Source organism: Brachyhypopomus gauderio, unplaced genomic scaffold, assembly GCF_052324685.1.
Source record: "Brachyhypopomus gauderio isolate BG-103 unplaced genomic scaffold, BGAUD_0.2 sc46, whole genome shotgun sequence".
Taxonomy (NCBI): Eukaryota; Metazoa; Chordata; class Actinopteri; order Gymnotiformes; family Hypopomidae; genus Brachyhypopomus; species Brachyhypopomus gauderio.
The window spans coordinates 2,360,770-2,432,858 of NW_027506872.1; the positions used below are offsets into that span (position 1 = coordinate 2,360,770).

The following is a 72,089-nucleotide window of genomic DNA, read 5'->3' on the forward strand; positions in this document are numbered from 1 at the left end:
AGAAATCATCACCATCAGTTTTTATTTTGAGGTTGTACAGGGTGTCTGCGGGGTCTTAAAAAGTATTAAAAATTGATAAATCAATTCTTGAAAAATGGAGGCCCTTTAAAAGTATTTTTACTTTGCCTAAACAACTGGAAAAAGTAGCCTATATGTACATGAATTTATTTTCCTCACCGCAGTCGTCTGTAAAGCTTCTAGAGACGATTTAAAATGGTAATTGCACAGATCAAGTCTTGAGAAAAAGACGTACCGCTTCATACCCGGAATGAGTAGTTATTTCAGACGCTGGTGTTGACGCTCCGAAGGTGCTCATTTATTGTGAAATAACGCCACACATGCGTCTACAGATGCTCAATTTATACATCAACGAACATACCACACATGCGGCTACAGATGGTCCATTTATACATAAACGAACATAACACACATGCGGCTACAGATGTTCCATTTATACATAAACGCCACAAGCACCGCCACAGCGTTAATGAGATAATGTATATCGACATAAAGAATAAAGAGTTGATGCAAACTGAAGAGTCATTATAATGCAAAACTAATTCTGGAGTGCTCTCTATGCCAAAACATAATCTGTGGAAAAAGTACCTGCCTACAGGTGTGATGAATGTTGTGAGTTTAGCTGCGTCTTTCTCAAGCGCTATCTGCCACAAACCACTGGCGGCATCCAAGAGTGAAAATTCACGTGCATTACTGAGCTTAGGGAGTATATAATCGCTTGTGGGTAGAATATCTCTCTCTTTTCATTGCTCTGTTGTTTAGTTGTTTGAGATAATACACATATGCACATCCCCATTTTTCTTTCAGATGCTGGTTGTATTCACGCGGTGGTTTATATTATGCTGATGGCATGAATAACATGTACATACACTGATGTAATAAATCCTTTTAGTATACAATTCTTTTCGTTTACAATTGTAGCCTAAACCATATATCCATCCATCCATCCTCATTCGCTTATACGGGCAGCCTAAACCTACTATAATTGAATTCGACATTCTTAACTGGCTAGAATCGTTCACCAAACATAAAGCAGATGGGTCATTATCATTATAAAGTGCCTTTCAAGGTCCCAGTCAGAATCACACATTTATTTTCAATTTAATGTAAAATAATGATGTTTTGAGTTTTTATTACAAATGTATAATCATTAACACATATATCTATACTATATTTACCATCTTGGAGTTATTTTTTATTAATTTGTACTATTTTCTTTAAGTGTGTGTAGGCGATTTTGCCATGTCCCTCTCACAATAGTGGGAGCAACTATGAGTATAATAAGTCATTAAATTAAACAAAATTAAAATTATTTTTTTATGGTCTTATTATTATTGACAAGAACTTTCATAAATGGGTAATTCTAGTAGTTTCCAACAGATATATAATATAAATATTAAGTATTTAATACATGTCCCTCAAATCAGTGTCCACCCTGTCATTATGTTGTAACTGGCCTTTTAATGCGGTAGCTGATGTCATCTGTGACATCACGACCACCAATTTGATGATCTTCAGTGATGGCTGACACATATGACCCCTTATCAGTAAGTATTTACACCTTAATTTCACAATTTTCTTCATATTGTCTTTCTTGTTGCATGGTGTCGAGCTTAACATGTCCACCCTATCATGGAGAAATATTTTAAAATATTATTATTTTTCAAAATTTTTAAATATTGTCATATTTATTTTGAGGTCACCTTCACTACTGCTAACTCTGCTAGCTAAGGGGCCCCCATGTGCTTAGCAATTGCAAATTTTAGCTGAAAATGTCCACCCTATCATTGTCCACCCTGTCATTAATACTTCCCTGATAGGGTGGACATGGTGCATGACAGGGGGGACAGGTGGATAGTTTTTTGACAATAATGACAATAATAATGTAATAAAATAACATTATACACACCTCTTGTTAACAATAACAATTAAAGTCAGACTGCTGGTTTAAGGGTGTCCTGCATCTGTTTTAGTTATGAGTGAAAGAGGAGCTGAAATAGCAAAACGCTACCGGGAGCGCCGTGATGCTGACCCTGACAGAAGAAGACAATATCTTGAAAAAGAGAGGGCCAGGTGGAAGAAGGACAGAGACACTAGAAAGAAAAGGGGGATTGATGAGCTGAGTGAGCGAGAGAAGAGGGCAAAAAGAAAGAAGTGGAGAGAGGCAAAAAAAGCAGCCAGAGCAAAGTCCAGGGCCATAGTTTTGTCAGAGACACCACCCAGCACTCCTGAAACTCAGCCCCAGCCAGGGCCCTCCAGGTTAGAAGTTGTTAAGTTAGTAAGAGATTAAGGGTTTTTCATTACATCTCAAATATAATGAGAGGAAGGTGGGAGGGGAGAGTACAGAAGGGAACAGGTGCAGAGATGGAAACCTGGCTCCTTGGCCAATGCTGCGTGCGGGCAACTTGTGTGAACATTTGCCCAAGAGTGGGTGTAAGGCACATTAACTCTTAGTTCTCTCTAGTTTTGTGCCCCCTATGTTTTACAGCACATACACACTTAAAGCCCAAGACCTCATGTTCTCACATACAGGTCATACATCCTCCAGGTATACCAGGCATACCTCCTCCCCACCATACACATAGTTTATATTGCCCAACACGTGGTACATTTCTGCCGACATTTTCTTTCGGAAAGTTTTAGCAATTCTGCAATTTAACCACTATAGCACTTTAAATCACCCCCCCCCCCCCTCCCAAAAAAAACTGAAAGGTAATGAAATGAGTGCAGGAGAGGAGGGAGAAAGGTATGTACAGAAAGGTAAAGTCATGATATAAAAAATTGATATGTTTAAAGAAAATCATTATAATTATCTTTTTGTTTTCCAGACAAAGACGCAGAGGGGAAAGTATGCGAAGGAGTGCAAAGAAGAAACTGGAAATTAAGATCGCTGAATTGGAGGCAATCCTGTTGAGTAGGCCTACGCTAGATGTTTTTTGATGTTCTGTTTTGATGTTCTGTTGAGAAGCATATGTGTTCTGATGTTGGTGTATGAATTAACTGAGTACAGTTTATACCTAACTCATCCTTTTTAATGTTTTTCTGTACTTAATGAATTGCATTTGTCCACCCTGTCATGTAATTTTCCACCCTATCGTGCTGATGTCCACCCTGTCAAATTTAAGTTTAATGAAAAAAACTAAATATGTATTGAATATAAAGTAACCCTGTGTGTGATTTCCTGATGTCCAAATGATGACCAAACAAAACCATTAAAAAGTTTTGCTAGTTACATTTGTTTTTGTCATTTTATTTTAAAAACAATGAAGACCTATGGCCATCGCTGTAGATGAGCTGTAATTTTATTCTAATTTTAGTATTTCCCAAAGAATTTTCCCATTATCTGAAATGTATTAACTAGAAGGGGACACAAGACCTTTCTGAAAAGGTATGTTTTATTATAATTATTTAATAAAAAACATATAGCTGAAGCTTACATTTGTCCCTGACAGGGTGGACATATTTTGCAATATGCCCATATTTTGACATTCTGTATTTAATTTATAAAAAGTGTTTAAGCTTGACCAATATGTATTTTTAACACTCAAGGGGCAGCTTAATAACATGATTATAAAATGAAAGGGGAAATCTTACCTTTTTCTTATCGAAATTACAATGTCTCAAAGGCACTTTATAATGATAATGACCCAGATACCACAATCGAGTGGCACTACGCGCCACTCCCTGCTGCCGCATGTCAAACAGGGACTGAACCCCCAAACGAACACCAGCACACGTAACCACAACTAAAAAAAATAGCTATATGGACATAACCATACGGCGACTACACATACACACCCGAAGGGAGGGGTCAGACTGTACAATTACAGTATCTTTGTATGAGTTTTGATTGTTCAGTTTGTTTTAACTTTTAGCACCAGCCGCCACAGATTCAAACCTGCAGAGACAATGACTTTCAAAAAAAGTTGTTACGTTTCTGTTATTCAATGTTTCTTCGACTACTCAACGGCGAAAGTGCTGGTGATCCGGAGTAAGTCGGTGGGGACACTCTACCGACTGTGTCAGGCACTGGTTATAGCGTACATCATAGGGTAAGTACCTTCTAGAAAGTGTTGAGATAATGGATTTTTGCTTAGCAGTAACATTAGCAACAATATATTTTACTTACCAGTAGAGGTGTTTTCAACTAAAGATTTTCATAGTCAAATCTGATTCGTCAGATTTTGCCTTTAGTCGAGTCGAATCGTTTTTTTTTTTTTAATCTAGAGCACTTTAAACGGGATCCCGTTCTCATTCAGGACTTTTCCCACTTCAAAGTAAAAACCTAAAGCACTCAGATGAATAAACATGGTAGGCTGGCTTTATTAAGCTTTTATTTATTTACTTATTTATTTTTTAATGAAACGTTAGAGAACATTAACAAAAAAACTCAAAAACTCTATGCAAAATGTCAAAAATATTTTAAATAAAATATGCCTGCCTGAAAATATAAGAAAAATTGCCACACAACACGACACAACTGAAACGACAAAAGGCAGAACTGGTTTTTTTTTTCCGACTTACCCGTTTTAAATGGTATGCCATGTTGGTTGTTGTTGTGCGAAATGAAAGACGTTGATGACATAACTTGCACTTTACTTTGTTTGATTCATCTTTATCTTTTTAAAAATACTCCCACACTTTTGAAGTTTTTTTTAGTAGCCACTATAATCTCGGCAGATGCTGACTATTCTGTAGCGTGTTCAGCTCCGCCCGTTTGGATTGTGCAACTGCAGGGTGTGATTTATTAATGTGTAGTAAGGAATATGCCTATTGTTAATGCACACACATCATTTAAAAATATGTATTAACAGAAATTAGGATGATTTTATTTGACAAAAGGCTATATATAACGAAAACAAAGACATTTCATGTAACAACTAATGCTTAGCAGCATCCTTGGGCACCCCCATGCAGTTAGAATGGTACATTTGACTATGACGTTCATAGTCGACTAGGGGGTATCAGAAGGTGTATCTCAATTCAGGGGATGCAGCCCACGAAGTGCGCATTTGTAGGCCGGTTACGTCACTGCGCCGCGACGAGGCTGTCCCAATTCGTGGGCTCCTTCTTATGCGGCCGACGAATGTAGCCTTCAAAACTCCGAAAACGAAGGACGCATCTGAGTATCCTTCGCGTCCCACCATATCCCAGGATTCATTGCTCTATGAACAATAGGCGCTTTTCACAACAAAGCGGAAATACGTCACCGCCGGGTAAAACAAGTTCCGGTATTCGCAGAAGATAGTTGTTGTCAATTCACCTCAGCATGGAGCGTGTGTTTACTTCATCCCTGTCGTCACTACCGAGACTGAATTTTAAATACGTTTCCAGTATCGTTGAAGAACATTCAACAACAAACGGTTCCAAGTTAAATAGAGGCTACAAATTGTTTGTAGAATAATTTATTCACTTATACCAGGGTAAGCTAACACCAGCTAGCACTAGCTATGTAACTAACTATTATTTAACGTATAGCTGGTTCCATTAGTCATCCTACGGAGTGGTAAAACAGTCTATATTAATATTGATTGTTTGGTTTACATCAGTATCAATAAAGTACATGACACACACCAAGTTATTACGTGTTATTGTTTATTCAGTGTCCAATATAGTCGACAGCAAAGTGATGGTCAGAGCTGGATGCTAGCAGAGCTAGTTTCAGAGCCGGTTTCAGTGGAACAGTTGCTGTCCGCATTTGAAAGAGCAAGCTCTCGACTAGTAGACGTTTGTGGTGTACTGCCAGCCGAGAGCTTGCTCTTTTCTAGCTAGATGCTATCGGATCACGGCTAGAAGCTAGCAAACCGGGGCTAGATGCTAGCGAACCGGGGCTAGAAGCTAGCGAACCGGGGCTAGAAGCTAGCGAACCGGAGCTAGAAGCTAGCGAACCGGAGCTAGAAGGTAGCGAACCGGGGCTAGAAGCTAGCGAACCGGAGCTAGAAGCTAGCGAACCGGGGCTAAAAGCTAGCGAACCGGGGCTAGAAGCTAGCGAACCGGGGCTAGATGCTAGCGGGTCACAGCTAGATGCTAGCGGACGTATGTGTACTCCCAGCCGAGAGCTTGATCTTTCAAACGCGGACAGCAACTGTTCCACTGAAACCGGCTGGGAACAGTAACAGTACTGGGGACAGTAACAGTACTGGGAACAGTAACAGGGAACAGCACCAACTTTTAGCCGCGAGCTTCCGGCTATGTATTCTGCAGCAGTGAAATGCTGGCTACACACAAAGGTACTTCCCCTCCGTATCACAAAGTTTTCCCCTTCATCCCTCCTAATTGCACAAACCCATTTTCTTTTCTGCTCGTCGTCAGCCGGAAAACCGTAGAAACTGAGATACGACTGTTTTTGCTTCGAGATCGAGCACCCTGGTGCACTGCAAAAGCTCTTGTTATTGGACTCAGCCATTGTTTAATGTGTAACGGAAGTAACTTTACCCTGCAACGAGAGCTTCCGGAAGAAAAAATGCGGAAGTGTGAAAAGGGCCTATAAACAGGCGGAGTCTAGTGTACGGGCCGAAGAATTCGTTTTTAAATGTCGGTATTTTTAAAATATGGACATTTATACTGCAGTGAGATGCTAAATAACATGCCAGTTATTAATGATATTGCAGGTAAACATGTGCTTTGAGTATTTACTAAAGAGTAACGTTTATAAAAATACATTGAATTTTGTTATGAAGTTATACTTCCCGCCAAACATGTGAATACATGTTCAACGCATTTTCTTTTAGGCATTTGTGGGTGATGTGATATTTGTCGGACAGCTCGCTAACACGTATGTAACGTATGTAACGGGGCAGAGTGTGGTCACGCAATACATACGTCTTGCGAAGACTAGACTGTCTCATTTAACAGCCGTGAGATGCAGCCTACCCGGCCTTCGAAGTGTGTAGCCACCGTGGGCTGCGGTCTACGCGGTCTACGTAGGCTGCAGCCCCTGAATTGAGATGCAGCCAGAGACCTTCACGGGTCGTTTTTTGAGACCCGCACCCACCCATATCCGCAGAGTACAGCACCCACCCACCCGCGAACCCGTGGCTATTTCAAAGTTAAATACGTACCCGCCCGGACCCGTTAATATTCTACCCGTTACCCATCCGTGCCCGTGAAAAATCACACAAATCGAAAGTATTCCTATAGAGCACTTTATTTTTAAATGTGCCTCTGAAAAATGTCAGTTCAACACAAAATAAAATCTAAGGTTGCTGTGCAGGAACAGTATTTAGAATCAGAATCAGAAATACTTTATTGATCCCAGGTGGGAAATTGCACTTATTACCGTAGCAACCTGAATAGGTATAAGCCCTCCCAAGATGTAAATTACAGTAAGAAAAAATGAACTTAAATTTATCTAAAACTATAAGGGCTTATAATACAATAACGGAGTATAATACAATATATAATTTATGTTATTGTGACGCCGGAGGCGTCGGGACAGAGGCAGCCGGAGATGGTGGTTGAACAGAAGGATGTTTATTGTCCATGGCAACCAAACCAGTAAAGCTCTTAGCGCACACTGCAAGAGATGCAAGGTAAAGCTCGTAGCGCACACCAGTAAAGCTCTTAGCGCACACACTATAAGTGATGCAAGGTAAAGCTCGTAGCACACACTAGTAAGGCGCGTAACGCATACACTGCAAGTGATGCAAAGTAAAGCTTGTAGCGCACGCAGGTAGGGAACGCAGTGACTGACACGCAGAGACCAGAGACACTCATGTATCGGCAATGTGCAGCACTGGACCAGACGACCTGCGGGCTTAAGAAGAGCAAAGTAAACAAGAAACAGGTGCTCAGTATGATGGTGATTGTGACTGTGGGAGTGGTTGCGTGCGCGGGGGTGTGTGCTGGGATCGGCTGCACAATTTATGTAGCGAACCGGTGCCATAACACAATGCAAAAAAAAATCTCTCTCACTCGCAGCGCTGGATGCAGGATTGAGAGGACACTTTGGGCAATTGTTGCCAGGTTGGGGAAATCGTCTTGGTGTTCTTTCTACCACAAAAGAACATCGAACGATTCGTCCTTAGGTGGCCTGAGTTCGATGTATGCTGAAACTTCATCCTCGTTTGGCTCACCCGTATTTAACTTACCCGCCCGCATTCCCACCTGTATTTAACTTACCCGCCCGCATACCCACCCGTAAAATTTACGATATGTGTAAAACCCACCCGTTTCAGCATCTATTTGCCTGTACCCGCGGGTACCCGCGGTTACCCGATCTGGTGCAGGACTCTAGGGGGTATTGTGTGGATGTGTACGTTGATGGCTAGTTGCCCCACCCACGGACCATGTGCTCCGGTCAGAGAACAGCTGCAACTTCTGGTGATAACTTATTGAGAGGTTTATTGATTTCTAAGCATTACAGCGTGTGCGTGTTGGTTTGTGTGTATGTGTGTGGTCTCTGCAAATTGAACATATGCAGAAAAGGAGGAATTAGGAACTGTATAAACCAAATTCTACATTATACTAAATTATGCAGAATATACAGTAATAATATCAAAATACACATTAAGTTACATTAACAATATATACATAATAACATAATTGCACCGAAGTAACATTAATGTGTCAAGGAAACCAAATTACTGCAAATGGCAGAAGCGGTATTCACTTCCGTAAAGTCTAGAAAGACGACTGTTCACGTGAACAAATTCGTGGCGCCGTAGACATGGCAACGTAACGTTTGAGAGCTAAATAATTTCTCAAACAATCCCAGAACGGTGGAAATAACACTACAGATCGAAAATACTACTAAAGCAATCCCAAAGCCACCTATTTATGTGATTTTAAACCAAGGGATAGCAAGGCATTTAGAAACAAGAATTTCCCATTGAAATGTACTGGAGCTCACGGTAAAACCAAAGTTACACGGTTACCGGACTAAACAGCATATAACAAACACAAGTGGATGAAATACAACATAATTACAAGTAGAAATGATGTACTTACATTATCATCAACGCACACGTGCACACAAAGAGCATAACATTTCAACAAGATGCTGGAGCAACACAACAAGTGTCTGCTAGCGAAGCACACTGAAAGTTAAAGTCGTGAAAAGCACGCAAATGCGTGGTGCGTCACAGCTGATGTCGCTGACATCACAACTCTGACTCCAGCAAGGAGTTTTCCACAGCCGCCCCTGGATTTGTAGAGCGCATACGTAGAAGAGGAAAGTCTCTGCTGGATTAGCGTGCGCTGGGTTTACTATCGTCAGGCATCTCCGGCAGCTCGACCAGCTTGGTGACAGGACAGGTGTAGAGGTTTGGCCCTTGATGTCCACCTCTGCAGCGCAGACTTTACCGTCATCGCTGAGGATGATACGGGTGATGCGCCCAATGGGCCACAGCACTCTCGGGAGCTGTGGGTCGAGCACCATGACGACGGCGCCTACTGCTATGTCTGGTGTAGCAGTTCTCCACTTCTGGCGGGGCTGTAGACTAGGTAGGGTGAACTGACCCCAGAAGTGGTCGGCAAGCACCTGACTGTGTCGCCATCTGCGTCGTCCCAGCAGGTCACTGGAGCTGTAGACTGCCTGGGGCAGTGAAGTGTCTCGCCGCCCCATGAGGAGGAGATTAGGGGTAATCGGGTCAAGATCGGCCAAGTCAGAGGATGCGTAGCTGAGGGGCTTAGAATTAAGGATGCCCTTGATTTCTATGAGCACAATCATTAGGACTTCCTCTGGGAGGACTTGGTCCTTTAAGACAGTCTGGAGGGAGGCCTTCACTGATCTAATCTCCCTCTCCCACGCTCCCCCAAAGTGTGGAGCAAGAGGGGGGTTGAATCTGAACAGGATGCACTGTTTGGCCAGCTGTTCCTTGAGCGATGGCTCAAGTGCTTCGAAAGCTTGCTGGAGCTCCTTCTCGCCACCACAGAAATTGGTGCCTCTGTCGCAGAGTATCTCATAGGGCTTGCCCCTGCACGCTATGAAGCGGCGGAGGGCAAGGAGAAAGGAGTCCGTGTCCATACTTGGCATCAGGACGAGATGGACGCAACGGGATGTGAGACATTTGAAAATGATGCCCCAATGTTTCTCTTGCCACCGTCCTATCTTGACGGTGTACGGGCCGAAGCAATCCACTCCGGTGGACCACAATGGAGGCTTATTGAGTCGGAGGCGCGCAGCAGGTAGGTCAGCCATCTTGGGGGTCGTAGGCTTGCTTTGCCATCTGCGACACTCGACGCAGTGTCGCTGGTGCTTCCTGATGGCTTGACAATCTCTAAGGATCCAGTATGCTCTCCTGATCTCTGCGAAGACTCTCTCCGGCCCGGCATGTAGGAGATGGTCATTGTAGTCCTTCACCAGGAGTTGCGTGATGGGGTGATCTGGTGCAAGGACAATGGGGTGAATTGAGTCTTTGGGTAGGTCATCAGTTGACAGTTCACTGGTCAAGTGTATTGACAGCTAGCTGATCTTGCTTGGAGCGTGCTGCCTCCTTCTCAGACCGGAATGGTATCTCAACATGCCTGAGTAGGTCTCGATTAGGAGAGTGGAACGCTGCATAGAGACATGACGTTTCCTTGGAGGGGGTTTGTAGGAAGTTGGTAGGTCCCTGTATGGTCCATCCCAGTAAGGTACACACAGCGACTGGACTGCCTTGAGGTCCTCTCAGTACTGGACGTACAGGAGTGATCAGGTGTGGGTGATTGGAACCAATGAGGAGCAAAGGCTGGACTACGCTGAAGCCTCGCACTGGAACCCCACGGAGGTAGTCGAACCTCTTCTTGAGCCTCTCTGCAGGGCAGGACTGCTCTGCGAGACTGTGCTCTTCTGCAGTAAAGGCGTGATTGATGGCGTATTTCACCCGAGTGTCGTTGGGATTGCATACCTCAAATGACACTGATGCTCCATTAAGCTTCACCACATCTTGTCTGATAGTGCGGAGTGGCAGAACTTCATCCTCCCTTTGCAGACCAAGATGCCTGGCAGCGGCGGGAAGAAGAATGGTTCTTTCAGAGCCATCATCCAGTACGGCGTAAGTATCCAGTGTCTTGTCTCCGCTGTGCAGCTGAATAGGAACAACCTTTACCATGACGCACCTGGAGTGACTGGACTGGCTTACATACACTGGAGGATGCAGTACTCATGAAGGGGGTCTGGCAGGCTTTGGTTGCCACTTCGTGCAGGACAAGAAGGTGTTGCTTGTTGCAGGTGGAGCATGGCTTCTTCAAGGTGCAGCTCTCCGGCTTATGTCCATGCCCACATCGCAAGCATTTACTCTTCTCCTTGATCCAAGCACCTTTCTCAGCTGTACTGAGTTTGGCAAACTCTGTACAAGCACTGAGGTAGTGTTCTTGATTTGAACAGTAGGGGCAATAAGGCTTAAAATGCTCTCGCTTCTTGGAAGCCTGACCGGGGTTGGAACTGACTGTAGAGGTGACAGAACTTTGTGGTGACTCTGAGCTCTCAGGTTGGTTAGTCACGTAGATAGTGGCGGACTTAGACTACTGGGGCTTGGCAGTCTTGTTCTTGCATTTGGGCTGCGTGACTTCAGGTTTGGAGGCTTCAGTAGCACGTCTTGCCACCTGTATAGCTTGAGCCTTGCATTCCAGCCAATGTGCAAAATCTGGAAGTGTGTATGTCCGATCACTGCCACGGCAGATGATCCCCTTGGATATGCAGTGCTCAGCAAACCGGTCTCTGTACGTGGCGGGTAGCTTACTTAGCAGCGTGTCCACGTGAGAGCCACATCTCAGCTCAGCTCGAGAGGGACCATCAATAGTGCTCAGCAGTCCTACTAAAGTGCTAACAGCAGATGAGAAGTCCTCTAAGGCCTGTGCGTCACCAGGCCTGATAGGGGGACAGTTCAGGATAGCTTTCAGCTCTCCTTGGACAAGCTGGCGCGGCTGACCATAGCGTTGTTCGAGGGCATGCAAGGCGCTACTGTATGGTGTTGGGTCGTTAACATACCTCTTGGCCTCCTGATTTGGCAGTTTGAGAAGGTCAAGAAGTACTTGGTACTTGTAGTCCTCGGTTAAGTGTTTGTGTGGACATAACACACTGTCCAGGCCTTTCTTCATCATGATGAAGTCACTCTCCTTGCCAGAGCTGAACGGGCTAAGCTTGGGCTTTGGAATGCCGTAGGAAGAAGCAATTGCCATTTCCAGGATACCCGGAGCTGTTGGGCCCCGTGGTGGGACAGGTTGCCTGTAGGGTGTTGGTGGTGGCATCCGAAACATGTGAGTAGCTGGCGGGAATGATGTATAATAAGTGTAGTACCCTCCGGATGTGTAAACTTCAGGAGGATAGGCAGGGTACTGAGGGCAAGACTGATATTGTGTTGATGGAGGAAGTGAATGCTGAGTAGGTCGAGGAATAGGATCACGCGGTGGGACAGGAAGTGGATGGTTCACTGACTGTGCTGGCAGAGCCTGAGGCATAATGGGCTGTGGCGCAGGCCATGGTGGACGTCCATCCTGTCGATGTGGGGTATGAAGTGCAGAGTTGAGGTGGGAGATCCATCCATCCTCCATGGGCACTTGTGCCGAGGCCTGGTGGACTGGCTGGGTAAGCATGGCTTGGTCTTGTGCACGTAGCTCTCCAGTTTGAGGCAGAAAGCCGGGCTGTCATGACGGAGAACCACTCAGTGACACTGGCTGCTGTAGGGGTTCTTCCCCGGCTGCAGTAGTGTAGCGGGTGGGGGTGTGCACTGGTATTGACCGATGGCTGGAGGTGTCGCGCAAAGGGAGGCAGCTGTTTGGCTGGGAAACTGAGTTCGTAGTCCCCAAGATGCCGTGGGAGCTGTCTCACCCTCTGGGGACGGTCTTGGGCGTCTTTCTCTCTGTCATCACCTTGGTAGGTCACCATAGCGCCGTGGGCAGAGCAATCCGGCTCGAAGGACCGTTTGTGTCGGACGTGTACTTTGATGGTCTGTGGGGGGGGGGCAACTAGCTATGTGCTCCGGTCAGAGAACAGCTGCAACTTCAGGTGATAACTTATTGAGAGGTTTATTGATTTCCAAGCATTACAGTGTGTGAGTGCTGGTTTGTGTGTGTGTGTGTGTGTGTGTGTGGTCTCTGCAAATTGAACATATGCAAAAGAACATAATATTTCAACAAGACGCTGGAGCAACACAGCAAGTGTCTGCTAGCGAAGCACACTGAAAGTTAAAGTCGTGAAAAGCACGCGAATGCGTGGTGCGTCACAGCTGACGTTGCTGACGTCACAACGCTGACTCCAGCAGGGAGTTTTCCACAGGTATAGTCGACTGTAGTCGAATCAGCGACTATTGCAGGTCACCCTTGTTATTACAAAAGCTAGATATGAATGCTGCATAAGGTGCATTAAGCTACAAAATTATATTCATAATTTTAGGGGTGGATTACAGAGGTTAAGCAGCATATCAGTGTGCTCTCTGCAAGATAGAAAAAGAGGATGTTCCACAGAATGTGTTAACACCTGTGCAAGATCAAAGAATATGTTTTAAGTTGAAAACAGGTTGTCAGCAGAGAGCAAGTGCAAAACAGTAAAAAGGTCAGAACAAGTTCACTGGGGGCAGAGTGGCTGACGTGTAATCTATTTTGAGAAATAGGCAGACAAGTTTTCGGACAGGAAGATTCCATTGTAGAGTAGCAAAGGTGGGGGCTTATACCCAGATCATACTATAAAGCAGGGTTTTTCAAACTATGGGTTTGAATGGGATGGGTCGCGAGCAAAAAAAAGGGTCGCTAAAAAATAAATGTTAATATATTTAATAAATTATTATATTAATGTATTATACTTTCGCGAGTGACCGTAGCGCGCGACTGCGCGAATGGCGCCCCGTCAACAACTTAAAGTGATTTGTCTAAACTATTGTTCATATTTCTCGATAAATTAATTAGGTTTTTATTTAATTTTTATTAAAAATAGAAACTGAGGCATTTTGTTATTATATTCAACAGTTCACACTTTATCATCAATGTTTTCCATGCTCTAAGATTCTGTTTTTGAATTTGAAATAAAAATAGTGGTGTCAGTGGAGGATGTTGAAGGGTGTGAGTCCAGTAACTCATCAGATGCTCACCTGCACAGGTATGTGTGTGTTCTGAAGAAGGGCTACCAGGACACAGACACAGTCATCAGCTCAGTGACCACCAAGGTGAAGGGCATCGCCTTGACCAACACCTCCGACCTGGGTTTGCGCATCTGGGACGTGGCTGACTACGTAATCCCCCCTCAGGTAGCCTCCCACCACACGGAGACAAAGGTACAGGGCAGATGACGCTACCCTGAGGCCTTGCTCCACTGCCCCTGTCACCCCACCCCCCCACCTCCCACACACACACAAACACACACACACACAGCTAGTGTGTTCAGCAGGAGAACACAGTAGACTCACACAGTCTCAGCAGATGAGGTTGTCCTCTGAACACTGAAGCTCTGTCTAAAATGCTGAACATGGCTGGCTCTGGGTGGTGTTAGGTTCAAGAGTGGTTGGGGTGTTTTAGGGTAGGACACGACTTCTCTTCAAACACAGCCCCATGTGACTGTCCTGTCCCTGGCTGTCCTGTCCCTGTCTCTCCACTCTCACTACAGAGTCTTATAGCATTAATGGGCAGGGAAGTTCAGTTCATTTAATGTATCAGTACAAACTACTATTCACATCTCTGCTGGTGGACTGGGTCAGGACTGGGTCAGAACTGGGTCTAGACTGGTCAGAACTGGGTCTGGACTGGTCAAGACTGGGTGTGGACTGGTCTGGACTGGGTCGGGACTGGGTCGGGACTGGGTCTGGACTGGGTCAGGACTGGTCGGGACTGGGTCTGGACTGGTTAGAACTGGGTTTGGACTGGGTCTGGACTGGTCAGGACTGGTCTGGACTGGATCTGGACTGGGTGTGCTGACTCATATGTTTGTGTATAGCAGATATTCAGTTAGTTCCTCATTTGCAAACCCTTTGCTGTAAATAAAGAACGTATATAAATGTATATTTATTTATGGGAGCTGTGTCACGGGCTACTGCGTATGCCGGTCTTGTTGATTTATGCAGTCGTTCTGTCTTTGGTGTTTGCATGCTGTTTCAAGTCTGGCTAGCTGGGCTGGCTAGTCACAGGTAAGAGCAGAAATGAAGTGTGTCCCTGCCTCGTAGTCAGGTGATGGTGGGCGTGGTTTCAACAGGCTGATGGACAGTGCCAGAGTGTAACTCTGTGCGCTCCTCACAGGAAGAAAACTCCTTCTTTGTGCTGACCAACCTGAACATCACACCGAACCAAACACAGTCCCGATGTGCTCAGGTGAGTGTGGAGACAAAGGTGTGTGTGTTTGGCTGTGTTAGTCTTTGTGTTGAGGTGTGTGTGTGTGTGTGTGTGTGTGTGTGTGTGTTAAGATCAATATGGACACAAGACTGGTGGCGTGCCGTGTTTATTTTACATTATTTTACATTTCGGACAAGATCACATAGGCCCAAGCCTCTCAGTCAGTAGAATTATAGTGCTGTTATACAAACAGCCTTTGAATTTGAAGGTAAAGGATCTGAATCAATATAAAGGCATAAAGCTGCCTTCATCATAAACATAATCATTGATATATATATATATATATATATATATATATATATATATATATATATATATATATATATATATATATATATATATATTATATATATATATATATATATATATATATATATATATATATATATATATATATATATATATATATATATATATGTTTAAGGTATTTATTGGGCATGTGGTATAATTTATTCATCCATGCAAGTAAACATACTATTCTGTTTGCCATGCCAATCACCACATAATCTCCACCACTGTCTGCCACAGGCATGTATGTTGTAGATCTGAGCTGTGTGGTGTTTCTTTTTGAACAGAACCCAGGCCCTGGCTCCACATGCTCCTCTGACCAGGACTGCAAGAGAGGTCTCCATGACAGTCGCCAAAATGGTACGTTCCGGCTCAGACCACTCACACCTACGGGGGAGGCCTCGGGATCCCTGCCGGCTGTTGGATCCAAGTGTTGCTCTTCTCCTTTGGGGATTCTTGTGACACTCTGACTCTTCTCCAGGTGTGCAGACGGGCAGGTGTGTCCACTTCTCGGAGTCAGAAAAAACGTGTGAGGTGCTCGCCTGGTGCCCTCTGGAGAAAAAGGGTGATCGACCTGAGTAAATGTCTGCTGCCTCAGCACACAGATGGCACTGCTGGCTCACACACACACACACACACACACACACACACACACACACACACACACACACACACACAGTGTTGACTGTTAACTCTTCTCATCACGTTTGTTTGTTTGTTTCCTCCTCAGTCCCCCACTGCTCGCTGAAGCGGAGAACTTCACAGTCCTGATTAAGAACAGCATTCGCTACCCAAAATTCAGCTTCAACAAGTGAGCCATGTCTGCATATGCCCTGTGATCTTACACAGGAAACCTCTCAGCACATTCTCAGCTGCCTGTGTGTGTGTGTTTGTGTGTGTGTGTGTGTGTGTGTGTGTGTGTGTGTGTGTGTGTGTGTGTGTGTGTGTGTTGCAGACGGAACATTCTGCCTCATGTGAACAACTCCTACCTGTCACAGTGTGTGTTCAACCGTGTGACGGACCCAGACTGCCCCATCTTCAGACTACGGGACATCGCAGCTGAAGCAGGAGAGGACTTCCAGACCATGGCAGTCCATGTAGGAGAGAAAAGTGAACCTTAACATGCTTTACTAATTACACCAGCACAAAGAAACATGCACGTTCAACATCATGTAGTAAATACTGCATACTGGTCTCTGTGGTAGTATGCGGTATAGGGTCCAGTATGCGACAAACGCAAACCATACTACAAGGTCACATGAATGTAAAAAGACTCTGCCCACCACCATTGCATAACGGGATACAGTACACCACAAAGATAGCTCTGGTAATGTACCGGAATATTTTGCAGAGGTAATACATTATCCAGATATCTTTTTTACTGGAAAAATATGGCAAATGCATTTTGGATTGATCACAACATTCTACTTCATTGGCATAAAAGGTCAAACACTCTCCTGGTTAAGATCCTACCTGACAGATCATTACCAATTTGTACTTGTAAACAACAAATGTTCAGAACGTACAAAGGTAAAATATGGTGTCCCACAAGGATCTGTATTGGGCCCCATATTATTATTCTCATTGTATATGCCAGGGGTGGCCAACCCGCATGCGGCTCTTTGCCTGGTTTCATGCGGCTCCCCAGCCGGTCCGCGGGCTCACCTGCACAAACGGGGCGACACACTGCTACATTTTCGTGGTGCGCGGTTAGTTTACAAGCCTAGCGAGCCGCTAATACTTTTAAAACCGGCGTAGTGGAAAACACGCATTTGACTGTCTTCACAGCTAATAATTTACGCTAATAATTAACACCTAAATCTACTGCAATAAGCTTATGTGTAGGGCTGCCACAAACGATTATTTTTATAGTCGACTAATCACCGACAAATTTTTATGATTAGTCGACTAATCGGATCATATGTTAATTGAACATAAAACATACAGCTTATCACACTAGAATGCAGCTGCTATTATATAACCATCATTAGATTTCAGCTATATGCTAACTAAAAATAAAAACAATTAAGACCATTGTTCATTAAACCTTTAATAAAATATGCAGCTTGTTGCAACAAATAATTTTAGCATAAAGTGTAAACAAATAAGGATAAGGCTTAAACAACACAAAATTAAATACATTAATATTATTTCTTTTAAGGTACCTGAAACCAAAAAATTATTAACAAAAAAAACGTTTTGGTCTCACTGACCAAATATAACAAAAGTGCCTTGTGTGTTGAGTGCTCACAACTGCATTGAACTTGACTATACAATCCCAATTTGCACAATGCTCTTGTTCATAGCCAGGAAAGTTAGCATTTCCACATGACTCGGAGAAAGGCTTGCTCTCTTTTGAGAGCAGATGTTCCCTGCTGCAGAGAAGATCCGCTCTGATGGGGTGGAGGTTGCAGGGATGCACAGAAAAGATTTAGATAGCTTTGACAGCGTGGGGAAACGCCCCTCATTTTCACTCCTCCATTGGACAGGATCATTCTTTTTAGAGAGTGGGGTCTCTCCAAAGTACAGCCGAACATCATTTAACACAACTTGGACATTTCGGTACTCCTCAGATTCTCTATCCTCATTTTCACTTTGACTGTCTGTATCAGACTGAAGGAGGGTTTTGACTGTCTGTATCAGACTGAAGGAGGGTTTTGACTGTCTGTATCAGACTGAAGGAGGGTTTCCAGAGCACTCTTTCTATCTGAACTATTGGCCCGCTGCAGTTTTGCATCCTGTGTCCCAGTTGTTTTTGCTTCTTTGACAGCAAGCACTTCAACAGTCCCCTGCAGTTTGATTCCATCTTCAGGAGTCAAAAACCTCAGCTTTCTGTATCTGGGGTCCAACGCAGCTGCAATAATAACTGGATTTTCTTTGTCTGCTGAAATAGTGGAAAGACTCCCCCATATCTCTGTTATCCCCTTTTCTACATTGGTAATGCAATGTTTTCCTGAGCTTGTCTCAAATTGGCATTGGTGTACTGCCCGTTTCAGCCCTTTGACCACCTGTGGAAGACCTGAAATGGTTGTGTACTGCTGTCCACTAAGGTAAACAGTAGCAGTCTCAAAAGGTGCCAACCCTTGCTTCAGTTCTTCAAGCAGCACCCACTGCTCTGGTTTCAAGTCGAAGTAGTGTTTCCCCTTCAGGGTTACCTCGGGATCTGAAAGAGTGGCAGTGACAGGCCAGCGCTGTTCAAGGAGTCTCTCTATCATGTGGAACAGGGGTCGGCAACCCAAAATGTTGAAAGAGCCATATTGGACCAAAAAAACAAAAAACAAATATGTCTGGAGCCGCAAAAAATGTAAAGCCTTATATAAGCCTTATAATGAAGGCAACACATGTATGTATCTATATTAGCCTACTATCAAAATGACTAAGTTAGCTACAAATACATAATGAGCATTCATGATTAAATGTTTATTCTCCCTGCAGTGTATTCTGTAGTAGGGGTGTCACGATTCTCTAAATTTACAAAATAATAGAACAAATAGAGTCTTAACAAACTAAACTCTACCCTACAAAATTTCTTTTAGTATATCCTACAAAATTTAGTGTCTTCATACATGGAGGGCAACATTTTAGTTTTAAGATTAAGATACTTTCGCGATTGACCGTAGCGCACGACTCCGTACACCTCGCGTCACATTCTGTGCAGTGTTCTTCGTAACGATATGTGGTAGTTATAAAGAAACACCCCTCAAAAACAGGGAAGGAACATTTACCTGACAAATTTTAATGTTGCTTTGTGTTTCAGGTTTGAAAAGTGCTGGAATTTAGGCCAAAGTACTTGAAAATTATTGAAATTGTAACTACTTCGTTTCACAACAAATATCTGTCTGACTGAACAGTTCTCTTGTATTACGTTAACAAATATGAGACACTTGTAATTCCAGGACAAAACATGAGAGAATGTGAAGACGTTAAGATTGGGCGTTTTGAAAATAAAAAACAACCAGTAAATAATGTGACGAAAAAGCGCATTATTTCAAATCTTTACGAGTATATGTATAAATATTAGGGGTGGGCATAGATTATTATTTTTTAATTTAAATTAATCTCACTGAAATCTTGAAATTAATCTAGATTAAAATGGCTCATGTGCGTGCTACCCTGACAAAGTCTTTGAGATACGGGTTCTTAATACAGAATACATTAATACATTAGACGGGGCTCATCTCCTGTTTCCAAAATGCATCAATGACTGCTTGAGAAAGCTGTTCTACTTTGATACTTGAAGAAAAAAAACATGCTCAATAAAATGTAGGCTACTCGTGTTCAACGGTTTATTCATTCAGTTAAACATGAAATTGTTAGCCTACATACTGTACATTAAAAGGGGTTGATAACATGTTTATTCAGCTAAACATGAGATTTGAAATGTAAGCCAACATTTAGTACATTTAACCTGTTTTCGGCAGCGGGCGACTCTTCCCCTGGGCTGCATCAGTGCTTGACCCAGCGTCAGCAGCATCAAACGGGTGCTTTGCGTTTAAATGGTACTCCAGACTGGTAGAACTCCTCCAATAAACTAATTCCACGTTGCATAAGGTGCAAACAACTTTAGTCTTGTCAATGTCTCCATTAGGAAGCTTCCTAAAAATGAATTTTCCATGAAGCAAACCTGGCGACTTCGTGGCTGCATCCATGTAAACACACGTACAATTTGTAATTCACAGGTTTGAAAACTCGTTCTCGCCCCTACTGTGCAATTTGGTTAGGAATACAGCCGAGTTAAACTATCAAGTTGAAAGTCATCATAGTTTGCTTACCCATTTTGACCCAGTTCCCAACCCAACTTTAAGAATAGATTAACGGCGATAATGTTTATATCGCCCGATAAGAGTATCAAATTAACGAACACTGTTAACGCCGATAACGGGCCACCACTAATAAATATTTAACTTAATTAAGTTTAACGTGCTGGGAATTATTGAAATGGACCTTGAATGTGCCGTACAAATGTTTTAATTCCACCTTATAAAGGTGTATGAACCCTGCAAACACGACTGTTCATTGCGCTGAAGCGCGGCGCGTGCAAAGTTACGCGCCGGTGTGTTTCCAACAGCCAACTGCCTCATCTCGCCCTGCTAATAGAAACGTGTGTCACAGGCTATGGTGCAAATCTTCGTTGACATAAATGTTGAAATTTAATTTCATTTATTCTACACATTCTTACAGCATTGGAAAACGTTAAGAATGTTGATGTCATGTTTGTCTCCTACAAAAACTATATTAAAACAAAAAATATATATCTCTCCCCCATCTTTTTACATTTTCAAACATTTTTTAAAAAGCTCCAGGGAGCCGCTAGGGCAGCGCCAAAGAGCCGCATGCGGCTCTAGAGCGGCGGTTTGCCGACCCCTGATGTGGAATGTACTATTCCATCTTGTGCTGACATCATGGATCAGTGCATTTTGCTTAACATTCATTTGCTCCTGTTTCATCTTTAGCTTTGTACTAGCCAGCTCATTTTCTTAAAGTGCTCCACTAGCTGCCCAGCAGCACCTAGTGCTCTGCTGATGGCGGTTTCTTTGAGAGCAGTGTTTACTATAAGCTGGAGTGTGTGTCCAGCACAGCGGACAGAGGCCCATCCATGTTTGTCTTCAAGCAGTTGCATTGCTGCCACCATATTGGAACCACTGTCGTGCACCACTGCTTTTATTTTGGTCGGCAATATGTCAGACTTTGTTAAAATCTCTTCCATCCATGTCATTATATTTGCACCAGTATGCCTCCCTCAAGAGGCATGGTAGAAAGATTTATGGTCTTCATCTTCCAATCTTCACTCAGGAAATGGCAAGACATACCAAGGTAAGCTTCTGTTGCACGACTGGTCCACATATCAGCAGTCAGCGTGAGGAAACCTTTGACACCCTTGAGGGTCTCCTTTACCTTAAAGACATGAGATGATTTGTAATAGTAAGCATGATGAAGAAAATTATATACATTTTCTTTTTCATTTTTAACAGTATTTGTTTATGCATAAACCATTAAATGTATTTACCAATTCAATAATCCAGTTAGTTAAGTAGATTAAATAACAAACATTAAACATCTATGTTTTGTTTTTTTTTAAACGTCACATAACTTAACCAGAATTAATGTATTAGTTGCTCAGTCAGCAAGCTCTTAATATTATTTCATCATGAAATTTGTAATATTCTTAATTGCTTGCGTGTGTGTGTGTGTGTGTGTGAGAGAGAGAGAGAGAGAGAGAGAGAAAGAGAGATCTATGATCTTGTAATTCTTATGTGTGTGAATGTTGCTTGTTCATTAAATTATTTATTTATTTATTTATTTTACTGTATTGTTGTTGCTTTGGCAGTATTGTGTTAATACATTCATGCCAATAAACGAAATTGAAATTTAGAGAGAGAGAAACTGACCTTTTCAAAAGTTGCAAAATATTTCTTCTCCATCAATGTGTTGAAGTGAGATCTGCCTGGTAGGTAGTGTTCATGGTAATCCGGGTTAAACTGTTTTATCATGTTTTTAAACCCTTCATCGTCTACCATGGACAATGGTCTCATATCCGTCACATGTTAAGTATGGACTCAGTCAGGACATTTGCTTGCTGAGCTGTGCATGTCGCTGGCTTTGTAACAAAGCTGTCCATTGAAGAACGTACTTTTTTAGCACTGAAACGTAACGTTAGAAAATATTAGCATTCCAATTCAAACACATCACTTTTATAACGTTACATAGGGTGACCATATTTTTATTTGGGAAAACCAGGACACTTTGTGTGTGTGTGTGTGTGTGTGCATTCGCTCACTTAACATAGGCCCACGTAATCGTTACCGATGAAGGTAATTTAAAAACCAGGACATTTCCTCACTTAAAAAAAAAAACCCGGGACGCCCGGGACAGGACGTGAAATACGGACATGTCCCGGGAAATACGGACGTTTGGTCACCCCAACGTTACAGAAAACACATGAATGCGTGTGTCACGCCCAGCCCCTCCCTCCTCCCTGGTCCCGCCTAGTTTCCCTGTCCCCATGGTTCTCCTCCTGTCTGCCACGCCCCTGCCATCAATGTCCCCACCTGCGTCTCGTTTCACCGTCTTGTTTTCTGTGTATAAAATCCCCATGGTGTTTCACTCCCGTGTCGGTTGTTGTGTGTTTGCTGTGCCATCCCTTCACTTCTCCCTCATGGTTATTGGGTTTGTTCTGGTTTCTCTTTCCTGTTTTGGTCTTGTCTCTCTTTGTTTAAGTATTTAGTTATTCCTTCGTACACCTCTTCCCTTCTGTTAGTTTCCCCCGTAGGTTCTGTTTGTAGTAGCGTGTCTCCTTCTTTTAGATTCGTATGTTTACCTGCGTGTATGTATCTGCGTTCGCTTGTTTATTTTGTCCTAGTTCTACGTGGGTTGTTAATGATTCTAGGGATTGTGTTTCATGCGTCTGTGTGTTGGTCTGTGTTTTTGTGCTGTGTTCCTGTCTTGTGTAATCAAGTTCGCGCTTTAGTGTTTCAGTATTTGTTGATGTCTGTCGTGGCATGTTTGTACTCTGTTTACTAAGTTGTTCTTGTAGGTTCTCTGTTTTGTCTTTTGCATGTTCTCCTTAGTTTACTTACCGCTTCACCTAGTTATTTTCCTTTGTGTGGTCCGTTGCCTGCTTTATTTAATAAATTATTCTCTTTCTTGCATTTGCGTAACACCTGCCCCCTTGATTCGTTACAGCATGCTAAGGCTAATGTTAGTAATTATTCATCTTGATAGCTGTAAAAATTAAGTTAACGCTCAGTTTACGCTAATTTTAGCAGCTAACTAGCAATTTAGTTAGCGAGATCTTACAGAGATGATGATGATCCCTCTTCATCACTGTCAGCCACACCATGCTTCCATTTCAGATGTTCATGCATAGCGGTTGTGCTACCGTGGAATGCAAGTTCTGCTTTGCAGATATTGCACTGCATGCGTTTCTCTTTGGTTTTTTTTAAAGTGATCCCACACTTTTGATATCCGTAGGCGGGTAGCCATGTCTGAGCCTATTATACAGAGCCTGTCTGTATTACATCCAGGGATGTCTTCCTCTGCCTACCACGGTTTCAACTACTGCGCATGTGCGTCAAGGACAGAAAGGCAAACAGCAGTTTGAAGAGAAAAACGAAGAAAAAAAAAACAACGAAACGACGCATCGACTATTAAATTAGTCGTCGACTATTTTAATAGTCGACATAATCGTGACTAATCGACTAATCATGGCAGCCCTACTTATGTGTCACTATTTATTTGGATCTTTCATTTGACACACATATATGCAATGTTACTATGGCTGCCTTTTTCCATTTATGTAATATCATCAAGCTGAGACACTTACTTTTGTTAGCTGATGCAGAGAACCTGGTTGTATTGAGTCACACTCAGACGTTACAGTACCCCCCCCTCAATGCGTGCCACTCCACAAAAACCACTAAGGGAAGGAGACTAAGACCCCCTAACAGGGAAACACATCCAATCTAAAGGGGCATGTAACAGGGACAGGGCCAGGAACACAGGAACAGGAGCGTGAAAAGGCCCAGCATAGCAGGGGGTACGACTCGAAGACCTAGACCTAACGTAGCAGAGATCAGGAACAGGGGACCACAGGAGGAACTAGAGCACACACCAGAACAGATATGGACCCGGCAACAGCGGACAGAGCAGGGAACGGGGCAGTACTAGCCCGAACCAGGTTCAGGTTGACTGTTGAGACCGGGGCAAGAGGAACAGGGATGGACAAAAGAGGGCAGGAAATAGGTTGGGGTGAGGGAACAGGACCAGAACAGACAAAAGAGGACTCTGGGGGGCAGACAGGACCTAAATTAGAACAAGCCAACAAACTAAGAGGGGAAAAAGTAAAGACAGGACGAGGAACCGCGTCATAACTAGAACCAACTGGATCAGAAGACTAAGACTAAGAGAACCAGAAACAGGGGAACAAGACATAGAGGGTGTAGGATCTGACATAGGCATAGGCATATGCACTAGAGGTGAACTAAAGTACCTAGGATTGAGAAGAGAAGATGAGATTAACACTGTGGTGAGAATTCTGAGAACAACAGATAAATGAACAGGAATTAAATGGACAATGATACGGGGAACAGACAAGGTGATCGGGGTACATAAGATTCAACCATGGGCATAGACAAAGGAGCTAACACAACAGGCACGGGAATCAATATAAATCCAGGAACCGGGGCCAGGAGCATAGGCATACTCTTAGGGTCCATATGATCAATCAGTCCAAACATCTCCTTTAACTTGGTTGACTGAGCAGTCACAGAAATAGACTGAACCGTCTGTGGGGTACACCAGTTCGTCCAAGTCCCTGGGCTCAGAGGAGCCTCTTGAAAAGGCCTTATCGTCCCCAGAACAGGCCGTTTCTGGGCCATGAGATCAAGTGAGGGTCCCTAAAGGCTCACAGGGCTAGGCCCCAAGTGGACCTCAGGATAAAGAAAGGCAGGTGACTCTCACCAAGTCATAAGAGTGGGAGACAACGACCCTGTCCGGGTCGCCGAGGCAGGAGACGGGTGTGACCCCGTCCGGGTCGCAAGTGAGTCCCTGGAAAAGACTGCGCAGTCATTAATGCACATAGAGGAGCACGAAAATCAACTTGGGCAGCGGCTGAGGCAGGCTGAGTAACCTCTGTTAAGGAAATGTCCTTGGGTGTAACTGCAGTTTCAGTTTTGGGAACTAGAGGGGCCTCAAAAGGAGAAACACTAGTTTCTATATGTGCATGCAACTGCATAGCCTTTCCTACTTGGTGAAAGGGACAGGCAAGATTGGCTTAGAGGGATGAACATCTAGGTCCTTCCTCAGGTTAGAGTCCTGCACCGGGTCGGGTACCCGCGGGTACGGGCAAATAGATGCTGAAACGGGTGGGTTTTACACATACCGAAATTTTACGGGTGGGTATGCGGGCGGGTAAGTTAAAATACGGGTGGGTATGCGGGCGGGTAAGTTAAATAAGTGGTCATTTTTAGTAGGCTTTTATTTGCTACGTAATGAACATAGTGTTACATTTTGCCTGATTAGCGCTTCCCGATGGTGGTGGCGAAGCTCAGGGGAGCTTACTTATACCGTAGCTCCATTGGCCAGAGCGGGCTGAACTTTACTCTTCACCTGTTCTGGGGTAATACCCAAACTTCGGTTCTTTTCCAGCGGAAACATGAGCAGAGGCTGGTTATAACGCAGTACCGGGCATTTATTGTAGCTTGCTTGGTGGTTACAAAGCAAATGGGTGGCCGTGCTAGAACAAGGAAAAATGACGAGAGAGAACTTGGCGTTTAGGATTTGTGATCTAAGAGCGCAGAACGCAGCTCAAACCTGGGACTGTGGACGATATACTGTTCCTGCACAGTAACCTAGGATAGATTTGTGAACCTATGCGATTTTATTTAGTTGTTATACTGGCATTTGTTCCCTCTCGTTTTGCAGTTGCTAATTTTAGATAGGAATAGCCATACTGTTCCTGCACAGCAACCTTATATTTTAATTTGTGTTGTACTGACATTTTTTTAGAGGCGCATTGAAAAATAAAGTGCTCTATAGGAATACTTTCAATTTGTGTGATTTTTCACGGGCACGGGTGGGTAATGGGTAGAATATTAACGGGTCCGGGCGGGTACGGATTTAACTTTGAAATAGCCACGGGTTCGCGGGCGGGTGGGTGCTGTACTCTGCGGATATGGGTGGGTACGGGTCTCAAAAATCGGACCCGTGCAGGACTCTACCTCAGGTATAGACAGTGGGGTGAAGTAAAACATCAATTGTACTAAGAACTAGGGGTGTATTCAACTAAGGATTTTCATAGTCGAATATGATTCGTCAGCTTTTCCCTTTAGTCGACTAATAGTCGAATCAGGTTTTTAAATTTTTAAAATTTTATTTAGAGCACCTTAAACGGGATCCCGTTCTCATTCAGGACTTTTTTCCTCTTCAAAGTAAAAACCTAAAACACTCAGATAAATGAATAAACACGGTAGGTTGGCTTTATTCAGCTTTTATTTATTTACTTATTTATTTTTTAATGAAACGTTAGAGAACATTAACCGCCAGAGCACATTGCGCATATCGAACTGTCAAATAAAATATGCCTACCTGAAAATATTTTTTTAAATGCCACACAACAGCAAAAATATAAGGAAAGGTTCAAGTAACGTGGTTTAAAAAGCAAACAACAAAAAATGTTTATAGGCTTACTTGCCGAGACAAGACGCGACGACACGACCGAAACGACAAACGGCTGAACTGTTTTTTTCGCCTTACGCGTTTTAAATGGTATGCCATGTTGGTTGTTGTCGTGTGAAATGAAAGAAAGTTAATGACATGACTTGCACTTTACTTTGTTTGATTCATCTTTATCTTTTTCAAAATACTTTTGAAGTTTTTCAGTAGCCGTTATAATCTCGGCAGATGCCGTGCGTATCCTGTAGCGTGTTCAGCTCCGCTCGTTTGGATTGTGCAACTGCAGGGTGTGATTTATTAATGTGTAGTAAGGAATATGCCTATTGTTAATGCGCAAACATCATTTTAAAATATTTATTAAAAGAAATTAGGATGATTTTATTTGACAAAAGGCTATATATAACGAAAACAAAGACATTTCATGTAACAACTAATGCTTAGCATCATCCTTGGGCACCCCCATGCAGTTAAAAAGGTACATTCGACTATGACGTTCATAGTCGACTAGGGGGTATAGTCGACTATAGTCGAATCAGCGACTATTGCAGGTCACCCCTACTAAGAACTACTCTAATGTTATCTCCTCCTTGGGCTTTCTTCCGAGAAATATAATGCTGGGCCCATTTCAGAGCTCTACCCCTGAGATACTGACATAAAAATCTGATCTTTATGTGTTCAGAAGGTTTGGAGCATAGTAAGAATTGAAAATAAAAGTCAGCTTTGAAAGACAAAGTCCTAGGACTTACCTATTTAATCAAACCTTCAGTTAATATTCTACAAGTGAAGGTGTGGAGCTCGGGGGCCCCCAGTCATTGAGTCTTCTGGTAATCTTAAATGTTGATGCTGTCATCCAGCCATGTCATGGGATCACTCTACTTGTGACAAGGATTTGGGTGGAAAGCAATGTCTCAGTGAGCGCTCATGCCTGTGGTCACCTCTGAACCCCTCCCTTTAGTTATGCTGCTATAGATTAGCCTGCTGGAGCCACATGCTAATCACTGGTACGTGAGCTATTGTATGTTTAAAAAAATGGTTGTTTAACTTGACGTTCACATACAACCTGTATTTTATATCTTGGTTGCATGCTTATACCTAAGACGATTTAATACAAGCACCTAGGGGATGGTCTAGCTTGCCAGTAGATGTGCTGATGCCATGGTTGGATGTGCCATTGCTGCAAGAGGAAGCACTGATGCTAATTCCTAACTGAGGGTCATTATCTGCACTGAAGGGATTGTGACTACTTGGCCTGGAATTAGAACTATAACTACAACTATAGAACTATATTTGAACTATAAATACGGACTTCTGCTAGCAGGCCGCCCAATGGAGGATGGGTTCCCTTTTCAGTCTTGGTCCTCCCAAGATTTCTTCCTAATCCCCGCCATTATAGGGAGTTTTTGCCTCGCCTCTGGCTTGCTCATTAGGGATCTGGACCCATACAATTATAAAGCTGCTTTGTAACAACATGTGTTGTAAAACGCGCTATATAAACAAATTTTACTTGGACTTTGACCATCCCAGCCCATTTTGTTTTGAACAAAGCCTCTATCCCATCCAGACATGTTCTGTAACTGTCCAGTGGTGGTGTTTGTGTTGTTCAGTATTCAGTGGTGGTCCTCTGTCCTGCTGTTCAGTGGGCTGTTCTGTGCTGGATACTGGTGGCTTGATGGTTCTTCTGCTCTAAGTGCAAACTTGTATTTCCTGGTGGTTAACTGCTCCAGATCTCAGTTCAGTAGTTTTTCTACATCAGAGTGTGGTTTGGCCATCGGTAGAAAGAATCTGACCTTAGGCCAGCTTTGGTCACTGGGTGTCCTTTGGGGTGCCATAAACATGGCTGTAGAACCTGACCTCAGGTCAGTTCTTTGTCTCTATGTATTTCACAGGGTGGTGTGATGGGGGTGCAGATTCGCTGGGACTGTAATCTGGATATGGCTGAGAGCTGGTGCGTGCCCGCCTACACCTTCCGTCGTCTCGACAACAAGGACCCAGAGAACAATGTCACCCCGGGATTCAACATCAGGTTGTGCCCTCTGCTGGTCATTCAAATAAGTGTTGTCAGATCAGATCAGATATACTTTATTTATCCCAGGGGGAAATTGCAGTAATTTTTTAAAATAAAAACAACCACAAAGTAGAAAAACTTATTTCTGAATTATTGTTTATGTGAAATACCTACAGGTTTGCAAAATATTACAAAAATGATGTAGGCCAAGAGACCAGAACTTTGATCAAAGGCTACGGCATCCGCTTCGAGATCATGGTGTTTGGAAAGGTGAATCTCACGTCAACATCCCTCTCTTTAATGATGTTCACTTCACCAATAACAGTGCCTTTAACAACATACTGATCACTTGTGCACAATCCTTTAGTGATATTCTAAACACTTATCCAATGACAACACGGCATGCTTTAAAAACTTTCCAGACTCCGTCTGCTCATAAGAGTCTGTGTAATCGGACAGACTCATGAGGCTGATTTAGATCCATGTGCAGGTTTTAATAAAAATATAGGACAATCCAGACAGACAGAAAATCAGGGGTAAACGCTCAGTATGCAAACACTGGTGGAAAGACAATACTTCGCAGTGAGAAAGGGGCTGTGCGGGTTTACATAGCCTGTCCATCACTCCTGATTGCAAACAGCTGATCTGTTTAAAACTCCGGGGAGTCGGACCTCTGGTGGCGAGGCCTGGGAGTGCAGGACCTGGCAGACTGTGTGTTCATGTCTTCCATCACAGGCGGGGAAATTCAACATCGTGCCGACTTTGCTCAACATAGGCGCTGGCTTGGGTCTGTTGGGGCTGGTAAGTGCTGCCATCAGAACCCTGTAGTACCTTGACTGATCCCAAATCAGGAAGCAGTGAGGGGAAAACAGAAACCACTGTGCTGTGGTACTGTTCTCTTATAGCTCTGTCCATTATGGAGGCAATTGCTGTCAGAACTGTTCTGGGACCAGATTTTGTGTAACAAAAATGTATATAAAATTTCCTATCCCCAGTTATATGGAATATGAAACTGATCTTGGATCAGCACACCAAAATGATTGATACTTGAACACTGAGTCTAAGACCTTTGTAACGCTGACCTTTGTGGTTCTCCAAAGGTGAACGTGGTGTGTGATTGTATTGTGCTGACGTTCATGGAGAATAAACAACAATACAATGAAATGAAATATAAGTATGTGGGTGACTTTGGGCTGGTGAGTTTGTGTTCTTTATTTACATATACATACAGTTTCATATATTCACATTTTTCTTGGATATTTTCTGAATTATCTTTGTGTAAATTATCTTTGTGTCTACAGTTCTGCATTTGTTTAATTTTCATTCATTTTTTAGCAGTATTTTCAGAATCTCTGGTGTGTGTTGCTAGTACTAGGGCTTCACTCTTCTATCAGGAGTCAGAACTGCTTGACTTGTGTTCACTCCTGAGTCCAGGTCTCGTGTGTGTGTGTGTGTGTGGACTCAGTAATAGCAGTGGGGGCCAGACAACTTCAGTATGTGAACATGACCCACATGACTGGCAGTAACATTACAGGATTGGCTGTTTTCTACCTGAGAGCTCCAACACCTTGACTGATCCTTCATTTGTTTATTTTAACAGGTGTCCACTGAGCTTCCTGAACTACAGTGAAGTTCTGAAGATGACTGGACCTGCTTGTATATGTTATTACTGTTGATTTTTTAAGCCATTTGTAAATTAATTACAAGCATAAAGCAAATAAATGAACTTAAACATTTAGTCCCTCATATTTATTATGTGTGTTTATCTTAAAAGGAATTTCACTGTCTTCAGGAAGTCCAGATTTTCTACTGGATCAAGTCAAATTTAGTGAATCCTGGTGAATCCTAGATTTTTATTGAGGAATAAAGCAGACATTACAATGAATAAAAAATAGTATAAAAGGAATTAAAAAAAGATATATACAAAATCATTTAAAACTTCCTCAGTTTTTTTGCATTCTTGGGGAGTTCCCATCCCATATAAAATCAGCAACACTTTGATCAAGAGACTTAAAGAATTTCTTGGGTAGCATCAATGGGATGTTTTGGAACAGGAAAAGGAACCTGGGCAAAACATTCATCTTAATAATATTAATTCTGGCTATTAAAGATAATGGCAGTGATCTCCATTGTTGTAAGTCCAATTTAAGCTTTTGCATTAGTGGAGCAAAATTATTGTCAAAGAGGGATGTGCGAGTGCGAGAAATGTGAATACCCAGATATCTAAATCCTGCAGCAGCAAATTTAAAAGGAATATCTGACTGTTTCAGTGAAAGTGCAACTGAATTAACTGGATAACACTCACTCTTCTGTACATTCACTTTGTATCCTGAAAAGGTGCCAAATCTCTGTAAAAGGGATAAGATAGAAGGAAGACTACAAGCTGGATCTGTAACATATAACAACAAGTCATCGGCATACAAAGATAATTTAAGCTGAATACCTGATCGAGAGATTCCCTGACAGGGAGTAAGAGACTTCAGTGCAATAGATAGAGGTTCGATAGCAAGAGCAAATAAAAAGGGAGATAAAGGACACCCCTGTCTAGTTCCACGATACAGAGAAAAATAATCAGACTGTACAACATTGGTGTAAACACTGGCTCTTGGAGAAAAGTACAGTAATCTGATCCATGATATAAATGTGTCTCCAAGACCAAATCTCTGTAAAACTGCAAACTAATAACTCCATTCAACACGGTCAAATGCCTTTTCTGCATCCACTAAGATCACGACTTCTGGTGCAAAGGAAGACTGCTTTGCAAAAATTACATCTAAAAGTGTGCGAACATTGAAAGAGAGCTGACGCTCTTTGATGAATCCATTCTGATCCGGAGGAATTATACTCTGAAGAACATTCTCCAAACGCAGTGCCAGAACCTTAGCCAAAATCTTAACATCAGCATTTAAAAGAGACAGGGGCCTATATGAGGCACAACTAGTCGGGTCCCCACCCTTCTTCAAAAGAAGAGATATAGAAGCCTGGGTCATGGTTAAGGGTAACGAACCAGATGATAAAGATTCATTATAGACTTCCAAAAGAAGTGGTGTTAATTTATCAATGAATGTTTTTAAAAACTCGACTGGGATTCCATCAGGACCGGGTGCCTTATTGGTTCGCATAGTTTTAATTGCTATTTTAATTTTCTCTAGACGTAATGGTGAGTCTAGGTCACATACTGTCTCTGGTTCAGCAACAGGAAACACCAGAGCATCTAGAAAATCTGTCATACCATCTGCAATATATTCAATCTCATATAAATTGGAGTAAAAAGACTTACAAATGGCATTTAATAATAGTGGATCCATGTAAATGTACTCTATTTGAGGAATCATGCGAGACGCAGCCTGTCTCTTAAGCTGATGAGCCAAAAGTCTAGAGGAATTGTCACCATGTTTGTAATAATTACTACTGTCACGGTGAGGCGGCCCCCTACCGGTCGCCTCCGTCCACAGCGGCTGTTGTTGTTGTTGTTTTGTTGCGTCGTGTGCGTCCCTCAGGTGGGCGGAGCCCGTGATCCGTCTCACCTGAGGGTCGTTTGTTTGCCTATACATGTCTTGTCTTTGTACCAGTTGACCGCTGGTCATTATATCCTTAATTTGGATCTATGTCACAGGTTTTTGGTTTGCGCACTTTCAATGTCATGCGATCGACCGACACTTCCTTCGCGATCGACGTAATGGGCACCCCTGCTTTAAGAGTTTCCCAAAGCAAAGAGAATGAGACAGTATCATTCTTATTTAAAGCTATAAAGTATTCTATTGACATGGAAATCTATGTGACAAATGTTTTATCAGACAGTAATAAAGAATTAAATCTCCAGGGTGGAAAAGAAATAGGGCGGCCAGGAAGAGCTATGCTCATAGTGAGAGGAGCATGGTCTGAAATGACTATAGGGTGATAGTTAATCGAGCTGATTTTAGAAGTTAGTGTTATCCAAAAAGAAATAGTCAATACGGGAACAAGACTGATGTGGACAGAGGCAGAGTGGCTAATCGGGAGATTCGGGAGGATTCCCGATGGGCCGGCTCATGTCAATCTCTAGTTTGGGCCGATTGGGAGGGAAAAATAGTTTTTGGACCGGATTTGGGGAGCATAATAATTCATAAAAAAAAAGGTATTTTCTTATTCTGTTACATACACCCCAGGGGCGGATCTACGGGCGGGCCTGGGTGGGCCAGGCCCACCCTGATTGGCAGCTGGGCCCGCCTAATCACAAGCTCAGAATACAGTTTTCCGTATGAAACTGCTGCAGGATGGCGCCTAGCGCACGAGTCATTTAATGACCATACACACCGCCCACCCCGAACAATTTTCGTTCGTTTCACAGTAGTGTAAAATAGGCTATCACTTCCTCCAACGATGTGTGTTTTGATAGATGACAACTGTAGTGTCCTCATAGTGAGTTTTGACTGAGTCATAGGTTTTCTCAGAATCAGACTGATTCACAATAACTCCAGTAAGTGTGGAGTAAGTGTGTGTTAAGTGTGATAAGTGTGGAGTTGCAGAAGTTACCTGTACTGCCTCCCTCCAAATACAGGTCAGTCAGTTTCCCTCAGGCGTTGGGTGCGCTGAGGAACGGTTCGGACAATTCTGCTTTGTATGTCCAGGAGAGTAACAGGCAAAACACAGCCGATCTGACACACAATGTGTGACCGTAGTGTGCTTGTTGTCACTGCAGACCCGACAGACACTTCCACTGAAACTTCGCTGAGGCCTTTAGTTGTGCTTGGGAACATCACGTTGGACCTTTTCCATCAGCTTTTCAAGCATCTCCACCATACGTGACAAGACTTGACTATCAGACTGTTGTGCGTTCTGCGCTACAGTTGACAAAGGTGAAAAATGGGAGGTGTGACATGGCTGACTAGGAGCAGGGGTAGAACGGAGCTCAGACTGGCTGGTAGCTAAACAAGTGGATGGACAGGGACTGCAGCATTGTTGACTCTGACCAAGGAAAGGGATGCACTTGGGCTCTGACTGGCTGGGCACTTGACTACTTGCTGGAGAGGAGGATGAGAATGACATGGCAGATAGGTCTGGCTTAGGCTGACGTGCGCTGAGCTCCGTATTGAGCACAGCAGTGGCATGGCTGTTTAGATGCTGTCTGGCACTTCCAGAGATCCTATGCTCTCTCTGATAATCGTTAACCCTAGCTTGTACATCCTTAGTACTCCATTCATGAATGGGTTTACATTTAAATATGCCGGCCAGGTCAGGGTTGGAGCAATGCTTCACAAACATCTGAGCCACTTTCTCTCCTATGTTCTCCATCTGTCTGCCCTGTCGTTTCAGGTCCGCTGCCTTGTTTAATCTAATCCAGTAGTCTATTGGACTCTCTCCGTGAATTGGCAGAGTGGCATAAAAGTCCGCAAGAGGGAGGCAAGATGACGTTTTGCTGAAATACTGGAGCAAGACTGTGTAAATCAGCTCTGGGTGCTGCTTAACATCAAGAGTGGGATCGCTCCGCAGACTAATCTTGACAATATCTTTAGCCTTTCCTGCCAACCTGCTAATTATTTCATCAGCCTGTTCAGAAGTGGGGCATTTTTGCTTTTTCATGTAAGCTCTAGTTTTGTTGATCCATTCCTGGATGGAACACTTGTCTGAAGTATCGCCTCGAAATGTGTCACATTCTGACTTCAGGTGTACTGTCACTTGTGGCATGTGTAACGGATGTCAATTCTTCAACAATCCGTGTACAAATAACAGGACGCAGGATGGAGTTCACCACGTTTACTGTGACAGACACAAAATACACAATTTTGTCTTCACACGTCACGCACACTCTGGCTCCCCTCATCAGTGTAAAACGCCACTGTGTAAGGGAGGAAGCCTTAACATTGCATAAATACACGCTGGCCACGATATTACATGGTAAGACATAGTATGAATTATGCTAACTCGTTTTATGTAACCAATGAACCATGTATGAACTTGTAATAATAATTCCATACAAAATTCCCTTGTGTGGAGGTGTCATTTTTCACAAGAAAATACAATACACAAATGAATTTTCACCTTCAAAATCAAATAAGCATACCTGTGATAGACACAAAATACACAATTTTTGTCTTCACACGTCGCGCACACTCTGGTTCCCTATGAAATAAAACTGTCATAAGATGGCTGCCCTATTAGCTTGCAGTTAGCTAGCTAAAACAAAATTGAGGCCGATTAAAAATGTCTTTCCCTTTTAAACTCTCATCAACCCTCCAAAGTACGCTATAACAGTAGCACTACCACATACAATATTTTCTGCACAACATACACTCGTATGAAAACAGAATTAGTATTTTAACTGAATAAAATAAATATAACGTTACAAAGGCGAATTTACCCTCATCAGTGTAAAACGCCACTGTGAGGGGGGGGAGAGACAGCCCAATATAACTTTCGCAAGTGCGCAGAGTGTTTCTGGTCTTTCAAAAATAAAAAATTCACATTGAATTATAAAATAAAACACAGACATTGAGCGGGAATTAAAGTAGTATATTATTGTATTTTTAACTCCGTTACACACAGAGCCGGAGTGGCTAATCGGGAGATTCGGGAGGATTCCCGATGGGCCGGCTCATGTCAGTCTCTAGTTTGGGCCGATTGGGAGGGGAAAATAATTTTGGGCCGGATTTGGGCATGAAACTCCCGGGCTGAAAAAGTGTCCCACTCCGGCCCTGGTTACACATGTCTAGCCTAGGTTGATCTGTCTGCGAGCTGTAACTGTGTGAGCTGTTTTGAGGCTGATTGCTTGTGTTAACTACACCAGCTGACATCAGTTTAGCAACTATTGACTCACCAATCTGTGAACCTAACTGTCCTACCATGTCAGTAAGGTGGTGGAGTGCATCAGAATCACTACCAGGTGTAGAAGTATAAGGACCCTCTCTCATGAACCTTAATTTAATCATGGTTAATTTAATCTCATGGTGCTTAATTTAATGAAATTCATTTTAAAAAAGGTATTTTCTTATTCTGTTGCACCAGCTCGGATCTCAGCGCTGCAAAGTCCCGGGATTTTTGTCCTGAAATTCAGTCCTAATCTTAGAATGATGATCATTAAAGATAGTTTAATGATCAAACAAATCGAGCAAAACGGAATAACAGCAGATAAAATAACACTTTCCCTCAAGAGCTACCAAAGCACGTGTCTAGTCCATAGACTAGAACCGGAAGTTTTCAATCCTGGTGAGTTTTAAAAGATATGAAGCTCTCTTGTTTTTATCAGATTCAGAATTTCGTTTTATCATGTACAATGACAATAAATCTCTCTACTCTACTTTACTATCACAAAAACATAAGCAATAAGATTACCTGCTTTAAGAAGGTATGTTACAAAACATAAAAAGTTAAGTCAATTAAATCACACAACTAGATAGAGCCTTTAAATACAAACAGAACAACACCATCCATGTTAAAATTGGTTTAGAAATAAAAAAGTTGACATTTTAAATGGAAGAAAAATGCGCTGGAATGGAAATGGAAAAAAAAGTGATCGGTGGAGATTCTTCAATATAATTAATCATAACTTCTATATTTCACTACAAAATCACGTAATTTGTTGAGGGAGGGGGAGTGTGTTTGCGTGTGTCAAACCCTAGACGTCAGATTGGCTATCATGTATGTCAATCAAAATACCGTCAGTGCAGATGGATGATAGCCTGTCATTCATCCACTACTTTTTAATGTCATGCGATCTACCCACACTTTCTTCGGACCCTGCCGGTCGCCCCCGGTTACAGCGGCAGCGGTCCTGTTTTTGGTCACGTGATGTTCGTCCCTTAGGTGGGCGGGACCCGTGATCCGTCTCACCTGAGGGTCGTTTGTTTGTCTATATATGTCTTGTCTTTGTACCAGTTGACTGCTGGATATTATTTCCTTAATCTGGAACAATGCACGGGTTTTTGGTTTGCACACTTTCTATTAAACCATCCTATTTCCCTGAGACTTGGCATGATCGCTTCCTTTTTAGTTGCTCACCCCTGCCCGTCACATAGACTAAGACTAAAAACAAATCAATGACTAAATTATGACTAAAACTAAATGACATTTTAGTCAAAAGACTAAGACTAAAACTAAATCAAAAATTGCTGTCAAAATGAACACTGCTTACTAGGGGTGACCTGCAATAGTCGCTGATTCGATTATAGTCGACTATACCCCTAGTTGACTATGAATGTCATAGTCGAATGTACCATTCTAACTGCATGGGGGTGCCCAAGGATGCTGTTAAGCATTAGTTGTTGCATGAAATGTCTTTGTTTTAGTTATATATAGCCTTTTGTCAAATAAAATCATCCTAACTTCTTTTAATAAATATTTTAAAATGATGTGTGGGCATTAACAATAGGCATGTTCCTTACTACACATAAATAAATCACACCCTGCAGTTGCACAATCCAAACAAGCAGAGCTGAACACGCTACAGAATAGTCAGCATCTGCCGAGATTATAATGGCTACAAAAAAAACTTTATTTTGAGAAAGATAAAGATGAATCAAACAAAGTAAAGTGCAAGTTATGTCATCAACGTCTTTCATTTCACACGACAACAACCAACATGGCATACCATTTAAAATGCATAAGTCAAAAAAAAAAAAACAGTTCAGCCGTTTGTCGTTTCGGTCGTGTCGTCTCATCTCGTCGCAATGCGTCTCGGCAAGTAGGTGTGACGTCTGTAAGATGGGAACAGAGGCGGCCGGAGGCGAGGGTTGCAACTAAGGAAGTTTATTCTCCACCACACAAAGCGAGGCAAACGAAAAGCACTGCAAAAAACAATGCAGTAATACTCTAAGCGGACTAGGCACTCAAACGGCAGCGTAACGAAGTCCAGCTTCTAACAGCCAGCGATGCAATGTGCAGCACTGGACAGAACGACTTGCGGGAATAAAAAGGTGCACAACATAATAGGAAACAGGTGCCACGCGATGTACCACGCGATCTTCCTTTCCTCCGCGGAGCCGGACGGTCCGGGTGCTCCCTGTGGAAGTCGGCGATAAGGGAGGGGCCCAGCACCTGGGAGGCCGGTATCTACGATCTCTCTTCGGGACTGTAACCGACCCAGTCCACCACAGAATCCTCCAGGGGGCCCTCCTGGTACGGCTTCAGGGCAGACACATGGAAGGCGCGAGAGGCTCGCCTGTCCTCGGGCAGACTGATCTTATAGGTGACTGGGTTAATACGGCGCAGGATGGTGTAGGGACCCGCATACTTCTCTCCCAGCTTACCTCGTCTCCCCAGACATCCGTCTCCGGTGGACACCCACACCTTGTCTCCCTCCTGATAAGACGGGGCCTCGCTCCTCCGACGGTCCGCCTTCTGCTTGAAGCGCCGAATGGCCTCCCTCAGGCGCTGATGAGTGTCCTCCCACACCCTCTCGCTCCGTCTGCACCACTCCTCCACGACGGGCTGGTTTGAGGAGGCTGCGTTCCAGGGATACAGGGGAGGTTGGCGACCGAGCACCCACTCAAAGGGGGTCCTCCCCGTGCTGGAGTGTGTGAGGGAGTTCTGTGTGTACTCGGCCCAGGGCAGGAGGGTGCACCACGTATCCGTGTGCTCGCTGCAGTACGCGCGCAGGAACTTCCCCACTTCCTGGTTGGCATGCTTCACCTGTCCGTTAGCCTGAGGGTGATAGCCAGATGTTAAGCTCACCGTAACGTTCAGCTTGGACATGAACTCGCGCCACACACGCGAGGTGAACTGCAGCCCCCTGTCCGACACTATATATTCCGGCAGACCGAACTGCCGGAATATGTGCCGAAACAGGAGATCTGCCGTCTCCCAAGCGGTGGGCAGGCTAGGCAGAGGGAGGAACTGAACCATCTTCGAGAAATGATCGATGACCACCAGTATAACCATGTTGCCCTCAGACGGGGGAAGATCCGTGGGTGAGGGTTCGCTGCTTCTATCGCTCAGTCGATCTCCCACTCCACTGCGCCTAGGAAAACACTCCAGGGTCAGCACCGGTTCCTCGCTCGTGGACTCCCTGCTTCCTGGGAACGACCGGGATAGCGCGTCGGCTCGCTGATTCTTCTCTCCAGGTCGGTACGTCACCTGAAAATGAAAACGAGAGAAGAACAGGGACCACCTGGCCTGGCGCGCGTTCATCCTCTTGGTGGTCTTTAGGTACTCAAGGTTCTTGTGGTCCGTTATGACTGTGAACGGATGATTAGCCCCCTCGAGCCAGTGATGCCACTCGCCGAATGCCTTGCTCATGGCCAACAGCTCACGGTCCCCGACACCGTAATTGCGCTCAGCGGCTGTTAGCTTCTTGGAGTAAAAGGTTATCGGACGGAGAGAGCTGTTCTTCTTTGGCCGCTGCGACAGTACAGCGCCTACACCGACGTCCGATACGTCAACCTCCAAGATGAAGGGCCGGTTGGGATCGGGCTGTTGTAACACTGGAGCCTCCACGAACGCCTTCTTGAGGTTAGCGAATGCGAATACTGCCTTGGCACTCCAGTTTAATTTTTTCTTACCCCCGTGCAACAGATCGGTGAGAGGCTCCGCTATCTGGCTATACGCGCGAATGAAGCACCTTTAAAAATTTGCGAAGCCCAGAAACCTCTGCCTCTGCAGCTCATGCCGTATGTGAGGCTGACTCCATTTCACAACCGCCTCCACCTTCCCTGACTGCATGTGAATGGAGCCTGGCCTGATGGTGTAGCCCAGGAAGTTCACCTCATTGAGATGGAACTCACACTTCTCCAGCTTGCAATACAGGTTATTGCGCAGGAGCGTGCCCAGGACAGCCCGCATGTCATGCACGTGTTGGTCCGGGGTTGGTGGATAGATCAATATGTCGTCAATGTAGGCGACTACACACCTATTCAGCTACGCCCTCAGGACCTCATTGATGAACGCCTGGAAAAATGACGAAGCCGACGCCAAGCCATACGGCGAGACACGGTACTCGTAGTGCCTGGTGGTAGTACTAAACGCCATTTTCCACTCATCCCCCTTTCGAACGCGGATGAGGTTATAGGTGCTGCGTAGATCTAATTTGGTGAAAACCCTCATCGTTCTCATCTGCTCCAGTGCTGAGGGCACTAGGGGCAGCGGGTAGGTGAATAATCGATAATCTACGCATGGCCTCAAACCCCCGTTCTTCTTCTTTATGGGCGAGGTGGAGGGAGTAACATAACCCTGAGCGAGAGCCTCTTTAATGTACTGTTCCATCACCTTCTCTTCCTCCTGTGAAAGCGGATACACGGAGGGGTAGAGCCGGCTTTGAGGGTGATGCGGCAGTCCCAAGGGCGATGTGGTGGTAGCCCTGGTGGCACTAAAGACCTCGGCCAGGTCGTGGTACGGAGCGGGAATGTCAGGCTTTGCGCTGATGTTAGGGCTCTTGATACTGGTGGACTGCGCAAACACATGGGGGAAGGACCGAGTGCCACTGAGGGGCGCTACCCATTTCAGTAACCTACCCGTCTGCCAATCGATAACTGGGTTATGCAGTCTAAACCAGGGGACAGGGGAGACCTACGTGAGTGGATGTCGGGTAAAGGGGAGAACATAAAAACTAATCTTCTCCTTTTGGCCCTGAACTGAAAGTGTGACAGGTGGAAGTGAATGAATCCCCCGCCCACAGGCCGTCCGTCCAGTGCATGCACGCGACGTGGCTTTTCCAGCCTCCTCAGGGGCACACCTAGCCGGTCAGCGACGCTCCTCCGTATGATGTTTCCTGAGGCCCCGAGTCCACTAGAGCAGAAACATCCAAAGACATTGCCCCGTGAGACACCGTAACTCCCCATGTAAGCAAATTACCCATCAAGGAGTTACTCACCCTAGGGCGCCCCCTCCTAACGTTGGTACTCCTCTTAGGTAAAGGTATTTATTCATCATACATTGTACAAGTACAAGATGAAATGCGTTTTTGCCCAGGGCCCAGTGTTAAAGCACAGAAAACCCAGAGCGGCAGGGGCATTTCTGCACCTGCCTCGACAGGCGACGTCTTTACGCAGAATGGAAGAGAAACATAGAGATAACATTGGGAGGAGACAAAAAATATGACCACAGATTATTCTCACGAACAGGACAACTGTCTGTATGCATGCAAAAAAATCCCCGTAGCACATACAGCATTGATAACACAGACAACGGTGAGAGGCGTGATTCATTCAGAGAGGGAGGGGGGAGCCAGAGGCCTGGCACACAGTTTTCGCGGTGGAAGCCATCTCTGACAGTCTCTGTGTGGGGGTAGGAGCAGGTAACCAAGACGATGACCTTCTGGGAGAAATTTGTTTGGGGGCCAATGCAGATAATCATGAATGAAGAATTTAACAAGAAGCGCGTCCTTGGGTGTTTGAGCACACAAACTCCCCTTAAGTCAGTGGTCTCCCAACTGATCCAGCTTCACATGTAGAGCATTGATTCCTTCCATGATCAAATCCAGCTTTTGGGCGTTCAACTGACCCCACTCTTTTAATTTCCTGATACACCAGGGCCACACATAATCCAATCAGCAGAACCCCAGTGATCAAAGTTCCAAATAAGAACACATCCTCAACATCTTCCAGGAAGAGAGGCGCAAGACACAAACTATGCCACGTCCCCCCTGGGCCAAACACATATCCAGATGAGGACGGTCTGTCCAGACATGTGGGTTCTCCCACACCATGACACCACATGGAAAAAATAATGCCAATTGCATTGAGAGACCACCTGATCAAATCCATTTTCTTTGCTAAAGTTCGAAGAACCATGTCAGGAAACTAAGAAGAGACAAAGAAGCTAAGCTAGCTGAAACAGAGGGAGTGCAGGAGCAGAGATAAAGTGCGACCGCCTCTCATGAAATCCGGAAGAAGATGGGGGCGGTCTCTCTCATCTCCATGGGCTCGGTGGTTGGCGTTTCACGGGGTGGTGTGGACACGGGAATATGCGGGATGACGGAAGACGAAGCTCCTCCTCTTCTCTCCTGGAGGAGCCTGTCGAAGGTGATGGCTAGGCGCACCACCTGGTTAAAGTCCAACTCCTCCGTCGGTAAGGGCGGCGTCGTTCCACCCCGTCCTCGCCACTAACGTGCGAAAATCCGAGGGCATGCTCTGCTGCGCTATGGGCCCCCTGTCGCAGCTGCAGCAGGCTCTGGCCACACGCCCTCCCTCGGCAGGGGTGGTTGAACACCGCTTTAAATTCTCTGACAAAGTCCTCGTATGATCTGGTACAGAGCGCCTCTCCTGTCAGCTGGGCAGCGCCCCAGTCCAGCGCCTTATTGCTCAGACGCGATATTAAGAAGGACACTTTCTCTGAGTCTCTGAGCTGTGGGTAGCTGGCGAAATACAGCTGGACCTGAACTAAGAACCCCTCGCATCGCTCTGGGTCTCCGCCATAATGCTCAGGAGGAGCTATGGGGGTTCGGGCAGGTGTGGTCCTGGCTACAGGCACCTGCACTGACAGACTCTGCAGGCAGGTGGTCACAGTGGATAATTGGGAATTTTTCAGTTTCATTTTTAGTTTTTAAAAAATTCGAGGATTTTAATTTTTTTTTGTGTTAAATATCTGCCAGTGTCCGCCCGCCAGATGATCTCTGTTATACGATAGGGATATAGTGAGATATCGCCTACAGAATGTCTATAAGGTGGGGATACTGCGATATCGCCCACGCGAGATAGGACTTAGCCTTGCACCCGTTAGTCTGGCCAGAGATCCAGCTGGGCAGAAGCGCACTGATGTAATACAGTGTTGGCTAGCTCCGGAGCGGCAGAGATATCCGATAGGGGTGGGGGGAACTGTTGCTACGTTGGTATGCGGAGCGGATCTAAATTTTGAGGACCTTTATTGACGTGTTTAATTGATTTGGGATCTTTACATGTGGGTTTTTGGGCCCGATTATTATTATCTTATTTACTTTACTTTTTTATTATATTGTTTACTTTACTTTTTTACATTTTATGTTATTTTAATATTTTATCTTTAATTTCTGTAACATTTTCTTTTTGGCTTATTTCCTTTTTATGTTTCTTTTATTTATACTGTAAAGCACTTTGAGTTGCATGTATGTATGAAAGGTGCTATACAAATAAAGATTATTATTATTATTATAACATAGCCCGGAGCTCCTGGAGCTCTTGTTGTTGTTTTCCCAGTGCACGCCCCTGATGAGCGAGTACCTCAAGCGGAGATGGTTCCTCGCCTCCGGTCGCTCCAGGCTGCACATTCTGTGAAGTCTTTAAGAAGGGCGGAGGCGAGGGTTGCAACTGAGGAAGTTTATTCTCCATCACCAGTGTTGTGAATAACGGTAATGGCATAATTTTGTCAGTAACAGGATAATATAATTAATTACTTTTCCTGTCGTTACAACGCCGTTGACGTTACTGGTCATTAAAAGCAGTGCGGTACTATATAAGTCAGTAAGCAATTGGCTAAGGCAGCGTACGGTAGCCAATCAGAGCCAGTGTTTTTACACGCGTGCCGAAGCACACGACACAAACGAAGAAGAGGCAGAAATGGCAAGTCAGGAGGAAGCCGAAGAAAAATTATAATTTTCAAGATATAAACATGATTTAAGAAAATACTTGTTCCTGAATGTCTACCAGACTGGGTATTTGATTTATTTAATTAAGAATAGAGGTTTAATTGTTAAGTTTACTTCTGTTGTGAACAAACCAGTTGTCTCAGGTTGAGAGAATTTAATTTAATTTGATACATGTAAATGCACTTTACTGTATATAGCAGGGGTGGCCAACCCGTCATAGACCAAGAGCCACTTTTCTTACTGTGTTACGGCAAAGAGCCACATCGTACATGGGCGAGTGTAATCTGTTGATCGGGGGGGGGGGGGTGGCGAGTGTAAATTATTAGCTGTGAAGACAGTCAAATGCGTGTTTTCCACTACGCCGGTTTTAAAAGTATTAGCGGCTCGCTAGGCTTGTAAACTAACCGCGCACCACGAAAATGTAGCAGTGTGTCGCCCCGTTTGTGCAGGTGAGCCCGCGGACCAGCTGGGGAGCCACATGAAACCAGGCAAAGAGCCGCATGTGGCTCGCGAGCCGCGGGTTGGCCACCCCTGGTATATAGTGTTACTTTACTTTTGCTTCTTTTTTTTCAAAGATTTGGGATTTTAAAGGATTTTATCCTGCACTGGTCTGTTGATGTGCAATAAATGTCAAAAGTTAAACACTTTTATGAGCTACTCATTTCATCTGACTGTGAAAACTGCTTTTTCAAAAAATCCTTATTCATTGGCATATAATTTTTTTTTACTGTAATGCAAATAGTTACTTTCCCTGGTTACGAGTTACTCTTATTATAGAGTAATTCAGTTACTAACTCAGTTACTTTTTTGAACAAGTAGTGAGTAACTATAACGAATTACTTTTTTAAAGTAACGTTCCCAACACTGTCCATCACACAAAGCGAGGCAAACGAAAAGCACTGCAAAAAACAATGCAGTAATACTCTAAGCGGACTAGGCACTCAAACGGCAGCGTAGCGAGGTCCAGCTTCCAACAGCCAGCGAGGCAATGTGCAGCACTGGACCGAACGACCTGCGAGAATAAAAAGGTGCACAACATAATAGGAAACAGGTGCTAGTACTCCGGAGACATTGATGGTGGGAGTGGTGTAGTGCTGGGGGGCGTGTGTGGTGTGTGGTTACGAACGGGCACACGCGCCCTCTGGTGGCGACCCGGCCTCCCCACCGTGACAGTAGGCCTATAAACATTTTTTGTTGTTGTTTGCTTTTTAAACCCTGTTACTTGAACCTTTACTTAAATATTTTTTGCTGTTGTGTGGCATTTTTTTTTTCAGGCAGGCATGTTTTATTTAAAATATTTTTGACATTTTGCACAGTGCCTGTCTGATAGTTCGATATGCGCACTGCGCACAGACGGTGACTTTTTTTGTTAATGATCTCTAACGTTTTATTAAAAAATAAATAAGTAAATAAATAAATAAATAAAAGCCAACCTACCATGTTTATGTTACGGAACAGCTCCGGACCCTTCCCTGTGGGCGTGCCGCAATGTTGTCTGCGTGTCGTTATGTCCATGTTTGTACTTCCGTGGGTGTGGGTTGTTTGTGAGCGTGTTCGTGGTTACACCTGTGCCTTGTCTCGAGGTCACGTGGGTCTGTGTACTTCACCTATTTAATGTGCGTTAACGCGGTGTCTTGTGCTCGTCTTTGTCTAAAGTTCATGCCTGTGCAAGCCTCCGCATTTGCGTGCTTGCACCGTCCGTGCTGAGCTTTGCATTGCGTTTTTGTACTTCATTAAATGTTCTGTGTGCACCGTAAGACGCTGGTCGTGTCTCCTCCTTCCTCCTGTACCACAGCGTCACAGAAAGACGAGCCACGTACAAAGGACGTATGCCAGGATACGCCACCCGGGCACCGAAGGGGAAAAGAAAGAGCCGGCGTCACCACGACTCTTCCCCAGTCCGGCGCCGCGAGGTCTCCGTCACCGAGCAGGAGATGAAGCAGGACCCCGTCTGCTCCTACCTGCTCTGCGTCGCTCGCGAGACGGAGGACGCAGAGGCGGCGGAACATTTCCGCCAATCCGCGGTACGCATGTGGGAGGAGAGACACCCCCACGCGTCCCTGGAACTGCCACCCATGGCTGTGGGTAGCAGTAAAGAGGAGGAAAACAGCGCGTCGCTCCTGGTCTTCTCCGAGGAGGAGGAGACCAGTGAGCCTCTGGTGGTGAGCGTAGGCGCCCTTGCCCTCACCCCTCCTGAAGAAGAGTTCGGGAGTGAGGACTCCGGAGAGGAGGAGAGTCCCCCCCCTCCGTGTTTTCCGACGAGGAGAGTGAGGGCGAAGCCTGCTGCCCTTCCCTCACGTCAGCGGCTCCCCAGACGTCGGACGAGGAGCAAGAGACCAGCCCCACTCCACTGGGCTGCTCCGACGCCGACGAGCGCCCCGAGAAGGCAGAGGATGACGTCAGCCCTCCCCCGTCCTTACACTCCGAGTCTACGGTGTACTACGGAGAGGGGGAGAACGTCAGTCCCCCTTCGTCCCTGTACTCCGAGACGACGGTGTACTACGGGGAGGGAGGGAGCGCCAGCCCACCTCCGTCCGTTCGCTCGACCCTTTCCGGGTTCAACAGCAGGAGCGAGGGAGAGGACAGCGCCTCGATGAGCTCGGCGGACACTGTGTTGAAGGAGAAGGGGTGTTCGCCAGACGGTGAGGGCTCACGTTCCCCGTCGGTGAGAAGCAGCATGAGCTGGTCGTGCTACCCCGCTTCGGAGGAGCCCATGTCCCTGGACCGGAGTGTCTCGGATGAGGAGGGGGAGCCGATGGAGACGTCGAGGGTTGACGCGTCGGAGATCCCGGTACCGCCAAAGGGACACGGCGCGGTCAGTGGGCCAAGGTGGGGCTTCGGTGTGCCCAGGGAGAAGCCGGGGAAGCCCGCCGGCGCGCGGCGCCGAGTCCCGGTCCTTGCGAAGCCCAAGGAGAGAGTCGCCGCTCCACGGGAGAAAGCCCCGGGCGCAAAGACCAAGAGCGCACCGAGGGGTGCAACGCGCTCCGGAGGCACGGCGCCGAGGACTGGGGGAACTCCGCCGCCGGTTCGGTCCGCTGCGCCCGTTCCTCCTGCATTCCCTGGAGGGATAGCGCCGCCACTAGCGCTTGGGCAGGCGGTTCAACCAGTGCCATGGCTGCCTGTTCCTATATGTTTGTCCATTCCCCTATGTCTCCCTAATCTCCTTTTCCCGTTCGTTCCTCTTGTGTTTCATGTTCCTGTGTGCGTGTTTGTGACTGTGCCATTGTTTAATGTTTTCTCCCCTGTCTTCCCAGGGAGGGTGTGCTAGAGCTGTCCGCGGCGGTTCCCGCCGTCGGGGGTGACTGCTCTCGGAGGCTCGTGATCCCGGGGGCTCCGGACCTGCCCGTTGGTGTTTGTTCGAGGCGCTCCCGCTACGCGGGACGCTCCGGGAGTAGCGAGCCCCTGGCGGGGGGTTCTGTTACGGAACAGCTCCGGACCCTTCCCTGTGGGCGTGCCGCAATGTTGTCTGCGTGTCGTTATGTCCATGTTTGTACTTCCGTGGGTGTGGGTTGTTTGTGAGCGTGTTCGTGGTTACACCTGTGCCTTGTCTCGAGGTCACGTGGGTCTGTGTACTTCACCTATTTAATGTGCGTTAACGCGGTGTCTTGTGCTCGTCTTTGTCTAAAGTTCATGCCTGTGCAAGCCTCCGCATTTGCGTGCTTGCACCGTCCGTGCTGAGCTTTGCGTTGCGTTTTTGTACTTCATTAAATGTTCTGTGTGCACCGTAAGACGCTGGTCGTGTCTCCTCCTTCCTCCTGCACCACAGCGTCACAGTTTATTTATTTACCTGAGTGTTTTAGGTTTTTACTTTGAAGTGGGAAAAAGTCTTGTATGTCAGGTCTGGGTCGGTTCCTCCTGTCAGTCTTGTCCATGTCTTCCATTTAGCCATGTCAGGTTATGTTGTCTATTTTGGTGAATTATTTGGAGACATACTGCATCATTTAGCTCACCCGATAAAATCACTTAGTTACTCGCTGCTTATATCACGGGTAAACAGCTAAATGCTCTTCAAATGTAGCTAGCTAACTAAGTATTTAGACAGAAACTAAGGCTTAAAAACCCTGATTAAAAATCCCATGCTAGCTAGGGAACTTAATAAAGCTCCTAAAATGCAGCTAGCTAGCTATGTTTATGTTTTGTTCAACATAAGGAGAAACTTTATAACAGCTGTTATAAGAACTTATAAGAACTTACACTGTCCCTGTGTAAAATAATTCATCCAGAAACACACATCTACAACACCATTGTGTTGTGGGCCACATATATATATATATATATATATATATATATATATATATATATATATATATATATATATATATATATCCCCTTGAAGCCTGAATGTGTGTTTTTGCCTTTAAGTAGATAGTAAATATTGTTGAGATTATTAATTTCACTTTAACAAACTTGCAACAGGCAATATGGTCTACATGGGGTTAATTTGGTATGTTACAAATTTGCTACAACAGGCATAATGATCCATACTAAGATAACGATAACAATAGAGTAATATAACATTGAAAAAACAATGTTTTATTTATGCACCCAACAGCAGGCATTCAATAATAAATATTACTACCAACACCAATTAATGTCACCAACATAATAAACACAAATATTACATTGCATTAATTTGAATTGTAGTTTCATTTCAATTGTAAATTTAATTTTGAATTTTACAGTATGCTGCTGAACCTAAAATAATGATTGGACATGCACAGAAAAACTTCACAAACAATGCAACAATAACAATGTTGACTCAAAGTAACTTTATGGAACAGGAGCTGACACCCACACACACACAGGCACAAACTATGTAAACAAACTATGTAACATAATGTGTTTGTCTTTCTTATTTGTGGAATGCACAGAAGCAGTTTTTTGTCTTAGTTAGGCACAAGCGAACATTTTGTGCAGTTAATGCTTGTGTGGCCCATGCACTTTGGAAATTTGCAGCGTTGCAGCAGACTGTCAATTTGTGCCCCATGACCCACTCCATCAGCACGGACATCTTGTGTGGTAATAGCCTTAGTTGGTCCCCTGCGCTGCTTCTTCTGGAACTCTCGCTCCATGTCCGATGACGGCCGCCCCCTCTTTTTGGCCATCAGAACTTTGCCTTGCATGCAGAGGGCCTGTGCAATGGACAGCCTGAAAGTCCTTCTGCTTCTTCTGTGGAACATTCAAACTGTCACAATCACGGCGATAGAGCAGCCAGCAGTTGACAACCACCATGACCATAAAGTGAAAGAAGAATCGGTGGTAGTACTTCTTAGACCTGATGTGAATGCGGTAGTAGGCGATAAGGGCATCGAGTGCATCAACACCACCCATGAACTTATTATAGAGGGTGATGATGCTAGGACATTGCACAGACACTTTCCTCTTTTGCTTTCTGTCCCACCTCTCTGTGAAGGACACAGGCTGGGCACTTGCAAAGGTGCTGTCAACAATCACCTCTCTGTTGTCAACCCATTTGACAGCCCTAATCTCCACACTGTCAATAACAGCCTGTTGCTCCTCAAATGTCCCTCTTCCCTTCTTTTTGAGTGTTTCGTCTTTGCTGAAACTGCAGTCTCCCAGGCAATTTTGCCGAACAGTGCCAAGGGCTGGTATCCCTCTCTTTGCAAGAGCTACAAACAAATCGAGCGAGGAAAACCAGTTATCAAGTACAGCAGGTGGTTGACAGAGCCTTCAATAACTTGTGCAAGTTTTAGCACAACATTCCCGCTTGCCCCAATGTCTTCTGAACCCAGTGGAGGATCAGATTTTCCTGCATAAACATCAAATGAGTGTACCAGACCTTTTGTGTCACACAAAAGATTTTGTAGCCCCATTTGTATGGCTTTTTCGGAATGTACTGTTTTAGAACAGATCTGCCTTTGAATGGCACCATTTGTTTGTCAATTGACATCATCTGTTCTTGAGGTAGAGCTTGGAATTTGGGGAGCAGGGAATCAATTTATAGCCTAATTTTGGCCTAATTATGGCCTGTCACTAGAGTTGGGTGCCATGTTGTCACTGAAATGAATGCAGTGCTTAATTTATTCCCACCTGTCACAGGGCATCACATTGGCCACATGGTTGACATGACATGCATTAGACCAGTAGATTCTAGAGTGAGGCAAGCGGATAACACTCATATATAAAACAGTTCCAATAAACTGCTCCAATTCCTTCTGGTCTAATTTTAAGGCATGGTTTGGATTTTCTTGTGTGCTGTACATATTGCTCTGATTCACATTAAGAGTTCAGTATCAAAAAACTGAAATATTCAATAGGCAGTCTTATTGAGTCATTGTCTGGGAGAGCACCTGGCCACATGGGCACATTTTTGCAGAGCTCTGAGTCTGTTCCAAAGTCTTCTATGCCACTTATTCTTTGTTTGGTCTCTTTTTCTTCTGTCTTGCTGCTTGGCCACTGGAGGTGACAACCTCCTCCTCACTGCTGCTCCCATTACCATCTGGAAAAACTATGTTCATATTGATGATTTAAATGTGTAAACATTATATAATATATACACTAATCAGCCTTACCATTAAACTTGGTGTTTGGAAGTGTTTCTGTTTCAATCTAAATTCTACCAGCCGATCGATAGGTAGGTAGGTAGCTAGCTAGCTAATCCTGGTTCACCTAGCTTAAGAACATTTTCTTCACTGCTGCTCTTGTCACTCTCACTGCTGCTCTCATCATAAACTGGCTTAGGTAAATATTCCTCATCGCTGCCTGCACTGTCATAGAGACAACTATCATCACTGTCTTCTGGGGGGGTCTGACATGAAGCTGCGCACGCTTCCCATAAAACATGGAAGTATTCATTATGCTCTAGATAAAAAAAAAGTAATTCTAAACCAGCAAGTCTAAACAAAGTCTAAACCAGATCTGGACCAGTTGTGGACCTGCTCTAAACCTGATCTAAATCTGGTCTATACCAGGTATACCCGAAAAGCGTTTCTCTATAGCTATACTGCTACAAAGCAAAATATTATAATAACTTCAAAAACACTTGTCACAAATATTTCACATCACTATATCGAGTGTATAAGTCCACAATAAGCAATAATTATATTTTTTCTTAGCACAACTTACCTTATAAACACCACAGGATCAGATTTTCCAGCCTCCTACCAATAGCTAGGTGTAGCAGAATAATCCTTGTGCGTAAACAGGAAATAAGTCAGCCAATTTGTGATCCCACTTGTCAAAGGTTCCTAGGTCCAGCATTGAGGGAATGCAGGCGCTATCTTGGCTGGTTGACTGAATCAAACGGTTAGTCGCATATTTACTACAACATGTGTTAGGGGGATATATATATATATATATATATATATATATATATATATATATATATATATATATATATATATATAAATATATATTAGTTCAATTAATTAATTACAGGTAAATTAACGAACTAAAAAAATTAACGCATTTAACGCATGAGACACCATGGAATGTTTCTCAGTGCACGAGTTCCACATACAGATTATATGGACGCACAATAAGATGAGCATGATGGAGATGGCTGAAGAGACTACGCTCGTGGATGGGAAATTTAAATATAAGAAACTTCCAGATGGAAGTACAAACACAAATAGTGTTATTTGCACTTTATGTAGGAAGGAGTTCGCTTATCACAGGAGCACTTCCACCCTTCGTTACCACCTCAACGCAAAACATGTTGGGGCTAACGCGCAGGTCAGTAATGATAACTTAGCTGCTAAATGTATTACTAGTACGATAGAGTGACCAAACGTCCGTATTTCCCGGGACATGTCCGTATTTCACATCCTGTCCCGGGGGTCCCGGGTTTTTTTAAGTGAGGAAATGTCCTGGTTTTTAAATTACCTTCATTGGACCATTAAGACTGATTAAACTTTCGCGAGTGACCATAGCGCGACTCCGCACACCGTGCGAGCGGCGGAGGCGTTTAAACTTGATGCGTCAATTATTTTTTTTACACTGTATTATTTGCAGTGTTGTTCGTTCTCTGTGGTCGAAGATAAAGGCTTACAATAAGCGCTGCACATTGCGTCAACTGATGCAAGTTACAAACTGCCGTCCAGAAAGACAATGTCAAAGAAAATTCCTGTATGATGAGGAAAGGGAAGTAAAACAGGTTATTGTGAAGAGCGCCACAAATGTGTCTCTGACTGGGGATCACTGGACCTCTGTTAGCAACCAGAATTATCTTGGTGTGACAGCTCATATTATAGATGATGAATGGAAGATCCAGTCATTTGCTTTGAGCATGCAGAAGACCACTTCTAGGCACTATGGAGATGCCTGTGGCAAAGGCCTGGGAAATTAAAGAAAAAGTATACTGTAACGGGGCTCGCGCCCCGGAACGAGGAGACGGACACAATCGCTGAGAAGAGCGAGATTTATTGAAGGGAATACCAGAATCGTCGTCGCTGAGCCAGGCAGGGTCAATAACGGGAGGGCAGTCCGAGAAACACGCAAACACGGGCATTACAGAGACAGGGGACACAAGAACATACGAAATAAAAGCAAGAACACACTACGGCACACCGACATGAGGGAACTCGGAGTGACAGCTACATGAGGGGGGCACGGTCATACGTGACAGTACTCCCCCTCAAGGCGTGCCACTCCGGGGCACGCAAGGGCAGACACGGCAGGGAATCACGGGACACAGGACAGACAGGAGGAACAGACCAGGGGAAAGCAGGGCACGGAGACCGGGGCACGGCAGGGACAGAGACTGGCCAGGAGCTGAGTCGGGGCATGGCCACACAAGCAGGGACCGGGCGAGGCACAGGAGGAGGAATGGACAGGACAGGACTGGGGACAGACACGGGAGTCAGGCCAGGAGACAGGGCAGAGGAGAACACGGAGGCAAAGACAGCGTGAACAACAGAGACGGGCACAGGCACAAGGTGGGTGACGACTTGGGGAACAGACATGGGGACGGGGACAGAGACGACACCACAGGAAACAGACACGGGAACAGGAACACAGACCTTGACAGACACAACCACAGGGACAGGGACCAAAACAAAACCAGGGATGGGACCAGGGAGCAGGGGGAACACGGGCAACGGAACATAGGAGGCACAGGGCGGAGCAGGGGGAACACAAAGTCCATGCCCAACAGGGGGCAGCACAGTCTCCAGGGCAACAGGCGGGGACCGCTGGCGTGCAGCGGGGACAGGCGGGGTCCGCTGGCGGGCAGCGGGGACAGGCGGGGTCCGCTGGTGGGCAGCGGGGACAGGCGGGGTCCGCTGGCGGGCAGCGGGGACAGGCGGGGTCCGCTGGGGGGCAGCGGGGACAGGCGGGGTCCGCTGGCGGGCAGCGGGGACAGGAGCCGGCAGGCAGGCAGCGGGGACAGGAGCCGGCAGGCAGGCAGCGGGAACAGGAGCCAGCAAGGACGACCCCTCCTGGGTCGCGGAGACAGGAACCGGCGTGGGTGAGACGTCCTCGGGGGGCGGAACCGCCATCGGGCTGACGTCCTCGGGGGGCGGAAACGCCATACGGCTGACGTCCTCGGGGGGCGGAACCGCCATACGGCTGACGTCCTCGGGGGGCGGAACCGCCATACTGACGTCACCGGGGGGCGTGTCCGCCATACTGACGTCACCGGGGGGCGTGTCCGCTATACTGACGTCATCCCAGGTCCGAGCCAGCCACTCCCGGGGTGCGTGGCTACTGCGTCCCCCCAAAAAACTCTTGGGGGGCCTTCGGGGAGCGGCTTCTGGGATCAGCAGAGGGAGGTTCTCTTCCACCGGGTCCGGGTCGAGCCTGGCAGAACACACAGACACAGAAGCTCCTCGGTTGCTCTCTCTGCTGCGGCTCCGCCTCCCTTGAGGCGCCGGGAGCTCGCGGTGGTCAGAGAGAGTCAACCGAGGGTTAAGTGAAAACTTGTCTGTGCGCTCAGACCGTCTGCCCGCTGCTTGCACTACAGGGGTTTTTTCCCCGTCGTGTTCGCAAAACCGGGCAGACACACAGCGCTCAGATGGAGTCTCGTCGCGAAAGCCAGTAGAAAGAGACTGCGCTTTCTTTGGTCGGCAACGAGACTTCCTTGTACCTGCAGCGCCAGGGGTATTCCTGTCTCTGGTTTGTTCGCACTGAAATACCGGAGAGTCGAACCGGACTAAACCAGCCGACATCCATTCACAGTGTTTGAACTCACCAGAGTCTCGCTCTCTCGCTGTGTCCTTGATGGGTCTGGTGTTATGTAACGGGGCTCGCGCCCCAGAACGAGGAGACGGACACAATTGCTGAGAAGAGCGAGATTTATTGAAGGGAATACCAGAATCGTCGTCGCTGAGCCAGGCAGGGTCAATAACGGGAGGGCAGTCCGAGAAACACGCAAACACGGGCATTACAGAGACAGGGGACACGAGAACATACGAAATAAAAGCAAGAACACACTACGGCCAATACGATGCACAAATAGTCAAAACACCAGACAAAGGACAAGGGAGACTAAGGGGCTTATATACAAGGGACTGAAAACGAGGGACAGGTGTGAATGATAATACAGGGGCGTGGTAACAAACGAGGAATCACGAAGGCAAACGAGCTGGGCGGGATGAACAGACACGGAACACCGACATGAGGGAACTCGGAGTGACAGCTACATGAGGGGGGCACGGTCATACGTGACATATACCATCTAAAATGGTATAAAAAACATCTTCTGATTTACTTAAATTCTTCTTATTCTTCCAATATCGTGGGCAAAACTCCCAAAATTAAACAACATTTTTGGTCAGAATTTCCAGTGTTCTGAAAACTGCTCTGATTTCTGCAGTCATCTATTGGTCTGTGTAGTAGACTGGTGGAAAAATAAACAAGATGTTGAAGTTTATGATTATGTTCATTGATTCATTCATCATTCAAACTTAAATTAATATTTCTCATGTTAAATACTGACATGCGATTAAAATGCGATTAATTAATTACAAAGCTTCTGATTAATTTGATTAATTTTTTTAAATTGCGTCCTGTCAGGAATGCCACCTGATCCTCCTTAATCAGCCTCACCTGCCCCTCATTACCACGCCCCCTTCAGCCTTACTTAAGCACTTCACCAGCACATCTCAGTTGCGAAGTATTGCCGACTCATGCCGTGTACCAAGCCTTTCTATTACCTGTCTGCTCTCCTGTGTTCTGACCCTCGATTACGTCCCCGACCTTGTCTCCTGCCTAGTCCCTCTGTACCTCCTGACTTCTGCTCCCCCGGTATGACCCTGGACCGTCCTGACCACGCCAAGAAAACGTTGTTACTACTGATCCTAGTACTTGTGATTCACCTGCCTGTGTTTGTACCAGCGTCTCACTTCAATAAATGCTTCTTCCGCATTTGGATCCCTCTCTGCCTGTTCAATATGTTACACGTCCCACCCCTAATATATATATATATATATACCTCCGGGTAGGTATGGCTTGGCTGGAGGAGACTACTAGGATTGTGCATGTTTACACCCCAGTGTAACGCAGCTCGTACTGCAGAGCCAGGAGGCAGACACACACTGAGAAGAGCAAGATTTAATGAAGGGAATTCCAAAATCAGAGTCGAAAGGGAAGGTGTAGGTCAGATCATTGAGCACGGATCATTGAGCAGAGATCATGGAACACGGAGTGACATACTGAACAAAACGGCAGGGTAACAGAACAGGCGAGAGCTAAAACAACGGAGAATGCAAAGCGCAATAAAGCAGCGATTACATGAACACAAATTCACAAAACAACCGACAATGGGATAGGGAAACACAGGGGCTATAAATACGCAGGATTAAACTAGACACAGGTGGAGGCACAGATGACATGGGCGTGGCAGACGGGGGGAAACCATGGAGACAGACACGCAGGGAATAACACAGACACGAGGAGCAGGAACCCGAAGTGACCTACATCATCCAATTGCACAGCCGGAGAGCCAACCGCAGTTCTAGACCTGCAGTTTTAGACCTGCAGTTCTAGACCTGCAGTTTTAGACGTGCCGTATAGACATGCGCACCCTAGTGGCTCGGAATGTAATGTAATATCTAGATCAGGAAGTGTCGGTCGATCGCGAAGGAATGCGGGTAGATCGCATGACATTCAAAAGTAGTCAAGTCAAATTTATTTATATAGCGCTTTTCACAACACACATTGTCACAAAGCAGCTTTACAATCGTATGGGTCCAGATCCCCAATGAGCAAGCCAAAGGCGACAGTGGTGAGGAAAAACTCCCTATAGGGTGGGGATTAGGAAGAAACCTCGGGAGGACCAAGACTCAAAAGGGAACCCATCCTCCATTGGGCGGCCCGTTAACACAAGTCCGTGATCGCAGGGTGGTTTCAAAGTTCTATAGCAACAGTCCAGGCTCCTGTTCCCCGGCCAAGCAGCCTCAGTCCCCTCGGTGCAGGCGGTGGGCCTCAGGCGGGCCAGCATCAGCACGACCCCTCGTGGCAACGGCTCATCCAACCCCAGCATCAGCGCATCCACCGGCAAGCCAGACCATCCCCCAGGTGCCTGTATCCAATCGTCTTGGATGGAGGCATGCAAGAAGATAGAAATACAGACTGGGTGGACATGAATTTAAACCACCATTAATTTAAATGTACGTAGCTCACGTGCCAGTGATGAGCATGTGGCTCCGGCAGACTAATCTATAGCAGCATAACTAAAGGGAGGAGTTCAGAGGTGACCACAGTCATGAGGGCTCACTGAGACATTGCTTTCCAGTCAAGTCATTGTCACAACTGAGTGATGCCATGACACAGCTGGATGACCGCATCAACATCTCAGATCACCAGAAATCTCAACTTCTGGGGGCCCCCAAGCCCCTACACCTTACAAGGGGAATATTAACTGAAGGCTTGATTAAATAGGTGAGTCTTAAGTCTAGATTTAAAGATTGGAACTGTGTCAGAATCTCGGATTGGAGCTGGAAGGCTATTCCATAATTGAGGGGCTTTAAAGGAGAAAGCTCTGCCTCCGGCTGTAGTCTTACAAATTTTTGGAACTAGGAGAAATCCAGCATTTTGGGAGCGCAGAGGGCGAGATGGGTTGTAGTAAGCAATGAGTTCACTCAGATATTGTTGGGCAAGACCATTTAACGCCTTATAGGTTAACAGGAGAACTTTAAATTCAAATCGGAAGCCAGTGTAATGCGGCGAGAGTGGGACTAATATGATCGAATTTCCTAGCCTTAGTTAGGACTAGCGCCAGCATTTTGTACAAGTTGTAGCTTCTTTATGGACTGTTTAGAGCATCCAATTAGAAGACTATTACAGTAGTCCAATCTCGACGAGACAAAAGCTTGGACCAGTTTCTCTGTGTCAGCTAATGAAAGTAAGCTTGGCGATATTACGTAAATGGAAAAAGGCAGCCTTAGTGACATTGCATATATGTCCGTCAAATGAAAGATCAGAATCAATAGTGACACCTAAACGTTTTGCAGTAGATTTAGGTGTTACTGAAAAACCATCTAGGGTAAGGGAAATATCAGCCCAATTGCTTCTAGCAGCTTTAGGCCCAAGAATCAGCACCTCAGTCTTGTCAGAATTTAGTTGAAGAAAATTAGATGCTATCCAGTTTTTAATGTCCTGGACACAGTTCTCAATCTTGAGAGTTGTAGTGATATCATCTGGATTAGAAGATATATACAACTGAGTATCATCTGCGTAGCAATGGAAGCTAATACCATGCCTACGAATGATAGTGCCCAGTGGTAGCATATATAATGAGAATAATATGGGGCCCAGTACAGATCCTTGTGGGACACCATACTTTACTTTAGAATGCTCTGAGCATTCATTATTTACTATTACAAATTGGTAACGATCTGTCAGGTAGGACCTGAACCAGGAGAGTGCTTGACCTCTTATGCCAATGAGTGTCTCCAGCTTAGTAAGTAGAATATTATGGTCAATGGTGTCAAAAGCAGCACTGAGGTCTAGCAGTATGAGAAAAGAAATATGTCCTTTATTAGAGGATATTAAGAGATCGTTCAATACTTTAGTCAGTGCCGTTTCAGTGCTGTGATGAGCTCTAAATCCAGACTGAAATAACTCTGACATGTTCTGTCTGTAAGAAGGAAGAGAGTTGAGAAGAAACTACTTTCTCTAAAATTTTGGATATGAATGACAGATTAGAAATTGGCCTATAGTTGGACAGTTCCTGGGGGTTAAGACCAGTTTTTTTAATTAGTGGCTTGATGACTGCAAGTTTAAATGAACTGGGCATGTAGCCCAGGCTCAGAGAATAGTTGATTATAGTAAGCAACGGTTCTACATTGCTATGCAGTAATTCTTTAAGTAGATGGGTTGGTACAGCATCTAGTATGCATGTGGAGGTTTTAGCAGATTTCACCAGTGAAATAAGCTCCTCGCAACCAATTGGGGAGAAGGACTCTAACAGGGCATCAGAGCTGACCAGACAGCTGTCAATGTACATTTGCATGTTCACAGACTCTGAGATAGCACTACAAATTTTTTCCCTAATTTTATCAATGTAATCATTAAAGAACTTCATAAAATTGTCAGATGAATGACAGGATATCGTCCATCTGCTCTGACGGTTGTATATATACACACCGTCCCGGTAACAATTTACGTTCGCCATCCCCCGTCAACAATTTACGTTCACCACCCCCCCGTCAACAAATTACACTCGGGGCGAGGTAGATACTGTTTTGGTATATCGCGGGAGCAGATGGAAGAAAGATTTTTGAAAGCAACAACAATATATGATAGATATATGAAATGAAGGTCATTTTTGTGTTATTGTAATGTTTATGTCATGAAGGATGAATCTGGCTAGAATTAATGTGTCTTAGTTTGTTTGTTCTGGCTACCTTTATGGCTACCTGGTAGCTAGTTTGACTAAATTTTAAACTTAAAGGAAGCGAATTAGCACTAACTACGCTACTATCAATACTAAAAGTAGTAAGCAAGCTAAAGTAGCATTTCCCCATCATTATTAACCCATAAGAATCCAGACTATGTTCTGAATATTGATACAATTTAGCGTATTAATATATGATAGATATATGATGTCTGAAGGCCATTTTTGTGTTATCGTAATGTTTATGTCATGAAGGATGAATCTGATTAGTGTGTTAGTTTGTGTTCATAGTAGGGCTGTATTCAACTAAGGATTTTCATAGTCGAATCTGATTCGTCAGCTTTTCCCTTTAGTCGACTAATAGTCGAATCGGGTTTATTTTAATTTTTTTTATTTAGAGCACCTTAAACGGGATCCCGTTCTCATTCAGGACTTTTTTCCTCTTCAGAGTAAAAACCTAAAACACTCAGATAAATGAATAAACACGGTAGGTTGGCTTTATTCAGGTTTTATTTATTTACTTATTTTTTTATGAAACGTTAGAGAAAATTAACCGTCAGTGCGCATTGCGCATATCGAACTGTCAAACAGGCACTGTGCAAAATGTCAAAAATATTTTAAATAAAATATGCCTGCCTGAAAATATAAAAACATTTCTACACAACAGCAAAAAAGTATAAGGAAATATTCAAGTAACGGGGTTTAAAAGCAAACAACATCAAAAAATGTTTATAGGCCTACTTGCCGAGACGCACCGCGACGAGACGACACGACCGAAACAACAAAAAGGTTTTTTTTCGCATTTTAAATGGTATGCCATGTTGGTTGTTGTCGTGTGAAATGAAAGACGTTGATGACATAACTTGCACTTGCGGGGCAGTCATGGCCTGGTGGTTAGGGAACTGGTCTTGTGACCGGAGGGTCATGGGTTCGATTCCCAGACCTGAGGCCATGACTGAGGTGCCCTTGAGCAAGGCACCTAACCCCAACTGTTCCCCGGGCGCCGGGCTAGGGCTGCCCACCGCTCTGGGCACGTGTGATCCACAGCCCCCTAGTAATCACTAGTGTGTGTGTTTGTGTGTTCTGACTGCACAGATGGGTTAAAAGCGGAGGACAAATTTCGATTGGGGTGTAAAAATCACAATTGACAAAATATGGCACTTTTTTTTTTTTTTTTTACTTTGTTTGATTAATCTTTATCTCTTTCAAAATACTTTTGAAGTTTTTTAGTAGCCATTATAATCTCGGCAGATGCTGCGTATTGTGTTGCGTGTTCAGCTCCGCTCGTTTGGATTGTGCAACTGCAGGGTGTGATTTATTAATGTGTAGTAAGGAAGATGCCTATTGTTAATGCGCAAACATCATTTTAAAATATTTATTAACAGAAATTAGGATGATTTTATTTAACAAAAGGCTATATATAACGAAAACAAGACATTTCATGTAACAACTAATGCTTAGCAGCATCCTTGGGCACCGCCATGCAGTTAGAATGGTACATTCGACTATGACGTTCATAGTCGACTAGGGGGTATAGTCGACTATAGTCGAATCAGCGACTATTGCAGGTCACCCCTAGTTCATAGTAGTTTGTTAGTTCAGGTAGCTACCTTAAATTTGACAGAAATGCTAGTGCTAGCAAAAGAGCCATTTCTATTCATTTTTGAATTTCAGGATGACATGGAAATCTTTATTGAAGAATGTATAAAATGCAAACTGAGTATTTACGTAATTTAACATCATTTGGTTAGACCAGTAGCAAACCATGACCAGTAGCGAACCGTGACATATATATATGTGTGTGTGTGTGCGTGTTATCTGGTTCTTTAAAGAACTTTGCAAATATGGTTCCTCTGTTGTTTTGATACTATATAGCAGGGGTCGGCAACCTGTGGCACGCCGAGGCATAATCCCTGGCACGCGACACGCTGCACCAGCATCAGCAAAAAAAAATTTATAACAAAAAATCTCAGATGGAGAGCACGATCCTCCAATCGAAATCGCTCCTCAAAGCTCTGCACTCAACACCCGCCACAGACCCATGGTTTTTAAATTACGTTCATTGGACCATTAAAATGTAAATTTACAGGCACTACTGCCGCACGGCGCTGTGATGTAATCCCTGAGCCGCGTCAAGGCTGGATTATTTATTATGGATTACTGTGTGTTCACACCAGAGACCGTATATATAATGGACGGTACGTCACCGTTGACTCCCAGTGTGAACTTTTGAAGCCACCAAGATGTCCGCACGGACACCACCATCTTGGATGCGCTTGCGCAGTAGATGAAAATTGGAGCCAGAGCATGCACATTTGAACTGGTAGGCAGGACAGTATCTCTGCCAGAGACAGTATCACCGCCCCAACTCTGATCACATTTGTTAGGATACGCCCACCAGTATAGACACTTTTGACGTTTTACAAAATAAACAAAGGTAAAAGGTTTTAATACTGCTGTCGATAGTTTTGCTGTCGACAGTTTTGATAAAGTTTTGCTGTTGAGTGCGTTCACGTTTGAGCGTCTGGTATTAGATATCAACGAACACAGCTATTAACTGTCAATCACCTTATCGCCACACCCCTTTAAATAACGCTTAATAACTTTTATAAAATCTGTTTATCGTAGAGAAAAACACTGGGAGAGATACTGACGCAATGGGGTCTTATAGAATTGACAAAATATAATTGCTCAAAAAACTTATTTTACGTGTAATAAAAATTCAAAGTTTCTCGTCCGGCCCGTTCACTTACATGGGAATGGGCGGGGTTAAAAGTTGTACTGCAGCCAGCCACTAGAGGGCAGCTGACTCACGGAGGCTTCACTTTTCACTCGTGTCGTCCAGTCATATATACGGTCTCTGGTTCACACCGAAAGCGATAAAATTGCTCTCCGTCGCCGAGTCGCCAGCATCGCATCGCGTGGGGCGTGTCCAACCTCACGCCGGCATGCAGCACGTGACAGATATGCAAATCACGTTTTTAAAGCAGGACGCAGTATTTTTTTATTTTAATCTATTGATGACAGGACACGATTATAAAGGAGTGCGTGTATAAAACATAGTGTGTGTATAAAACACACCTTTTGCCATGCTTCATTTTTTTTTTACGAGGTCCCTATAAATAAACAGGGACACCTCGTAAAGTGCGGGCCATCCAGAGACAGCCACTATCAATCTCTCCTCCATTTTGCAATCGGAACAAATAATCAGTAGGAATCAAAGTCAGAGGTGCGGTTTCGGAGGAGGGTGCAAACATACTTTCTGATTGGTAGTCGCCGCCGCGCATCACTGCTCATTTGCATAAAGTTGAGCCGAGCTCAACTTGTTTGCGTCGCTCGATTCGCTCACGGTCGCGTAGCTCACGGTCGCGTCACGTCGCTGGGTGTCGCTCACTCTCATTGAAAATGAATGACTTCCAGTCGCCGTGTCGCTCTCGGTGTGAACGCAGTTTTCGTGAGTGACCGTAGCGCGCGACTCCGCACACCTCGCGCGGACCTGCGCGAACGGCAGAGGCGTTCATACTTGACGCATGTTGGGATTCTTCTCCGGACCCAGGTGGGCCCCAACACCACCCCGATGAACCGATGAACCAAGAAAAGTCTTGACACCAAAAGTTCTTTTTAGATCAATTTATATGGAATATAAGTGAGTACAAAATAGCCAAAGTATACGTGGTACAAACTCTTTCAGTGCACTGGTGCTAGTTGCCTAGAAGACTACCTAACCCAAGTAGATCTCAGCAGCGTCTGTGCGAAGAAGCCTCCCGTGCTGGGCAATGTCCTCCCTTTCATACTCTCTCTCTCTAGGTTTCGATAACTCCCCCACTCTCACTGCTCTCCATCTAAACCCACTTTCTCCTCTCTAATTCCCTGCCTGCTTATCTAAACACTGCTTACCTTCCATCCTGCACTGAGTGAGCTCATCCTGTTCTTCTCAAGGCCACTGTGGCCTCTTCACTTCTGCTCTTCCACAGTCTTCCAGGAAAACGTTAAGTTTCACTTCACCTGTAAATTTCTTTTTTCCTACACACGTCACATTCTTTGCGGTGTTGTCCGAAACGATAATGTTAATGTTGCATTGTGTTCCAGGTTTGAAAAGTGCTGGAATAAAAGTGAGGCTAAAGTGAGGGCAGCCTTGTTCTTAATCAGAATGCAACATTCCCCCCCCCCCCCCGCCACCGCTCCCAAATTTAATTTGTTAATAGTGGCACACTCATTGACTAGAAATGTTGAAGTTAGCACTTCATGTCTCAAAGGTTGCCGACCCCTGCTATAGATTAACCTTTCACACTAAACAAGTGTAAATTCACCATAAGGACTCATCTAAATCTAATGAGCGCTTCTGCGGCCATGTTTAAATAAACTCGTCTGTACTGCTTAACGTGCTATAGTCCTGTCCTGATTGGCTGCCTGAGGTGGAAAGCTGTGAAACCCTATTGGCTGAATTAAGTTTTTGACTATAATTTGACTGTAGTGGAAGCCCATGGAAATGAAAACGCATTCTGCTTGGATTGCATTTTCAAAATGCATTTGACACAGTTTGAGCGCTGTTGGTATCATAATATTATTGCAAACAGGAGAGGTGCTATTTCTCCATTAACATTTGAATATTGACATCTTTTTAGCGTGGTGGTGAGGTTGAAAATTACATTTCAAACGTGTTATCACGGAATGCAAATCATATTAAGCGAATAACATTTTTGATATAACCTTTGCATGATCACGTGAACTTGATAATTCAAATTGGGAAATACATTTTCATTTCAGTAAAGGCACAAATAAAGTATCAAAATGTATGTGTAAATGAAATATGAATAGACGTCTACCACACTGCAAATGTAAATGGAACTATTGCATTTGAATTTAAATTTTGAGCTCAAAGTTGCTTGTACGAGTGGAACATGTAAATGCAAATATGTATTACATTTTCATTTTAATATCGAGACAGAATAACTTCCATATCAAAGTGGCAAACATAACCCATGACTCCACCCCCAAAGTGCCAAAAAAGCCCATTGTCAAAACAAATGTATTTGTCAAGCAAGCACCATCTTAAAATTGAGAAGTAAAGAAACAATCGAATATGAAAAAAGACAGTTTGAGTGCGCACAATAACAGAAACACGCACGAAATTCGGCTTTCTGTGAGTTGAATATTTACGCTCGTGAAATGTTTTAATGTGCATGTTTATGTTTTTAGCCCTGTGTTATTGCGTCCCCTAGTTTTGGCATGGAAATTACACCATACTTTTTCTGCTCTAGCCGGACAGAAACACTCGTGTCACATTCACATTTGATGGATTACAAAGCACATCTGTTAGTAGTTCTGGACACGGGCGTCTGCTAAGAGCAGCCTTACAACCAGCCTGGGAATACCAACAAAATGTGAAGTGGCCCGTAATGAAAACGGATGAATCAACCAGTGGATCCTCAGACTGGTGACCCAACTTCTTCACTGTCATATGACACATGTATGAGGAGCAGCAGGTCATGACCTGAGTCAGGTGTTCCCACAATCAGGTGGTTTGGTTGTTTTTTATCTCTGAGACGAATTGGTAAAATATACACATGTATATTGTACAAACTCAAACTCCCAAAACGCTTTGCTGTCACCATTAAAGCTTCTGTTCAACTTCTACTGTAGCACTATTGAAAGCATCCTTTCCCAAGGAATTACATTATGGTACGTCAGCTGTACAGTCTCAGAAAGAAAGGACTTACAACGGGTGGTCAGGGTGGCAAAACACATTATTGGGACTATTCTCCCCAGCCTATCTACCACGCTGCGTTACACTACCTTACCCTACTGTCTATTTTTTATTGTTTTGCTGCTATATACCCTACTGTTTATCATTTATTTAATGTACCCAATTGTTTATTGTTCCTGGGAAGCCGTCAACAAAATTTTGTTATACTATGTATAATGACAATAAAGATGAATAACAATATATAAAGTCTATAACAAATAAAGTCTTATCTCTTATCTCTTAATTGGCAGACTGTCACCTCTCTGGCGTCTGTGCCACCCAGAAATGGCACGTTGTGGCACTTAGTGTGGCCAGTGCTACTTTACTGTAGCATTTGCTGTCCAGAAACACCACATGCCTCTGCTGACAGGCATCAGACTCTTTTGGGTGACTCTGCATATATGCCACTCGCTTGAAATTGAAAGGATTTATTATTATAGATTATCAGGGAATGTTCATCCACATCATCAGCGTAATTTAAACCACTGCAAGCAAGTGGCATCGCATTTCTAGGATTTGTGCAAATGAAGATAGTTTATAATTTTCGTTTGTTAATTGTTTTGGTAGTTAGCCGTAAACTATGAGCTTGGACATGATAAAAGTAGCTGAATTTTAACTTGAATTTTTGCCTACCTGAATGAATTTCACAGACTAATAATGGTTTCAGTTTCAGATTCAGGTGACACAGACAAAGCCCCATAAAACTCTAGATTTCACTGAGCCAAGAAGATTCCTGTTAATGTTTAAGTGAAACTGTGACCACGGCGCAGACTGGGAAGACAAGGACGGCTTCAGATATTTGTAGTGCTACTTCAAACCCGCAGAGACAATGAGTTGTGGCGAAAGTTGTTGCGTTTCTATTACTCAGTGTTTCTTTGACTACTCAACGCAGAAAGTGTTGGTGATCAGGAATAATTTGGTGGGGACACTCAACCGACTGTGTCAGGCACTGGTAATAGCATACATCATAGGGTAAGTACCTTCTGGAAAGACACCTGAAAAGACACATAGGAAATACAATATATCCGCCTTCCTCGAAGTCCTTCCAACATTTATTTGTCCTTGAGTTTTTTTAAACATGATATTTTAGGGTTAAAATGTAATGTGCTGTATTTAGTCAATTATGATTTTTACACCGCAACCAAAATTTGTCCTCCGCTTTTAACCCATCTGTGCAGTTAGAACACACATACACTAATGATTACTAGGGGGCTGTGGATCACACGTGCCCAGAGAAGTGGGCAGCCCTAGCCCTAGCCCGGGGAGCAGTTGGGGTTAGGTGCCTTGCTCAAGGGCACCTCAGTCATGGCCTCAGGTCTGGGAATCGAACACACGACCCTCCGGTCACAAGACCAGTTCCCTACCACCAGGCCATGACTGCCCCTGGTTAATGCTGAAGCAGAGCTACTGTTTAGGTTGAAGTAGTTTACTCACCAAAACTCACGTCAATAAAAGTGACAGTTGAAGTTGTGTGCGTATGAGCCTGTCTGGCATCAGATGTGTCCAGGAGTCAAAACGAAATCTAATGACACATGGTTTAGTCGCAAATTAGTGTAAATTAACAAGTGATATGTCTAAACACAACCACTGTTTATAGTTATCTGTAAATTAATTAGGTTTTAATTTTATTTAATTAAATATATTCAACAATTATATTCAACATTTTCAGGCTCTAAGATTTTGTTTTACAACGAATTAGAAATAAAAATACTGTTGTCTGGTGAAGATTGGAAAAGGGTGTGTTTGGTGTGTGAACAGAGTCCAATAACTTATCAGATGCTCACCTGCACAGGTATGTGTGTGTTCTGAAGAAGGGCTACCAGGACACAGACACAGTCATCAGCTCAGTGACCACCAAGGTGAAGGGCATCGCCTTGACCAACACCTCCGACCTGGGTTTGCGCATCTGGGACGTGGCTGACTACGTAATCCCCCCTCAGGTAGCCTCCCGCCGCACGGAGACAAAGGTACAGGGCAGATGACGCTACCCTGAGGCCTTGCTCCACTGCCCCTGTCACCCCCCCGCCCCACCCCACACACACACACACACACACAGCTGGTGACTGAGTGACTGGGGCAGTCACTGGTCGTGTTCAGCAGGAGAACACAGTCCCAGCAGATGAGGTTGTCCTCTGAACACCGAAGCTCTGTCTGAACTGCTGAACATGGCCGGCTCTGGGTGGTGTTAGGTTCAAGGGTGGTTGGGGTGTTTTAGTGTAGGACACGACTTCCCTTCAAACACAGCCCCCATGTGACTGTCCTGTCCCTGGCTGTCATGTCTCTGTCTCTCCACTCTCACTACAGAGTCTTAGAGCATTAATGGGCAGGGGAGTTCAGTTCATTTAATGTATCAGTACAAACTACAAATCAAAGCTCTGCAGCTTAATCTGGACTGGTCAGGACTGGGTCTGGACTGGGTCAGGACTGGGTCAGGACTGGTTCTGGACTGGGTCTAGACTGGGTCAGGACTTGGTCTGGACTGGGTCTGGACTGGGTCTGGACTGGGTGTGCTGACTCATACGTTTGTAAGTAGCAGATATTCAGTTAGTTCCTCATTTGCAGACCCTTTACTGTAAAGAATTATTGAGCAATGTCAGAACATACAGAGTGTATATATTTATTTATGGGAGCTGTGTCACGGGCTACTGCGTATGACGGTCTTGTTGGTGTATGCAGTCGTTCTGGCTTTGGTGTTTGCATGCTGTTTCAAGTCTGGCTAGCTGGGCTGGCTAGTCACAGGTAAGAGCAGAAATGAAGTGTGTCCCTGCCTCGTAGTCAGGTGATGGTGGGCGTGGTTTCAACAGGCTGATGGACAGTGCCAGAGTGTAACTCTGTGCGCTCCTCACAGGAAGAAAACTCCTTCTTTGTGCTGACCAACCTGAACATCACACCGAACCAAACACAGTCCCGATGTGCTCAGGTGAGTGTGGAGACAAGGGTGTGTGTGTTTGGCTGTGTTAGTCTTTGTGTTGAGGTGTCTTTGTGTGTGCGCTAAGCTGAATGTGGACACAAGACTGGTAATGTGTCATGTTTATTTTACATTCCGGAGGGACACTGGATCCCTTAAAATGTAACACTCATGTCAAGAAGTTGACCAAGGCTGTCAAAACTGGTTTCAGCTAGTTTCCAAAATATCTTGGATTTCAAATCAATGCTGCAATGTATGTGTGTGCCATGATTCTGTCACCTACGTCACACTTTGTGGCCATCCGGGCCCAACCCTCTCAGTCAGTAAACCTATAGTGCTGTTATACAAACAGGCTTTGAATGTAATGGGTCATGAATCAATATCCATATCTATTCATCATAAACACAATCTTTCAAATAGATATGTATGTTTAACGTATTTATTGGACATATGGTATAATTTATTTATCCAGGGCCTGGGGCTGAGAATGAGCTTAAGCTAGACATCCTATGAGCATTTTAAATAACAATGTTTATCTATTTTGTCTGTCAAATAGTAAACAAGCAGAATTCTGTTCGCCGTGCCAATCACCACATAATCTCCATCAGTGTCTGCCACAGGCGTGTATGTTGTAGATCTGAGCTGTGCGGTGTCCCTTTTTGAGCAGAACCCAGGCCCTGGCTCCATGTGCTCCTCTGACCAAGATTGCAAGAGAGGTGTCCGCGACAGTCGCCAAAATGGTACGTTCCCAATCAAACCACTCACACCTACGGGGGAGGCCTCGGGATCTTTGCCGGCTGTTGGGATCCAAGTGGTTCTCTTCTCCTTCCGGGATCATTGTGACCCTCTGACCCTTGTCCAGGTGTGCTGACGGGCAGGTGTATCCACTTCTCGAAGTCAGAGAAAACGTGCGAGGTGTTCACCTGGTGCCCTCTGGAGAAAGAGGGCAATCCACCTGAGTAAATGTCTAAATATCTGCTGCGTCAGCACACAGATGGCACTGCAGCCTCACACACACACACACACACACACACACACACACACACACACACAAACACAGTATTTACTGTTAACTCTTCTCATCTCATTTGTTTGTTTGTTTCCTTCTCAGTCCCCCACTACTCGCTGATGCGGAGAACTTCACAGTCCTGATTAAGAACAGCATTCGCTACCCAAAATTCAGCTTCAACAAGTGAGCCATGTCAGCATATGCCCTGTGATCTTACACAGGAAACCTCTCAGCACATTCTCAGCTTACTGTGTGTGTGTGTGTCTGTATCTGTGTTGCAGACGAAACATATTGCCCCATGTGAACAACTCCTACCTGTCGCAGTGTGTGTTCAACCGTGTGACGGACCCAGACTGCCCCATCTTCAGACTACGGGACATCGCCGCTGAAGCAGGAGAGGACTTCCAGACCATGGCAGTCCATGTAGGAGAGAAAAGTGAACCTTAACATGCTTTACTAATTACACCAGCACAAAGAAACTTGCACGTTCAACATCATGTACTACATCTGCATACTAGTATGCAGTATAGTGTGTAGTATGCGACAAATGCAAATCATATTACAAGGTCACATGAAAAGGTCACACTTGGGAAAATATTTCCACCACCATTGCATAAAAGGATACCTTACACCACAAAGATAGCTCTAGTCATCCATCCATCCATCCATCCATTCTCATCCGCTTATCTGGGTCTGGGTTGCGGGGGCAGTAGCCTAAGCAAAGAGGCCCAGGTTTCCCTCTCCCCAGCCACTTCTAGTTTTTCTGGGGGGATACTGAGCCATTCCCAGGACAGCCGAGAGGTATAATCCAGGCATGAAAATCTGTCACCTTTCGGCGAAATTCGCCGTTTTGAAGTTGAAAAGGGTGACCTGCGTGAATCGTGTAGATCCAATGAGTTTTTTGTTTGGGGGGGGGGGGTGGTTGGGAGATTATATGTATATATTTTAATTATCATTGACTCATTAAGCAAACAGAGCACTTCCGAAATCGACAATTTCAATGACACAGTGGCCAGCAGTTTCCGCCCCGAATCATCATAGAGGCCAAATAGCGTTTCAATCATACCAACGTTCTTCATTCATGTTATTCATTTACTGCTAAGCGGGACGAGAAGCAGGACCTAGTGCTACACCGCGGACAAGTCAGAAGAGCGTACATTTACCACTACATTTACCAGATCGTACATTTACCACATTTACCAGATCGTACATTTACCACTACATTTACCAGATCGTCAGCCCCGTCGACAGGGGGGGACAACCGGGTCTGTTGTCCCGGGCCCTAGGGCCAGGGGGGCCCATCAAAGAGCCCAGCAATTTATTTTTTATTTAAAGTCTATAATTTTTAAATAATCTTGAAATCTTTCATTAATATAAAATTATGTACTCATAATAAGCTCAATGGCTCAAATATATGTGTTTTTTTACCTATCTGCATATTTTCCATTAAGTGCATACACCCCCGCCTCCCACTGGAAAATGGTTTGATCCAGCACCGACTGTAGCCGGCCAGTATCCGCCCAACAGCGGGAAATACAGTGGTGGATAGTTAAAGTAAATACAGAAATCTGGAGCGCAGAAAAGAAAGGAAAAACATTTACCTGACGAATTTTAAAGTTGCATTGTGTTCCAGGTTTGAAAAGTGCTGGAATTTAGGGTAAAGTACTTGAAAATGCTTGAAATTGTAACTACTTCGTTTCACAACAAATAGCTGTCTGACTGAACAGTTCTCGCGAAGACGTTAAGATTGGGCGTTTTGAAAATAAACAACCATTAAATAATGTGATAAAAAGCGAATTATTTCGAATCATTTCGAGTATATGTATAAATATTTAACGTAATTAAGTTTAACGTGATTGAAAATATTGAAATGGACCTTTAAAGTGACGTTTAATTCCACCTTATAAAGGTATATGAACCTTACAAACATGACTTTGCTCAATGCGCTGAAGCACGGCGCGCGCGAAGTTACAAAATTCGAGAGGTGTACGACCTCGCGAACCGACAGCGCGCGAGGCCCTCGCGCACGGGCGGAGCCACTGCGATTACGTCATTTTCGCGCGAACCCTCGCGCTGGGGGGGAGGGGGGGTACATGAATCTTTCTTGTCCCGGGCCCCAGCAAGACTGTCAACGGGCCTGCAGATCGTACATTTCCCAGTGGATTTAATCTGGTTATTAATGGTTTCAATCATTTTCATATTTTGCGGTAAAACAAAGTTACTGCCGTTACTGCGTTGAATACTGTCAGAGCCACAAGCTCTTGTGATAAATAGGTAGATAGATAGACCTATTAAGTTCGCATCAACCCCGTGTAGTTAACGGTGACATAAAATAAGAAACGAGATTTTTCTCTAGTGTGTCTGTAGTTGTAACTGGTGAATCCAGGGACGGGTGAGGATAACATTCGCCCATGTTAGAAAATAAAAACACGTGAACCTGGTATTTTTACACTCATTTTCGCCGCTGATGTATTTATTGGTTCATTAAGACGTAATGGTTTTGACTGAGCCATCTGGAATGGCGAAAACGGCCTCTCGCGTTTAAGGATCTGGCTCCATACATTGAATCCATTGACAAGACAGTCAAAAAAAATGTTTTTATGGATTTTACTATATTTTACGGAGCCCGTAAGGTGACATCATGTAAAAAAAATAATAACGCGTGGCCACGACTTACTAACGCGTGGGAACGAGATACTAATGTCGCCTTTCACACGCGGCAACAAAGTTTATTTTTTCACAGCAAAGCAAGCAGATCCCTTATATAAAGTAATACTTAATTATCTTGTTCGCACGCGTTAATTATCTCGTTCGCACGCGTTAGTAAGTCGTGAAGTCGTGGCCACGCGTTATCATATTTTTTACATAATGTCACCTTACGGGCTCTGTAATATTTGGCATCACCTGTCGCTGTATCCCCGTACACCAGCAGCCCCCCCGTCGCCGTATACCCATGACGTCACGTGTGAACGGCCCGTATCCCCATGACGTCACATGCCCCCCCCCCCCCCCCCCCCCCCCCCCCCCCCCGGTCTTCTCACCTTTTTAACCCCTGACCCATTTTCATGCCTGATAATCTCTCCAGCATGTCCTGGGTCTTCCCAGGGGTCTCGTCCCAGTTGGACATGCCTGGATGTTGCATCCAGACCAGATGCCCGAACCACCTCAACAGGCTCTCTATGTGGAGGAGCAGCAACTCTGAGCTTCACCTGGATGACCGTGCTCTGTACTTTATCTCTAAGGCAGAGCCCAGACACCTTGCGAAGAAACCCCTGCTATCTTATTCTTTCGGTCACTACCCAGAGCTCGTGACCATAGGTAAGAGTCGGAACGTAGATTGACCAGTAAATCGAGAGCTTTGCCTTTTGGCTCAGCTCTCTCTTCACCACAACGGTCTGGTACAACGTCCGCAATACTGCAGCCACAGCACTAATCCGCATGTCAATCTCTCATTCCATCCTTCCCTCACTCGTGAACAAGAACCCGAGATACTTAACACTTCCTTTTGAGTCAAGGACTCACTCCCAATCCTGAGAGGGCACTCCACCCTTGTCCGACCCTTGTTGTTAGAGTCGGTTGCCTCGCCAATTGGCTACGCCGAGATAAAAGTTATGAACAGAATCAGTGACAAAGGGCAGCCCTGGCGGAGTCCAACTCCCACTGGGAACCAGTCTGACTTACTGCCAGTCATGCGAACCAAGCTCCTGCTCCGTTTGTACAGGGACTGGATAGCCCATAGCAGCGGGCCCCATACCCTACAGTCCCGGAGCACCCCCAGAGGAATCCCAGAGGAACACGGTCGAATGTCTTCTCCAAATCCACAAAGCACATGTGGACTGGCTGAGCGAACTCCCATGTACCCTCTTGGACCCTCGCAACGGTGAAAACCTGGTCTAGTGTTCCACGACCAGGACAGAACCCACATTGTTCCTCTTGTAACTGAGATTCGACTATCAACCAGACTCTCTTCTCCAGAACCCCTGCATAGACCTTACCATGAAGGCTGAAGAGTGTGATCCCCGATAGTTAGAGCACACCCTCCGGTCATTTTACATTTTTACATTTTATGGCATTTGGCAGACGCCCTTATCCAGAGCAACTTATATTTTATCTAATTTTTATACAAGTGAGCAATTGAGGGTTAAGGACCTTGCTCAGGGGCACCTCAGTCATGGCCTTAGGTCTGGGAATCGAACCCACAACCCTCTGGTCACAAGACCAGTTCCCTAACAGCCAGGCCATGACTTCCCCATTCTTAAAAAGGGGAACCACCACCCTGGTTTGCCAGACCAGAGGCACTGCTCCCAATGTACATGCGATGTTGCAAAGATGTGTCAGCCAGGACAGTCTCACAAGATCCAGAGCCTTAAGGATCTCATCCACCCCCAGAGCCTTGCCGCCAAGGAATTTCAACACTACCCTGGTCACCTCAGCCCAAG

The 72,089-nt window shown here is 44.8% G+C and overlaps 2 protein-coding genes across 3 annotated transcripts in view; both read left to right on the top strand.

Moving 5' to 3' along the window:
• The first annotated feature begins 3,721 nt into the window (after positions 1-3,721).
• LOC143487080 (P2X purinoceptor 4a-like) lies at positions 3,722-30,458 on the top strand. 2 transcript variants are annotated; one of them, XM_076986395.1, is made up of 12 exons: positions 3,724-4,070; positions 14,033-14,180; positions 15,163-15,234; positions 15,831-15,903; positions 16,025-16,121; positions 16,274-16,354; positions 16,499-16,640; positions 28,602-28,738; positions 28,897-28,990; positions 29,456-29,521; positions 29,821-29,916; positions 30,321-30,458. In XM_076986395.1, the coding sequence occupies exons 1-12, from the start codon at positions 3,928-3,930 to the stop codon at positions 30,348-30,350; spliced, it is 1,179 nt and encodes a 392-aa protein (XP_076842510.1). In that variant the 5' UTR covers positions 3,724-3,927; the 3' UTR covers positions 30,351-30,458. The 2 variants fall into 2 exon arrangements, with proteins under 2 accessions (XP_076842509.1, XP_076842510.1); XM_076986394.1 differs by lacking the exon at positions 30,321-30,458 and having other exon boundaries at positions 3,722-4,070; positions 29,821-30,306.
• A 34,104-nt stretch (positions 30,459-64,562) lies between these two features.
• The window catches only part of LOC143487028 (P2X purinoceptor 4a-like), an 11,540-nt gene continuing 4,013 nt past the window's right edge, over positions 64,563-72,089 (top strand). Inside the window, exons 1-7 of the mRNA XM_076986332.1 lie at positions 64,563-64,705; positions 65,526-65,700; positions 66,582-66,653; positions 67,309-67,381; positions 67,504-67,600; positions 67,753-67,833; positions 67,932-68,073. Of these exons, the coding sequence (XP_076842447.1) occupies positions 64,563-64,705; positions 65,526-65,700; positions 66,582-66,653; positions 67,309-67,381; positions 67,504-67,600; positions 67,753-67,833; positions 67,932-68,073 (783 nt within the window). The remainder of the gene's footprint in view (positions 64,706-65,525; positions 65,701-66,581; positions 66,654-67,308; positions 67,382-67,503; positions 67,601-67,752; positions 67,834-67,931; positions 68,074-72,089) is intronic.

Bases quoted from the DNA above. Each gene is read 5' to 3' on its own strand.
- LOC143487080 (XM_076986394.1), top strand. From the start codon at position 3,928: ATGACTTTCAAAAAAAGTTGTTACGTTTCTGTTATTCAATGTTTCTTC. The intron at 15,904-16,024 runs GTACGTTCCGGC...ACTCTTCTCCAG, and splicing joins CCATGACAGTCGCCAAAATG to GTGTGCAGACGGGCAGGTGT. The intron at 28,739-28,896 runs GTTGTGCCCTCT...AAATACCTACAG, and splicing joins ACCCCGGGATTCAACATCAG to GTTTGCAAAATATTACAAAA.